The 72,042-nt window shown below is 42.0% G+C and overlaps 1 protein-coding gene across 1 annotated transcript; it reads left to right on the forward strand.

The window, feature by feature from the left end:
• The first annotated feature begins 4,627 nt into the window (after positions 1–4,627).
• LOC138977188 (uncharacterized) lies at positions 4,628–59,413 on the forward strand. Its single transcript, XM_070350094.1, has 4 exons — positions 4,628–4,702; positions 10,171–10,492; positions 43,248–43,412; positions 59,068–59,413. Exons 1-4 carry the CDS (start codon positions 4,628–4,630, stop codon positions 59,385–59,387), a joined length of 882 nt encoding a protein of 293 aa, XP_070206195.1. The 3' UTR covers positions 59,388–59,413.
• Positions 59,414–72,042: the final 12,629 nt, after the last annotated feature.

Below are 72,042 nucleotides of genomic sequence, written 5' to 3' on the forward strand. Positions count from 1 at the left end.
AATACCTAATCTTCCAACCTGTCAGTTATAGACATACCTTACATATAAAACACGTTTTAAACAGCCAAAGCAGTAACTTATTAACACTTATTTTGAAATCGTGTTAAAAATAACAAAAACGTCAGTTATAATAATGATGATGACTCTGCCTGTCTGTCAGTCTTTTACTGGGGATCGCTCGTGCGGAATTCACTTTCACTACATGTACTACAAAACATGTCACATTCTATAGTCTTTTTAAGAAAATGTTCGAAAATATTTTTTTGAGGATATTTCTCTCCCTTCTGTCGAACATTAGAGCTTTTATTACATCACATGTTAATCATCATCTTAATAGAATCCCCCCTCCCCCTCCACCCCTTCCACCCACTCCCTCTTTCCCTCTCCTCTCGTTCTCTCTCTCCGGGCTAACCGTCATAACAGCCCATCAGAACGCCCGCTTCGTGCACCCAGGTCCGCAGCCAATCAGATACCCACTTTGGGCACACATGTTAACCCGCGATTTGTAAAATGTTTTACAATCACGTAAATGCGCCCGATATTTAACTCATCATCTCCACGGTATCTATTGAGAAAAAAAAATGTCATTACTTTTTTGTACCATCGCTTGGAAATTCGGGTCGCTTCCTCCCAGTGGAAAGCTAGCAGTAACAGAGTCGCGCTACCACAAAGTCAAGGGATCTATTAGTCCCGTTTCGCCGTTATCCCATTTCACCCCCATCCCATTTCGCGACATTTCACAGGCCAAGTGTCATTTTACCACCATATCATGTACCATTAGCTCCACATCCCATTTTGGCGCAATCCCGTTTCGCCGTGAGCCCATTTCGCCCCCATACCATTTTCGCGACATTTCACAGGCCAAGTGTCATTTTACCACCGTGTCATACCACTAGCGCCACATTCCATTTTGTCGCCATGCCGTTTTGCCGTCATCCCATTTCGCCGCCATCCCTATTTCGCGACATTTTGGATTGTGGCAAAAATGGGATTTCGCGTAAACGGAATGTCTTCCTAGTTTAATAACGCAGTATAGTATTATAGTGAGGCTTGGCAAGAAGAATAAACGAAAATGGGATGGCGGCCAAATGGGATGGTGTAAAAATGGGATGTCGCGCTATTGTTATGACACGGTAGTAAAATTACGCTTGGCTTGTGAAATGTCGCGACAATGGGATGGGGCCAAAATGGATTGGCGGGGAAACGGCGTGGCGGACAAATGGGATATGGTGTCAAAATGGGATGTCGCGCTATTGTTATGACATGTTAGTAAAATGAGGCTTGGCTTGTGCAATGTCGCGAAAATGGGATGGGGCAAAAAATGGGACGGCGGCAAAATGGGATTGCACCAAAATGGGATATGGATTTAAAACCACCCCCACCACTCAGCGTAGAGGCTCTAAACAAGAAAAATGTATAATAATAAAAGGCATCCATTACTTTGTGGAATGCGATATTTTTTACATTTTTACATTTTTACAAATCGCGGTTTTAGGTTCGACGTGATTTGTAAAATCTCGGGTTAACAACAAACATTAGCTGTCAAATGTTTTTCATGAATTCCCTGCAGATCCGAATAATCCTTAACAAAACACAGTATATAGGCAAACCTATTACAGCACTATTTTGGAAATATAAATTCGGTTTCGAGCTTGTACAAAAACAATGTTACCAGTTTAATGAAAGAAACAAGATTAAGACTGTTGCGTTGTGGTAGCCTTCGTACTACATTCCATAAATATTCTGTTGTTAGAATGGGTAAATCCCATAGTGCAGATTTAACATAGCTCGTAGATTTCATTGACCTTTTGTTCTATTCCTGTAACAAACAAAAATATTGGTAAAACAATAAACAGAAATTCTATCTTAAAAAAGCAAACAACAATCTATATTGTATAATTATTCATTGGTATTGTACATAATTCTGAATATTTACACGCAGATAGCAATTACTCTTCTTGTGCTTGCAAAATATGTGTCGGTGTGTATCGATATGGAACTCCATTAGAAACTAGACACATTTTTAGTTACGAATAAAGGTTTAGGAACATAGAATCAAAGAAAAGAACAAGTTACAGAACGAAAAAGATTGGACCTGATGTCGGAAAAAAACCCCATCCCAAAACAAGCAAACAAAACCGCGACGACACTTATCTTAATTCCTGTCCAAAAGTGTTTTTTCCACGTGTATTTTAACAGGAGGTTTGAAGCCCCACACACATATGGGAAATCCGAGGCTAATAATGGCGGCCACCATGTGCTATGTCCCAAACCCTACTACAAGTCGGGAATAACACATTAAAATATACATATTAATTCGCACGCACATTTACAAACATAAATATTCATTATCACATACACATTCATGCTCCTGCCTGCGGACATTATAATGCAATGCATTTCCAAAAATATGATGACATTTGTTTTACCTCCGATAAGAGAAAAATATTTCTTATATCCGGAGTCTCCCGATAAGAAAATCCTCGAATGTAAAAAAAAAAGCAAAAATAATTTCTCCTGGACACTCTTATAAACCCTTTGTTCTTGACCTCACTGGGTGAATGGTCATTCGCATCATTACGCACGAATTTGTGTGCATCACAATAATTATCGCATAAAATTTTTTTACCAGCAAAATAGATGGTTTCAGCAGCAAATAGGAAGGAGTGAGCAGCGAATGTGAAGCAGCAAATTGGATGAATTCAACAGCAGAATAGATGAATTGAACAGCCAAGCAGATTTCTTTAACATCGTTTCATTCTTTGTAACCGCAAGACCTAGAGGGTGAAACATGCGGTTAGCATCACTGTACCCCAAGATAAGTACAGGGACACCCTGCCATATCAACTTATACGTTGCGTCTGCATGGACATTCGCAGCATCAGCACCAAGTTTCAGCAGACGCTTGGTTGTCATGCACACCCTGAAAAAAGCCTCTTTCTGGTCATACGAACACTCAAAACCACAAACGAAAGTTACATCGTCATCATCAGGCACAGCTGTGGGAGATTCAGCCCATGCTGCAAGTTCACCCAGGGAAATTGTATGCTTTCCACATTCTTTCATTCTCAGACCGACAAGGTAATTTTTGAGCTGGACTTTCGAAGGCAAGTTTGCAAAGTCCCTATTGCGCAGTGCTACCAGAATCGCCCTTGGTTTTCTCACACCATCTCTGAACAGAGAATCAATCACAGTCCTTGTGTCTGGGTGAATCCCCCTTGTAGGCCTTGGTGTAGTTGCGTATTTATTTATCGCAGCTAATTTGCTGTTGAAACCCATCTTTTTTGCTGCTGGTCCATCTTTTTTGCTGCTGGTCCATCTAATTTGCTGGTCCATTAAATCCCTGCCAATAATTATCAGTCTAGTGTTTCCTGGTGAATTATATTTATAGAGAAAATCTCGATAGCAATTTCAAGGAAAAGCTACATCCGCCCCGAATAATGTAACAATTGTTACATTATTCGTTTTTGTTACATTATTCGTTGTATCAAGCGATGGCATAGCGCTGCGATACAGACCTCTCTACCCAGCTATAATCAGTCTCTTTTCAACACCGAGAAAAAGATGTGTGCGCTAAAAGCAAAACAACTTTCTCACACCGGTGACACTATGACGGTTCCCCTACGCTTTGTGTTCGGTGCCCTGACCCTTTGTGTTCGGTTCCCACTCGGTTCCCACACGCCAAAATTCGCGGACAAGATCGAGGTACTGTCACCCAAAACATCCATTTATGGTAGTATTACGCAATGTTGCTCTCGGAGAATGGTCTTGTTAGATCTGTGAGTGTTTACACTACATGCCTAGGTGCTGTTGGATTGAAGGTTTTTGATATTTTAGCCGTTATTAGGTAGAATGCCTTCCACTTTACTGCAAAACTGCATAATTCGTAGCATCGGCAAGAAATATCCTACCAAAAAAATGCCTGCTTGGAACTGTCGTTGGTCCAGCAAAAAGTTCAACATGTCTGTAGCAGACAGCCCAAGTTTCAAGATTGTAGGGCCATCCAAACAGCCGTAATAATAAAAACAACAAAAGTAGTCAGTGAAATTGGCTGTGTTCGGTCCCCCCACACTTTTGTGACGTAGGCGTGACGGTTCCCATAATTCATTGTGTCGGTCCCCACTTTCTGTGTCGGACCCCACTTTCGACCTAATTTCTCTGTGACGGACCCCACAACCAGCCTATTTTGTGTCGGTCCCCACACCTTCTTGGATTTATGACTTGCCGGTTACTTGTATCATTGTATTCATTGAATCTAATTGTCTCGGAGTTATTTTTCAGCAAAAACCGGCAAGGCAGCACCTTTTGTGATACCAAGTAAGTCAGATGACATCAGTATGTGTGTGTGTGTGTGTGTGTGTGTGTGTGTGTGTGTGTGAGAGAGAGAGAGAGAGAGAGAGAGAGAGAGAGAGAGAGAGAGAGAGAGAGAGAGAGAGAGAGAGAGAGAGAGAGAGAGAGAGACTAACTTTATTAGTTTATGCCACAAATAATATATAACATTATTTATCTCTGGGACGGTTCCCAGTATACCAGCAGATTATGTGTTGATCCACCCACACCTTCTTGAACTGGCCTTCCCAATATCTACTCTTAGTCTTACGGCCTTGGAGATATTTTTCAGAAAAAAATGGAAATCTCTGGAAAGTTTCTGGAAAGCGTGTTGGAGTTGAGCACGATTGAAGAGGTGAGCGCGTTTGAAGAAGTGAGCGTGACGAAAATCAAGCACATAGAAAATGACCAGGAGTGTTTCCACACGCGCGACGCGTTAGCAGCGCGACAAGCGGCAAGCGACGCGATTTTTTTGAAAGGGTCCTGGAGCGATTTTTTCGCGTTGTCGCGCGGCAACGCGGGAGTTTACAGATTTTACCGCATGTTTAAAACGCAAGTACGGAAACACGTCACGCGTTTGCGCGCGTTTTCTTTTGTCGCTGCCGCTGTCGCGGGTACGGAAACAGAACTTACCGCGAGTACGACACTACCGCGAGTACGACACTACCGCGAGTATAACACTACCGCGTGTCACACTACCGCGAGTATAACATTACCGCGTGTCATTTTATGACTTCCATGGCTGAAGGCAAAGGTTGAAATGTTTCCTTGAAATATAAAACAAAAAGGCCTGGTCTGTTCTCTGAACACTAATTCAATGTTTGTCATGCTAACCAAGAACTCAAAACGATCAGAACACACTAACAGAATGGGTTGCTTCCAATCAAAGTTAGAACACAAACTCACAAGAAGTAAGTTTGCATGCGTTCTCTCTACGGTTATGGTACTCGCGGTTGTGGTACGCGCGGTAGTGTGACACGCGGCAGTGTTATACTCGCGGTAGTGTCGTACTCGCGGTAGTGTGACACGCGGTAGTGTTACACGCGGTAGTGTCGTACTCGCCGTAGTGTGACACGCGGTAGTGACGCTCGCGGTAGTGTCGCATAACCGGAGTGATCTGGAAAGGTGTCAATCTCTCTCTCTCTCTCTCTCACTCTCTCTCTCTCTCTCTCTCTCTCTCTCTCTCTCTTTCTCTCTCACACACACACACACACACGCACTCACACATTCACACACACAGACGCACACACACATACTGATGTCATCTGACTTACTTGGTATCACAAAAGGTGCTGCCTTGCCGGTTTTTGCTGAAAAATAACTCCGAGACAGTTAGATTCAATGAATACAATGATACAAGTAACCGGCAAGTCATAAATCCAAGAAGGTGTGGGGACCGACACAAAATAGGCTGGTTGTGGGGTCCGTCACAGAGAAATTAGGTCGAAAGTGGGGTCCGACACAGAAAGTGGGGACCGACACAATGAATTATGGGAACCGTCACGCCTACGTCACAAAAGTGTGGGGGGACCGAACACAGCCAATTTCACTGACTACTTTTGTTGTTTTTATTATTACGGCTGTTTGGATGGCCCTACAATCTTGAAACTTGGGCTGTCTGCTACAGACATGTTGAACTTTTTGCTGGACCAACGACAGTTCCAAGCAGGCATTTTTTTGGTAGGATATTTCTTGCCGATGCTACGAATTATGCAGTTTTGCAGTAAAGTGGAAGGCATTCTACCTAATAACGGCTAAAATATCAAAAACCTTCAATCCAACAGCACCTAGGCATGTAGTGTAAACACTCACAGATCTAACAAGACCATTCTCCGAGAGCAACATTGCGTAATACTACCATAAATGGATGTTTTGGGTGACAGTACCTCGATCTTGTCCGCGAATTTTGGCGTGTGGGAACCGAGTGGGAACCGAACACAAAGGGTCAGGGCACCGAACACAAAGCGTAGGGGAACCGTCATAGTGTCACCGGTGTGTTTCTGGGAGAAGAAAAAAAGAAAGCAAAAAACGACACCAGGAGGAAATAGTGGGGGAAAATATTGCTATGAAAAGCGTGCAGTTAGTAGAAGGTTGCCTACATGATTAGAGCGGAAACACGGAGCTCTCTCTCGGCGCGGGCATTCGTATTGATCCTGTCTCTTTTGCCACTTGGATATCTATTACTATCCTTTGACAATGGTGGAGGCACTTCAGTCTTAATTATCTTATGATTCCATTCTCGTTCTTTTCTTGTCGAGGACATAACCTCACGCAGTACTAGTACTTATTTCTCAAGTTCCATGACTGCTTTACATCTACCTGACTAAGTATTCTTTAATTTAAAAGCGGGCAACGAGAAATTGATTATCAACATTTAAGACTGAAACACATTTTTGAATGAAAAATGATATAAATACTATGTTTAAAGTCTGGGTTGTCAATGTCACATTAACAGCCCACATGTATTGAAGTGTTAGTTCAGCTTCGAGAGAAAATGAGATAACCTATTTTTTTAAGAACAAGGACAATCAATCTCTCTCGTGTATTTGCAGACAGACCGCACCATTTTATTAGCTTGTCCATGCAGCTGCTGTCATGCGATTTTAACTGAAGATTAATTACTGAGCTATTCAGTAAGATGATTATACCTTGACCGCAGTTACTCAGACTGCACAGTTTTGACCCAAATGAAGTTACGGCAGCAACATACAGACAGAATCAGGTATTCTGGGGACAGCTGTATGGACTTGTCCACGACTTTCATGTGTGTGCATAGTGCTAATATAGCCGCTGTTGGAACTGTAGTCCTCTTAGCTCTAAACGTGAAATGGAGGCGCTCAACACACACATCACAAGCAAGACCTTGCATGCAATGCTGCCTTGTACAGCCTCTTGTTGCGAATGTACGTTTTCGCTTCACTCACAATGCTTCTGTCCCTCTAGTTTTTTGCCATGTGGCATTCATCCGCATTGTATGTTAATTAATGACGAGATTGTCCTTACCATGGTTACAAAACCATGATCAATTCTACACACTAAATAATGCGTTATTCGATTCAGGAATTGGTTATTATGGAAGCAAAACAGGAGAAGCAAAAGAGAAAAACAAAATGAAGAAGTGATCAACGAACGGCTTCGCACGAAGGCAACACACAGCAAAGCGCTCAATACAACTAGCTGAAAGTTGCGTACCTGACTGGAGACAGCAAACATAATCTCGTGCAACGGAAGCCCAGGAATAGGAAACCAAATGCGTCATGAGCTGAAATCAACGACGTGAACGATATCCGTGCATAGACATTTTTCAATGAGTCATGCTTTGAAAGTAGGTCCTGTCGATATTACTGAGCATACTGAGCCCCCTCCTCCCCTCCACCACCCCCCCCCCCACGCCCGCCATCGACCTCCACCCTACCCTCACCCGAGAAATCCTCGTCGCCATTATGCGTTCTTGACATTCTGTTTCATCTTGGCTTCAGCTGCCTTCATTTTAACAAAAACGAGAAAACAGAAAATCTCATTAACGAGCATGGGAAAAATAGAGGGAAAAGCGGCCTAGATTAGCTGGGGCTTCTCGCAAGGTAAAACGGTAAATGTCAGAGTATTGAACCGGTCGTTGAAGTGCTCTCCGGCAGGGAAATGATCTAGGCCAAGCAAACGTTTTGTCAATTTGAAATCATGTAGGATTGGGCCTACCTTGTCTGATTGAAAACACTGGTGCAGGTATCTCATTCTTCAAAGTGACGTGTTACGATGAAGAGATTTGTTTAATCTTAAGATTGCGACCTGCTTTATGGGGAATGGCATAACATAAGTCGTCGATTTTATCATATTAAACATTTTCATCTTTCGTTTTTGATCAAAGGTGTCTTGTACTTTGTCTTCTTCTTCAGCATTCGACGGTTTGTGTTTTGTCATTTTTGTCTTCCTTTCCATTTTAAGGACATCAAACACCATCACCATCGCCCTTACCGCTGGTACTGCCATATCCATCGTCGCTATCTTCCTCGTCCTCCATCATCTGTATCATCATGTTCTCTCGTCATTTTACATTGTCGCATTACTGAAAGTACTCACAGCCTTCATCAAATTCATCGCGGCCTTTGAAGCATGATCCTCAGTCACCACCACCACCGGTGGTAGCAGCAGCACCAATGACCAGCGCCATTGTGATCGTCCGCGCTGCAGTCCTCATCCTCATTGCCATTTTCAGCGATGTTCTACTGCTCTGACCAGCCAAGGCCGACCATTGTAGCCCAACGCTGCATGGCCTCCTTTCTTGTAGTGGAGCATCGGTTCTGAAATCACATCATGCTGCCTGCGTGCATGCTGACTGAAACCTTTGGCACTTCAAGCATAAATTTAACCATGAGGTAGGCAGTATAATTTATATAAGAACAAAAAAGACAGACATGTAATTCAGGGGTCTGCTTAACTATATAGAACAGTGGTAGATAAAACAAAAGAAGTTAAAGCTGTTCTTCTGGTCAAAAATGTTTTTAGAATGACGTAGAATCCTTTGTTTTTCACCCTCGCCTCACGTTGCGGGTCTCCTTGCCGAACCAACCAGTTCCCCGGTTCTTTGACGCAACATCTGCTTGCAGCTACCCTCTCGCTTTGCAAGACGGCGACAGTGTATATGAAACGGTTTGATGACTAGCGATGCAAGAATTAGACACCATTGGTTGATATTGAAAAGGTCGTTTTCACTGGTCGTAAAACAGCCATGAACAGCCAATCGGATTGGCAGCTGTGCGGCCCCCATTTTTTTTCTCGCGTAGCGAGCACCTCCAAGACATAGGCTACTCGCATACTCTCGCCAATCTTAGTGTTGCTTGCGGCGAGAATTCCCCAAGTAACACTGCTTCCTCGCCCCAGTCGCTTCACTCGCCAAATCTCGCGCCACAAAAAAGGGGAACTTTTTTTTATCACGTTTGCACTGTGCGTTCTCCGACTTTGAAGAATTTAATATTTGTCTTCTGTCTTTTTTTTCCGGTTGTTATATCTCTCGTTTTGCCCCGGTAATTCTAGAATATAACGGGTACATACTTTTTTTTGTTAATAGATGCCCAAAACCACCAGTTAATGCCCATAGCTACACTGTTAGCGGGATTAAAACTCTCCCTGTCTTTTCTTCATGTACACGTGTTTTTATCTCTTCTTCGTTCACTTTCCTGCTCCCCCTCTCTCTCCCACTCTCTCTACTTGGGTATCAAAGATGAGACTTCTTTTGTATCGTTTCGGCTTTGGCAATGTTTGGATTTATGGGTGTGGTCATGAACAGGCCTTCTTGAAAGCGCTGAGAGTGAGACTGATGTATTGTTTTCGCCAAGGATGGTGGAACCACATAGAAAACAGTGACCGCTTTGTTTTGTAATGCTCTTTCAAAATTTGCTTTCAACGAGAACAGTATTTTGACTGTATAACCTCAGATGTATTCAGATGTGCCTTAACTCGTTTCAGGTTAGGTTTTTCCCCAATCAAGAGCCGCAAATTCCGTTATACTTAAGCACAAGAAAATAAACTTTGCCCTTTTTGTAAAGATAAACAAGAAGACGAAAGTCATTTTCCATTGGATTGTCCAGCATATACCGATAATCGTCTGAAGTACCTACCGCAATCGCACAAATTTAATACAGTCCAATTGTTAAAATCCAGCAATGACGATTTGATTGTCAACATTGCAAAATATTCTTCCACGATAAGATATTCTCTTTTGGAAAAACATAACCCTTGATGTGTGACTTTTGATACCTGAACATATCTTTTCGTTTGATTATTGTATTTCCTAATGTGTCAGTTTTATAAATTAGTTTGTATATTGGGTTTGCCCTTGGAAAGGGCCCTTTCTTCAACTCCACGAATCAGCAGTCACCACCGCCCACCAATGTCCACGTGGCGCCACCCCCAGGTGCCTTCCCTAGCCTTCCAAATCCCGGGGTTTCTTTTGAGGAGCCAGTCTACCGGGCCGCCGTTGACCCCAGGAGGTACGCACGTCCTCGAGAGGACAGCTATCCTGTGGGTGATCACGGTGCAGCTGATCGCCACTTTCCCGCTCCAATGTCTGGTGCTCCTTACGGCAGTGACCCTGTTCAGCGCCTCCTGCTGCCGCCTGTCCACCCAACTGTAATGCAGGCTTACCTTAACTACATGCAGGATTGCCGTTTGCAACAGCAGTTTTCTGTGCCTTACTAGTATTGAACAGTGTCTCGGAACTACTATCACAAACTACCTCGCAACCAACATAGCGACTCCTCTTAGATTGTGTGTGTGTGTGTGGGGGGGGGGGGGGGGGGGGTCGAAGCTGGCATTCTTTGATTATCGTGTGTTCACTCAACGGAAAAGTGTCATTGACAAACCTTGAAATCTTCTGCTGGTGCTTTTGGATTTTTTTAAAGAATCCTGGTGACACTTCGTTGTGCTAACGATATAGTCTCTGCTTACATCGCGTTCATCTGAACAGACTTCCTTCTGGCGTTCATAATTCTACTGCTAATAGTGTTTGTCGAAGAGAAGTGATAAGAAGACTGTTTACTGACGACACATTTTCAGTGCCGATCGGCTTTTGTACTTGTTTTTTTCCCTTCTTTCGTTTACCGTGCGTTTTTAGTAGTTTAATTTGTTTTGCTTTTTATTATTCTACTCACTAATATTCTTTTGTAGAGATTATTGTTGTTGTGTTTTGTTCATTTTATGACTGTGTCTATGAATTCCTGGCCCGTGAAAGATGGTCTCAGAATTGGGCATTTAAATATAAATCATGCCATAAATAAGCTGGATGAGGTAGCAACTATTCTACTCAATTCAGGCAAATATTTTCACATTTTTGGTCTCTCTGAGTCAAGATTAAACAGTAACATCACGGATGCGGAAGTTAAGATTGAAGGATATAATGTCGTACGTCGAGACCCTACATCAACACGAGAAACTGGTTTGCTAGTTTATATTCACGAGTCTTTATCATTTCATAGACTTCATCACTTAGAGCAGCATTCAGTTGAAACAATATGGCTAGAATTAAAATTGCCTAAATCAGCACCAATATTGATAGGTTTCTGCTACAGGAATCCAGCTGAACATGGGGCGGGGATATAGCTCAGTTGGTAGCGCGCTGGATTTGTATTCAGTTGGCCGCTGTCAGCGCGAGTTCGATCCCAGGTTCGGCGGAAATTTATTTCACAGAGTCAACTTTGTGTGCAGACTCTCTTCGGTGTCCGAACCACCCCCCGTGTATACTACATTGGGTGTGCACGTTAAAGATCCCACGATTGACAAAAGGGTCTTTCCTGGCAAAATTGCTTGGGCACAGTTAATAATTGTCTACCATACCCGTGTGACTTGGAATAAGGCCGTGAAAGGTAAATATGCGCCGACATGGCTGCAATCTACTGGCCGTATAAAATTTCATCTCACACGGCATCACTGCAGAGCGCCTAGAACTGTACCCACGGAATATGCGCGATATAAGCGTCATTGATTGATTGATTGATTAACTGGTTCGATAATTTTGATGATATGATGGACGCTGTCAGTCTTGAATCCAGAGAAATTATACTTTTGAGGGATTTTAATCTTGATTTAGTGAAACCCAACAAATGCTGGATGGAAAGGTTATCCCTGCATAATTTACAACAGTTAGTAACGATTCCAACAAGAGTTACAGCTACCTCATCTACGCTTATAGACCATATCTATGTGTCAACTCGAGCTAACATTATTGAAACCTCAGTTCCAAGTTTTAGCTGTAGTGATCATTTTCCAGTGTGTCTCACGTGGTCGAAAAAGGGGTTAGAATCCCAAAACGAAAACATAAATTTATAACATATAGGTTATTTTCAAAACTTGATCAAGATTCATACCTTTCGGAACTCAATTGTACAAATTTTTCAATGATTTATAATTATACTGACCCCGACGAAGCATTTGATTTATGGTACAACTTGTTTATAAAAGTATATGATAAACATGCACCATTTCGAACCTCTCGTGTGCAGCAACATCCCAAACCTAAGTGGTGCAGCAACATCCCAAACCTAAGTGGCTTACAGACGACATTCAACATGCGATTGATTACCGCGATTTTCTTAAACGGAAGGGAAAAGAAGAAGAATACAGAAAACAGAGAAACAAAGTAACGTCCATGAAACGTGCAGCTCGTAGAAAGTATTACCGTGAGCTCGCTGCATCCAGTTCAAAACAAAACTCAAAAGCCATCTGGAAGGTGATCAACCAATTATCTCGTAAAGATACAGTAAAATCTTCCGTTATTGATATACCTGCTGATGATCTGAACATTCATTTTACTTCTATTGTTGACAAAATAATTACAACTGATAGATCGAAACAGAATAATCTGGACAAGTTGAAACAGTTTTGTGATTCAAAAAATATTACCCATAATTTAGACATTCCTCTGCTATCTGTTAGTGAAGTCTTCCATTATCTGTTGTGCTTAAAACAAACAGGTACTCGTGGTTTGGATAATCTTGATGGGAAAATTCTGAAGTTGTCTGCCCCTTTTATTGCAGAATCCCTTACATATGTTTATAATTTGTGCCTTGACAAATCCTACTTTTCCACCAAATTAAAGGAGGCGAAAGTAATCCCGCTATTCAAATCAGGTAGTTCTTCTGACCCCGCCAATTACAGACCGATCTCAATTCTTCCTGATTTATCAAAACCACTTGAAAAACACATATTTACACACTTGACCACTCATCTGAAGAAATACGATCTTATCCATTCCAACCAGTCAGGTTTTAGAGAAAATCATTCGTGCCACACAGCATTAACAAACCTTCTTGAAAGTTGGCTTAGTGGAGTAGCATTAATAATAATCAACTCTGTGGTGTCTTATTCGTCGATTTTGCTAAAGCTTTCGACGTTATTAATCACGAATTACTATTAAGAAAATTAGTTGAATATAGAATGTCACCCCAAACCTTATGCCTGCTCTCCTCTTTCTTAGCTGGGCGAGAGCAGTCTGTCTGCGTTAATTCAACCGTATTCAGCAAAAGACCTGTATTATACGGGGTTCCCCAGGGCTCTGTCCTTGGACCACTACTCTTTTCCCTGTATATTAATGATCTTCCTCTTAGTATTAATGATGACTGCGAACTCTTTGCTGACGATACGACCCTACACACTACTGATAAAAAATTAGACAAAGTTTATTCATCGTTGCAGAACAGTGTAGATGATCTCATTCATTGGACGGAGTATAACCACATGAGTCTTCACCCCAAAAAGACCAAATACATGTTAATAACAACAAGACAAAAGAGACAAAACATACGAAACAATCCTCATTCCATATTAATTGGTAACGACGCAATAGAGGAGGTAGGAGATCATAAAGTTTTGGGAGTAAATATCGATAATAATTTGTCTTGGGCCCATCATGTTCGGTCGGTATGTAAAACAATGTCCAGAAAAATATATCAGTTAAATAGAATTAAACACTATCTAGATCAGCACTCAAGGTTATTATACTTTAACGCATATATATATACAAACCATCACAGATTATTGTTCAACCATCTGGGACTCTGCCAGTGCTAATATTTTAAAACCATTGTATAGTTTACATAGGCGAGCGCTGAAACTAATTTTACTGAAACAATCCAGTCTTGTATTTGATGATTATAAGAAACTTAAGATTCTCCCACTAAAAGAAAGATTTAAATTAAATGAAGGCGTGCTCCTTCACAAAATACTTTCCGGCCGTGCACCACGAACTTTCGTTGCAAACTTTAAAGTCAAACCAAACCGAAAGTTTAACGTCCCAATTCCAAGGATAGATCTCTTCAAATCAAGCTTAGCCTATTCTGGTAGCGTCCTGTGGAATTCTCTCCCAGAATTTGTGAGAGTCCCAATGAGTCTCAATACTTTCAAAAAACACTTCTCACTGTATTTAATGTTAAAATACGAAAAATCACAGTGATGGAAGACTTCGTTTGGTTATATTTTCATTTGTCCAAAGCATCAGTGTTCATTATATCCACACAAAAACACTCAAAGCTTTAATAACACATTTACTCATGCATGTGTATTCAGCATTGTTTTCACTACGTTACATATATTTGTGTATAATATGTAATATGTAAATATTCATATGTTGTTGTTTTTCTCTACCTTTTTTTCTACGTGAATATCCGTGTAAATATGTGATTAGATTAGTCCCCTCTCTGGGCGAGGGCTGGTTGAAAAAAAGCTCGTTGTATTGCTTATGCCACAACCCTCGAAAAATAAAATTTGATTTGATTTGATTTGATTTGATCTCTCTCTCTCTCTCTCTCTCTCTCTCTCTCTCTCTCTCTCTCTCTCTCTCTCTCTCTCTCTCTCTCTCTCTCTCTCTCTCTCTCTCGTCCTGCCCCTCTCTCTATGTATATATATAATATACGAGTGCATCTGTCCCAGAGTGTATGTAACTGTGTCCTCTGCCTTGCTGACAGTGTGGGGGAGGGAGGGAGGGAAGCGGTGTTGAGTGAGGGACACGCGACAGCAGCGAGAGGAGTGCAGACGACAGGAGGGGAGAAGAGACAGGAAGACAGCATAGACAGCACAGAGACGTGCAGGCCTTGCATGGCAGTCTGGCACTCACTCTCTCATTCACTCCACGCTGGAATGTTCAGCACTTAGGTTACAAGACTGACTTTAGTGCTGGCCACAGCGACAGTCAGCGTGTCACCTGACTCCTGGCCACGGCTCGCTGTAATAGCGGAGTTGGTCAGAGGAGAGCTTGCCTTACCTGTGACACTCGATGCAGACGCCTGGCGCTCAACAAGTGGAATTGTTGGTGAAGGAGCGTGCCGTCACCTGTGGCGTTCGTCCTGCGCCAATCGATCGCGTGCTCTGGCTCTGAAACCATCTTCTTGTGAGAGCTGGGACGTGCTTTGACAGAGCTAGAGACCTCGCGCTTCCACGCTATGCACATGTGTGTGCTGAATGATGCTCCTGTGCTTCTTCCATGCACATATGTGTGTTTTTAATAATAGGTTAAATCCTATGTTTTCGTCAGACGTTATAGAAATAAATATGTAGGCTGTGATTTATTTATATATATATATATATATGTGTGTCATGTTGCCGTGACTACACGAACAAAAAAGGAACGCATTGTTATTCCCGAGGTGACAGACGGTTATTCTAGCAGCATGTGACAGCAGGATATGAAGTCTGACCAACAAAATGGACTGGAGGTGTTTGTGTACGTGCAGGCGCTCCGTCCTTCCAGATTCTTAGTAACCTGAACGTGGATGCGCTCCAACTTGTTCTGACTGGAAAACACCGTGTTTGTTTTGTTCCAGAGTGGCTTTGTTGTCAAAGACGTCATTAAACCCATACTGCTTGTGGCAGCCGTACTTCAGGCACTGTAGAAGTGTGTACGCAGTATCGCTTGAAGCTGATATTCATGTTGAAGAGACCAAGAGATTGCACACAGTGTCCCTTGGTATTCAAGATAAACCTACCAAGAGAGTGCAAGCAGTGTAGTTTGTTGTTCGTGCTGAACCGACCTGTTGCATGTTATGCAGTTGAAGGAGCGCAACAGCATCACTGTCACGGTCAGCCCGATGAGTTGTGCACAGCACATGGCAACCACGATGATCACAACCAGATAGTTGCCAGTCTGCGTGTGCACGTGTTGAATGTCGAAGTGAATGTGTGTGATTCTAAAAACATTCTCTGGGATTTTTACTCGTCGGTGTATGATCCGCGGACCTTCCCGACAGAGACCCTGCAAAAGTCATGGCAGGTGAGTTATGTGCCCGGGGGTGTTCGTGTCCTAAAAGCGTTTTGAACTGATAGTTCATGTTCCTGGGTACTGTTGTAGGATGGCTTAGTTTTCTCAGCATTGGCAACAGCGTCGTGCGAATACAAATGCTGTGGAAATAGCTATGTTACATGTCCTTTACAAGTCTGTCTCTCTCATGTCTGTTTCTCTGTCTCTCCCTCTTGTCTCCTTGTTCTGTTGTCATCAATAACAACAAATCATACCGTACATTTCAGACGCTTGATAGTAAGTTCCACCTCAAAAACTCCACTCTCCCTCTCTCTTTATCCTTTACTTTCTCCTCTCTATCTCTTTGCCCCAGTTGATCCACCATTGTTTGGTGGTCCCTAAACAGTAAAGAAAACCTCTGTCTGTCTATCCGTCTGTCTGTCTTTCTGTTTCTCTCTGTGTATTTATATCTGTCTGCCTGTCTGTCTGTCTGTCTGTTTCTCTCTGTGTATTTATCTCTGTCTGCCTGTGTCTCACCCTCCCTCCCTTCTCTGTACTCGACTTCTTCTTCCGCTCATCTCCTCTTTGCTTTACTCACCCCCCCCCCCCCCCGGACACTCACTCTCTCCATCTTTCGTCTTCTGTTTCCTTGGAGGCTAGAGAATGTAGGCGATGCAAATATCAGTATTCCTCGGCCAAAGACACAAACAAGACTTTTGATTTCGGTCTTCTCTCCAGGGGCTTCTGTGAGAGGGACTTTTGATTACAGAGAAGGTCAAAGAAAGAGAATAACAGAATGGCAGAAAAATAGACCTTTGTTTTGGCCTCGATACTCAGAAAAAGCAACTAAGACGGAAACTAATAAAACGCACACACAAAAGTTAACAGTCACAAAATTGCAAAGAACATGACATATCGAACAAATAAATAAATGAATGATTAAAAAAAAAGAACATTATATATAATATTTGCAGTCATTAACCTGGAAGCTTTTTTGTCAGAAGGATGATACTGGTAATTGAATTTTGTTGTCAATAAATCTACCGACATCACCATCAAAGGAAATTTTCATGAAATAAAATCAGTCTCAGGGTCAACTTTTTCCCACCGCAAAAAAAAATCGGCAGTTCAAGAGCTTTGCCTGGCACAGATTTTGACTATTTAAAATAAGTCCTGTCGTTTCGCCGACTGTCGACGCCAAACGATACCCCTGAACCTTACAAAATTTTATTTCGTAACATCAAAGAAAAAGCTTCCGTTCCTCTTTGTCTTAAATATGTCCAGCTTGAAACCCAGTCATTTTCAACAGGGTGACCACACACAAAAATGCAACCCACAAATATGCTAATAACTTCCACATATGTTGACCGAGGAATTGTATATTCGATGTACATTAAATTCAGCTTATGCATGACTGGTGCACAATGTGGCAAATGTATAGGTCAAATTGTCTGACTTTTAGTTTTATGCACTTTCAAAAGAAAAGTTCCGAATTCAGGGATCGATTCAACAGTATACGAGGTTTGACATTGAGCCGTTGCCATACTTCCCTGACCCTCCAGACTTAATCTTTGGTTAGAGAGTCCGAGTATACAAAAACGCCCTCTTTCCCCTCCAGATCATCGGTGACCTCAAGACGGCAGTTACAGCTAAGTTCAGGGCAATCCTTAGACAGGGAAAGGTTCGTGTCATTGAACATTTCTGAGGGGTAGGCTAATTTGGAACTCATTTTGAGAGATGGTGAAAGTCGGACCATTTAACCTACAGACAGGACACTTTGTGGAATGGTCGTGAACAAACTGAAGTTTATGCACAACAACTATGAAGATATTCGCTGAACTCAAATGACTGGAAAAAATGACCCCCTTCGATCGTTGTAATGTCATATGGCGCGCAAAATTCATCAATGACATGAACGCATTCCTCGATGGGAAATGCCCTGATCCTGCCTGTAATCGCTGTATTCAAGTAACTGATTGTCTAAGGTTGGTTATGGCATACTAATGTTCTTCAAAAATACCCAAGGGTAACAATCTGGAGGACTTACATCGGGTTTGTTTTGATACCTCTCAATATCAAACCTCGTTGCGTCGATCCACGAATTCGGATTTGTTTTTTCGAAAGAGCACGAAAGTCAGACCATTTGACCTACAAACCTGCGACTTTGTGAACTTTTCATGCATAGGCTGAAGTAAGTAATTCTGTCATTGGGATGTAGAAGTAAATAGAATTGTTGTGGTTTTTGTTTTGTTTTTGTGGTCACTCTGTATGACCAGATACTGTAAGAGTACACAGTTTCTGTTTACTCTACACATAGTCACTGATACCGCAGTGACCGTGGCTAGAGTGAGTTGACAGTAGACGAGGTTCGTGTGGTTTTACAAGGACTGACATTTGCCACTGAATTCGTTTGATTAGTGCTTAAAACAATTAATATTAAGGCTTCCGTGTTCATGGATTGTTATAGGTTCGCTTTCTGCCGAACCGAAAACAGAAATAACATTCCACACATTTTAATGATTTTTTAAAAGCACACATGCCCTAGCTGACTGAAACACGCTGCACTCTATTCTCTGTTGAAAAGCTAGCTGTGGAACTTCCATCATTAAGCAGTCTGAAGGACAACCCTTGTGTTATCAGCAACACAACAGGATGCTTGTGAACACACTCGTACTCACAAGACCCTGAGCGGTGTGTGTGCATGTGTGTGTGTGTGTGCATGTGTGTGTGTGTGTGTGTGTGTGTGTGCGTGTGTTATGTGTGCGTGTGTGTGTGTGGGTGGGTGGGTCTGTTTATGTCTGTGTGTGCCTGTGTAAGTCTGTCTCTCTGTACTGAAATAACAACTCCAAAGCACCAAAAGGACGGTAAGAAGCTTTCAACGCTGACATTTAATTTGCTGACGTAATGACACCAAGGATCCGAGCTGGAGACGTCAGTAATATTGTGAACACAAGAAAACCTCAGTGTCGATACAGAAACTGCAGTACACAAGAACGAACTCCCCGATGGAATGTATGCAGTGTCTGTGTCCAAATACACCATGGAGTTACTCCGAAAAACTGCCTGTCTACTTTCATTAGCAAAAGGCTTATCATTCCGTTGGGCTTCTTTTTGTCCGCTGTGACACACATTTGCCGACTTTAGGTTGAGGGCAGTGAACGAAACACTCGACAACTGCCTAAACGAGCTTCGTGCAAATGTCACTTTTCACCAGTATTGCACTGACCATTGAGAGACACACACTCTGTAAATTTAACTTGTGTCTAGATCAGAAAGAGTTGACAAATCCCCCCCCCCCCCCCCCCCTGCTTCCCTTGTCGTGAGGCTTGTCAGCTGTACAGACATTCGCCCTAAAAAGTACAAGTGTAGCCCCTGAGAAGTGATTGCTAACCGGCTGGGAGGTGCTGCAGTATGCGGGCACTGGAAGCTTTATGCTAGGAGCACGATAATTATTGTAATTATGCTCCTGACTGGTGCCCGCCTCATGTTGTTACTCGTTTTACAGGTCTCTGTGAGCAGGATGTCGCTTTCGGGATTTTCTTTTGCCACACACTGTTTGCCCTGTTTCAAATAAGATGTACTCCATGTGGTCGGTCTGAGTGGGTTGCCTGTTAGATCACATGCTTTCCTGTTGTTAAAGATGTTGCTCCGCTCACAACACTGTTGAAGCAACAATTTCTGTCGCAAATAAGGATATTGACTCTCAAAACATCTACACAACTATCCCGCAGATGACAACACATACCTTTAATGTGACCAGCCAAACGAAACTTTAAACAGTTTGTCAGTTCGCGTCTCCCGCTTAAATGTAATTAACATTTCCCGTGATCACGTTCTGGGGCTAAAGGCTGTGGTCGGTATGCCAAAATGGACACGGTACATGTAGGCTACGTATGTTTTAAGCCAAGTTGACTAATGCTGGTATAATAATGCTTGCTTCGCCGTTTTATGCACAATGTTCGCCGGGATTGAAAGATCGTAGATAATTCTGATTCAAGACAGGCACAAAATGCCTGTTCCAACAAAACGCATGCACAGTCCCCGGCAGAGACTGGAAGAGGTGTGCCATTGTTGCTGCCCACCGCTACGAGGTGGAGATAACAACAATGTTGGCATTAACTTGATGCTAAAACAAGGAACGCGGAAGTTGCAATGTTCGGTTAATCTTCACTTGGCCTTTCCTTTCAAACGTGTGATGTTCTATACTATCCGTCAAAAAAACACCAAGGCAGATACATTTAAGTGCAGATCTTTACTGTAAAACCAGTCATGTGACTGTGAAGGCCATTCACTCTCCAACCACATTCAGCAAACAGATTGATTTGACATAAGGTAGTGTCTATACAGTGGAACCTTCAACACAGGCACCTCCTAAAATCAAAATTACAAAAGCAAGATTACTGCGTTAAAATTGAGAAAAAATCTGGAAAGCTAAAACGCAAAAAGTTTTGCATATCATTGGAAAGAATAATCAAAATTGTATTCAAAACAGTCAGCTTTGTTCTCCTACTTTGTCCAACAATGACGGTATTGCATGACGGTGTAGGTGTTATCGATAACAGTTACGTTAACCGTTTGGGTCATATTTTCGTTTGGCTGCACTTGTAATGTCGTTAGCTCTTTGTGTCTGGCCTCTTCAAAGGCCAAATTTAGCCAAGAATTGCACGTACAGCTCAAAAGTGAACTTGTCCTTTCTGGTGTTTGCCTTGCTAAGCAGAACCTTCAGTGTGGCAGTGATTGTGGACGGTGTTCACGTGGGCTAGATAAACAGCGGAGCTGTGGGTTTTGTCGTGGAAAGGTATCGGAGAGTATATAAAACAAGTGTTGACCTTAACGGGGTCAAGAAGACGCCCTTGGTAATATGGGGATGGGACATGGATTTTTGATCGAGACTTCATGTAAATCTCAAACACCATATAGATCGTTCATAACGACCGATTTTTGAAGAATTATTCCGTAAATAAACAAATAAATAGTGACGTCATTTGAACTACACAGTCTATATGTGGTGGGTTGTGGACGACCCACTTTTGAATTAAAGAAGGCATTTTACTTTGTTTATTTCTATTTGGATGGCGTGGGTTGTGTAGAAGGATACTTTTTAATGTTGAATATTTCTTAAGAAAGTATGGGCCGTTCATGAGTAATATCATTGGTACTGTGAAGGTTAAGTGACGCAAAACTGTGTACGTCATTTACTTTGGAAAGAGGCGGTAATGAGTTTATCTTTTTTCAGATGGCGTGGGTTGTGTAGATGCATAGTTTTTATGTTGAATCTTCTTTAGAAAGTACGGGCTGTACATGACCAATATCATTGGTAGTGTGAAGGTTAAGTCACGCAAAACTGTTTCAAACCATACTGAGCCAGAGAGTGAGAGAGAGGGAAAGAGAGAGAGAGAGAGAGAGAGAGAGAGAGAGAGAGAGAGAGAGAGAGAGTGAGAGAGAGGGAAAGAGAGAGGGAAAGAGAGAGAGAGAGAGAGAGAGAGGGGGGGGGGGAAAGAGAGAGAGAGAGAGAGAGAGAGAGAGAGAGAGAGAGAGAGAGAGAGAGAGAGAGAGAGAGAGAGAGTAGTCATTGGTGAGTGTGTGTATGTGCGTGTGTCTTTAGTTTGTTGTTTTAATATGTCTGATACCTCTGTTTTGGGGGGTTAAAATAAAGTGTGTTTTTACATTTAGTCAAGTTTTTGAGTCACTTGAGAAAAAGTGACTCTATGTAATCGGTCAGTGTTAGTCTGTCCGGCCGGCCGTCCGGCCGGCCGTCCGTAGACACCACCTTAACGTTGGACTTTTCTCGGAAACTATCAAAGCGATCGGGCTCATATTTTGTTTAGTCGTGACCTCCAATGACGTCTACACTTTAACGATGGTTTCGTTGACCTTTGACCTTTTTCAAGGTCACAGGTCAGCGTCAAAGGAAAAATTAGACATTTTATATCTTTGACAAAGTTCATCGGATGTGATTGAAACTTTGTAGGATTATTCTTTACATCAAAGTATTTACATCTGTAGCCTTTTACGAACGTTATCAGAAAAACAAGGGAGATAACTAGCCTTTTCTGTTCGGCAACACACAACTTAACGTTGGGCTTTTCTCGGAAACTATAAAAGTGACCGGGCTCAAATTTTATGTGAACGTGACTCATTGTGTTGTGAATAGCAATTTCTTCCCGTCCATCTGATGCCTCATATAATATTCAGAACTGCGAAAGTGACTCGATCGAGCGTTTGCTCTTCTTGTTACTAAATGTTTTAACATAGAGGGGGGAATCGAGACGAGGGTCGTGGTGTATGTGTGTCTGTCTGTCTGTCTGTCTGTGTGTGTGTGTGTGTGTGTGTAGAGCGATTCAGACTAAACTACTGGACCGATCTTTATGAAATTTGACATGAGAGTTCCTGGGTATGATATCCTCAGACGTTTTTTTCATTTTTTTGATAAATGTCTTTGATGACGTCATATCCGGCTTTTTGTAAAAGTTGAGGCGGCACTGTCACGCTCTCATTTTTCAACCAAATTGGTTGAAATTTTGGTCAAGTAATTTCCGACGAAGCCCGGACTTCGGTATTGCATTTCAGCTTGGTGGCTTAAAAATTAATTAACGACTTTGGTCATTAAAAATCTGAAAATTGTAAAAAAAAAAAAATTTTTTTATAAAACGATCCAAATTTACGTTCATCTTATTCTCCATCATTTTCTGATTCCAAAAACATATAAATATGTTATATTTGGATTAAAAACAAGCTCTGAAAATTAAAAATATAAAAATTATTATCAAAATTAAATTTTCGAAATCAATTTAAAAACACTTTCATCTTATTCCTTGTCGGTTCCTAATTCCAAAAACATATAGATATGATATGTTTGGATTGAAAACACGCTCAGAAAGTTAAAACGAAGAGAGGTACAGAAAAGCGTGCTATCCTTCTCAGCGCAACTACTACCCCGCTCTTCTTGTCAATTTCACTGCCTTTGCCATGAGCGGTGGACTGACGATGCTACGAGTATACGGTCTTGCTGCGTTGCATTGCGTTCAGTTTCATTCTGTGAGTTCGACAGCTACTTGACTAAATGTTGTATTTTCGCCTTACGCGACTTGTTTTTAAGTCTTATTTGCATGTGTGTGTTAATGTGTGTGTGTTAATGTGTGTGTGTTAATGTGTTAGTGTGTGTTTGTGTGTATGTGTGTATGTGTGCTGTGTGCAGACTCATTCAACAGGAACACCCGCACAAGGAAATCAGTGATGCAAATCAAATATTAGTTTGCAAAAGATGAGTTGTATTAACCATCACTTTTCAAAGTAGTGATACTAATACAAATTTGTTATATAATTGTAAAACAGCAGAACTAAAACAATGTTGTGAATGAACTATTAAGTCCAAAGTAATTGTAAGTTTTTAGTTTACAACAGCATCACTGGCTAAACTTATAAAGGAGCATGTTAAGAATCTTAAACAAGTCGCGTAAGGCGAAATTACAACATTTAGTCAAGCTGTCGAACTAACAGAATGAAACTGAACTCACTGCATTTTTACAGCAAGAGCGTATACTCGTAGCATCGTCAGTCCACCGCTCGATGCACAGGCAGTGAAATTGACAAGAAGAGCGGAGTAGTAGTTGCGCTGAGAAGGATAGCACGCTTTTCTTTATCTCTATTCTTTTTAACTTTCTGAGCGTGTTTTTAATCCAAACATATCAAATCTATATGTTTTTGGAATCAGGAACCCACAAGGCATAAGATGAAATTGTTTTTAGATCGATTTCGGAAATTTTATTTTAATAATAATTTTTATATTTTTAATTTTCAGAGCTTGTTTTTAATCCGAATATAACATATTTATATGTTTTTAGAATCAGAAAATGATGAAGAATAAGATGAAATTGTTTTTGGATCGTTTAATAAAAAGATAATTTTAATTACAAGTTTCCGATTTTTAATGGCCAAACTCACTCATTAGTTTTTAAGCCACCAAGCTAAAATGCAATACCAAACCCCGGCCTTTGTCGAAGATTGCTTTGCCAAAATGTCAATCAATTTAATAGAAAAATGAGGGTGTGACAGTGCCGCCTCAACTTTTACAAAAAGCCGGATATGACGTCATCAAAGGTATTTATCGAAAAAATGAAAACAATGTCCGGGGATATCATACCCAGGAACTCTCATGTCAAATTTCATAAAGATCGGCCCAGTAGTTTAGTCTGAATCGCTCTACACACACACACAGACAGACAGACAGACACACACACACACACACACACACACACATACACCACGACCCTCGTCTTGATTCCCCCCTCTATATTAAAACATTTAGTCAAAACTTGACTAAATGTAAAAAAAGAAGAAATTATTAAGATTCAAGACATATTAGTGCCATACAATCATATTTATACAGCAGAATCTAAACAAAATGTGTACCTTCCTCTGCATGATGCACACAGCTTCAGAAACAATCATGTGGCCAAACTATCAAGTCAAACTGTGTGAGTTCAGCTTACAGCGCCATGTTTGGCCAAACTATCAAGTCAAACTGTGTGAGTTCAGCTTACAACGCCATGTTTGGCCAAACTATCAAGTCAAACTGTGTGAGTTCAGCTTACAGCGCCATGTTTGGCCAAACTATCAAGTCAAACTGTGTGAGTTCAGCTTACAGCGCCATGTTTGGCCAAGCAATTAAGTCAAACTGTGTGAGTTCAGCTTACAGCGCCATGTTTGGCCAAACTATCAAGTCAAACTGTGTGAGTTCAGCTTACAGCGCCATGTTTGGCCAAACTATCAAGTCAAACTGTGTGAGTTCAGCTTACAACGCCATGTTTGGCCAAACTATCAAGTCAAACTGTGTGAGTTCAGCTTACAGCGCCATGTTTGGCCAAACTATCAAGTCAAACTGTGTGAGTTCAGCTTACAGCGCCATGTTTGGCCAAGCAATTAAGTCAAACTGTGTGAGTTCAGCTTACAGCGCCATGTTTGGCCAAACTATCAAGTCAAACTGTGTGAGTTCAGCTTACAGCGCCATGTTTGGCCAAACTATCAAGTCAAACTGTGTGAGTTCAGCTTACAGCGCCATGTTTGGCCAAACTATCAAGTCAAACTGTGTGAGTTCAGCTTACAGCGCCATGTTTGGCCAAACTATCAAGTCAAACTGTGTGAGTTCAGCTTACAGCGCCATGTTTGGCCAAACTATCAAGTCAAACTGTGTGAGTTCAGCTTACAGCGCCATGTTTGGCCAAACTATCAAGTCAAACTGTGTGAGTTCAGCTTACAGCGCCATGTTTGGCCAAACTATCAAGTCAAACTGTGTGAGTTCAGCTTACAACGCCATGTTTGGCCAAACTATCAAGTCAAACTGTGTGAGTTCAGCTTACAACGCCATGTTTGGCCAAACTATCAAGTCAAACTGTGTGAGTTCAGCTTACAGCGCCATGTGGCCAAACTATCAAGTCAAACTGTGTGAGTTCAGCTTACAACGCCATGTTTGGCCAAGCAATTAAGGAGAAGTGAAACAACCGCGAAGAAAGGAATTCAAAAGCACAAGTCATTTTTTATACATCAGAACAAAAAAAATTATCTGGCCAAACAATGTTTATCTGTAAGAGTTCAGTTTACAACATCTTGCCAACAACTACAAAGAAAGGAATGATCAATCACAAGTTATTTTATATATAGCAGCTCAAAACAAATCATGGGGCTAAAGTGTTAACACTAACTGTAAGACTATATCTTTCCTAAGTATGCAAACAAAGTCAAAGAAAGGAATGATAAAGCACAAGTCATTGTATATAGAGTAGAATTAAAACAATCATGTGGCTAAACTATCAAGTTAGACTGTAAGCAAAAACAATTATGATGCCAAACTATCAACTCTGACTGTAAGACATCTGTCTACAGCGTTAAGCCTGGTTAAACTATCAACTCTGACTGTAAGACATCTGTCTACAGCTTTAAACCTGGTTAAACTATCAACTCTGACTGAAAGACATCTGTCTACAGCTTTAAGCCTGGTTAAACTGATCAAGGAGTTTGGAAACAACTACAAAGAAGGGAATGTTAAGCACAATTCTTTTAAGATTTACGAGAACCAAAACAATCATGTGACGAGCACTATCAATCCGCGACCAAATGCTAGGTTTTAGTGAAGAGAGAGAGAGAGAGACTGCTTTAAAGGCACAGTAAGCCTCCCGTAAACCATCACAGATACGGTCAGGCTTTTACACACAGTACAAACACCCTTTCATTTAAACACTCACCGATTGAGAACATCCTAGGTGCCCTCCGTAAAGAGCGAACAATTTTCAAAGAATTTATTTTTACGTGGTTTATCTTACCCCTGAGCCATCGTGAACCCGTGTGATCCAGTTTCCCTTTTTTACAATGTAGTCGTCAGTTAGTCATTTGAATGCGACTCGATGTGAGCTTATCAACAATAGCACGTTTTTATGCACGAAACAAACGGCTGTGGTTCACAAGAACTCTAGCGATGGCTTTTGACTGTTGAGAGGAACGGCGATATGCATAAACCGTCGTCTGCTACGACCCTTGCGTGACCCTGCTTCCGGGCTTTTCTTTTTTCAAACTTTCACAACTTCGAATTGTACTGATCTTGTCTTGATGAAAAAAGAATTCTTTTGTAAGAATGTTTGTGTAACAAGCTGTCAATTTATTATTTAGTTTTTAAAAGTTAGGTCTAGCGCAAAAACGCACCACGGTCCAAAAACATTCTGATAATCATCGATCCACGGCTATTGCCAGTTTACATCGATACAGGGACCTATCTAATATAAGTCTATGATCGATAGAATGAGACCCGAAGGGAAGTAACTCATTTTTGACCTGAGTTCAGGATGGGTCCAAAAAGTGTTCGAGACAATCTGCAAAATTAATTCTTTAAAAATTGCTCGCTCTTTACGTAGGGCACCTAGGATGTTCCCGTTTGGTGAGCGTTCAAATGGAAGGGTATTTGTACTGTGTGTAAAAGCCTGACAGTATCTGTGATGGTTTACGGGAGGCTTACTGTCCGGGCGTGATTTCCGGTATTGAATATTAATAACAGCCGTCCAGCACCAAAACGAGGCGTCATTGTTGTAGAGGAACAAGTCCACGAAAATAAATTCTTTGAACATTTCTCACGCTCGACAGAAAGCAGCCAGGATGTTCCCGTTTGGTGAGCGTTCAAATGTATGTAGACGCTCGGGGAGCTCTGTGATGGTTTACGGGAGGCTTACTGTGCCTTTAAGCCTGGTTAAACTGATAAAGGAGTTTGGAAACAACTACAAAGAAGGGAATGTTAAGCACAATTCTTTTAAGATTTACGAGAATCAAAACAATCATGTGACGAGCACTATCAATCCGTGACCAAATGCTAGGTTTTACTGAAGAGAGAGAGAGAGAGAAACAGAGTCAGAGAGACAGACAGACAGAGCTGGCGGAACACCGCTTAACACAAATTACGCATGTAACCTGCTTAAAGCAATCTCCAAAAGGCATGACTGTCAAACAATTTCATACGTTATTATGCAAGGACCTTACAAGATACTATTTTTTAAAATGGTTCAAAACAAAGCGTCGCATCAAAGATTGTAAAATCTGATAGTAACTAATGCCTTTGCGGACCGAAGCACGAAACTCTGTGATTCAATTAGAGAGAGAGAGAGAGAGAGAGGGAGAGCCCGGACCGTATTCTAATCCGCGACCAAATGCTAGGTTTTACTGAAGAGAGAGAAACAGAGGCAGAGAGACAGACAGAGACAGACAGACAGACAGATGGAGGGAGAAAAAAAATCTAAATGAATAAATTATAAAAATACAAAAAGAAGTAAATGAATAAATTTTTAGAAAAAATTAATTAAAAAAGATTAAATTGATAAATTAATAAATAATTCCAAAAAAGAATTGACCGAGCTCTTTACACGGAGACAGACACACAGAGGGAGGGTGTTCTCACGCGCTGCGCACGTTCGAATTACACAATTTATTAGCCCGCACAATGAGAGAGAGAGAGAGAGAGAGAGAGAGAGAGAGAGAGAGAGAGAGAGAGAGAGAGAGAGAGAGAGAGAGAGAGAAAGAGAGAGAGAGAGAGAGAGAATTGATTTGAATTGAATTGAATTGAATTGAATTGAATTGAATTGAGTTGAATTGAACTCTATTTAACAAAGATTAAGATTTAAGGCTACGCCTTTTCTTACAATCTGTCCTTGGGACGCACAGACACACAATGATAAGATTGAAAAATTAAAAATTAAAAAGTTAAAAAGTCAGAAAACTTCAGCACGTGATGATAAAGATGACGATGATGATGATGATGATGATGATGATGATGATGATGATGAAGATGAAGGCATATGTGGTTATTCATAAAATCAAATGCATACTATGCAAGTAATTATAAGCACAAGCTGGTAGCAATCGAACATGTAGCAATAGTACAACAAAAATATGTTCAGAATATACAATGCACAGCATATCTTTGGCGTAATACTAAGTGTGGTAAATCAAAACGCGTTAAACTACTCAGACATTAAGTGTCTTTTGACACATTTTTTAAAACTTTTTAATGACTTTAAGTGCTTAAGGGATGATGGAAGTGAATTCCAAACTGATGTACCCGAAAAAGCAAGATGGTCTTGTAAAGGTCAATTAGTGGAATCGGTGGGATCAAGTTGACCGACCCATATCTGTCGGTAGCTTTATTAATTAATGATGTAATGTAAATCGGCACTTTACCGTAATACAATTTGTGCATGAAAATGGCTTTGTTTAACTTGAGATGCTTTTCCAGTGGAAGAAAGTTAAGCATTTTTAATTTCATATCTGTTGGGGCATTATCCTTTACGATGAGTTTAGCCGAGCGACGATAGAGAGTCTAACTTTTTCAAGTGGACATCACTGCTGCCATCCCAGAGCGTCGAAACATAATTTATGTGAGGCATTACATGAGCATGGTGGAACATTTCCAGAGTCCTTCTGTCCGTAAATTGCTTTAACTTGGATAGGAGAAAAACGTTCTTGGCTACTTTCTTGCAAATATGCTGTAATTGTGCCTGCCACTTGAATTCACAATCAATAATTACCCCTAAAACGCGATGCTGTTGAACTTGTTCAATTGATTGCGTACCAATAGTAAGATTTAGTTTGAGTGGAGAAATCTGGTGTTTTTGTCTGGTTGCAATGACCATACTTTTAGTTTCTATTGGATGGACAAGCATAGCATTGGCACTACACCAGTTATTTACATCGTTTAAAGCTGGTTGAAGGGAGGACTCTATTACTGGAACAGACTTTCCACTTGAATGAAGAGAAGAATCGTCAGCAAAAAATTCACTTCTTACATTACTATCAGAAATGTGCAGTGGCAGATCATTGATATACAGACAGAACAAGATCGGCCCAAGCACTGAACATTGAGGCACCCCGCATTTCACAGTCTCCTCAGTAGATATTTTACAGTTTAGGGCAGTATATTGAGATTTGTCCTGTAAATAGGAAGCCAAAAAGTTACACACTGAACTGTTTCTGATATACAACTGGAGAGAGAGAGAGAGAGAGAGAGAGAGAGAGAGAGAGAGAGAGAGAGAGAGAGAGAGAGAGAGAGAGAGAGAGAGAGAGAGAGAGAGAGAGAGAGAGAGAGAGAGAGAGAGAGAGAGACGTATTCTAATCTGCGACCATGCTCTCTGTGATAGAACGAGACTCGAAGGGAAGTAACTCGGAGTTCTGGGTGCGGGAATTCCCGCAAACCTATGGGTCTGTCAGTGGGTTTCTTCCCCTGGCTCGGTTTGTAAAAGCGTTAAAAGCCAAATCTTCCGTTTGACTACCGTTAGGAATGTATTTTTTTGCATACACCCTGTCTAACCATATTCCTAACAATTTCACGAAATTTGTGCTTAATTGACCCAGAGATACAAGTCTTACCCGACAAACACCGACCGACTGACCGTCCGCCCGCCCGCCTCAAACAAACAAACAAACAAACAAACAGACAGAGCAAATTCAGTAAGCCCCATTATACTAATGGCGGCTTAACAACACACTGATCCTTGGATGGCTGGTCGTCTTATTTGCTCCAATTGATTGAGCGTGCCAATGTTTTCGCTAGAAATGAAGTTTAGGAGAGACTGGTGGACGATTCATTTGGTGTAAGAGGCCCACATGATGCGTGTGAAATTCATGTCCGTGACTATTTGTAAGACGGGTTTTATATAATACGTTTTTGCACACATTTTCGTACCCCAATTAAAACATTCATTCGATATCCCCGTGTCTTTTCATTCAAACTTCGTATGCCATTAAAGGCACTCTACTTTGCTATCTCAACGGGCGCTGTGGGGGGGGGGGGGGGGGGGGGGGGGTGGTAAGACGTCGGCCTCTTAATCGGAAGGTCGAGGGTTCGAATCCCGGCCGCGGCCGCCTGGTGGGTTAAGTGTGGAGATTTTTCCGATCTCCCAGGTAAACTTATGTGCAGACCTGCTAGTGGCGTATCCCCCTTCGTGTGTACACGCAAGCACAAGACCAAGTGCGCACGGAAAAGATCCTGTAATCCATGTCAGAGTTCGGTGGGTTATAGAAACACGAAAATACCCAGCATGCTTCCTCCGAAAGCGGCGTATGGCTGCCTAAATGGCGGGGTAAAAACGGTCATTCACGTAAAATTCCACTCGTGCAAAAACACGAGTGTACGTGGGAGTTTCAGCCCACGAACGCAGAAGAAGAAGAAGCTATCTGGCACACATTTCGGACGAGTCAAAGATTTCTCTTATAGGTATCATGTGACCGCCGCCGAATAAGTCAGTACAACAATATTTACGGCTGAAGTAGTAATGAGCTTGGCAATGAACCAATACATAGGTGGACTATATATCACTTTAGGATCATCCCTCTTGACCCAGTTCAGACAAAAGACCTCCGAACCGATACAGAAACAATACCGGCAGGGGTCTGCGAACATTGGTTTCTGAATGTGTTGGTCTTTCTTCTCACTGCCTTCGCTTTCTGCTCTCCTAATTTCAGCTTGTTGTAATCTCACAACGAGAAAAGGCATGCTTGGACTTTAAAGGGATATTCGTGGCCAAACACCAGTCTCAAATCGCACCAAGAGTTTGTTTGGGGTTCTCACCAAACACCAGGAATACCTTAAAATGAGTGTTAAATACTTTGTATTGGTGAGTACAGTAATCCTTTGTTTTTCCAGAAGCAAAAATTCGAACATCGTCTTGTGTCGTCTTTGTATCGGTGAGTACAGTAATTGTTATTCGAAACGTTGTGTTTGGGTAATCGTAGCACGAAGTAGATATTATATTGGAAAATATGATATTCAAATGGCGGCCATAATTAATATTTTGCTGATATCTACTTTCTCTAGCAGATAATCAAAACAAAACATACGTACACGGGTACATAAGGCTGTAGACCAACTGTTGCGGTGATGATACCCTCATAACTGCCAGGTTCCACTGTATGTACCTAAATTGGGAAAACATAATTACTTTATTCATTAGCGACTATTACGTGTTTGATCCAGTTAAACACAGTGAGCTTTATATATCAAGGAAAGTGCAGAGTCTTAAGAACACAACGGTACCAACATCAAGAGTATTGGCCAAGAAACAAAGACACCCGAGGCACCTTAAAAACTGCGAATGTCGTACGTAACAGCTTACTTTACCTGCACCTTAATAACGGCATCAAGGCCTCAAAGATTTCAAAAATTATGATGGTGCGATCGTCGCGAATTGATGTTTTAGAGTAAAATAGGAAAACAATCTAAAGCTGCTGAAATAAAGGAGAACATGGAAATAGCAAAGGGTTGCGACTGAGCCCTGTGGTTACTCACTGTTGGTCTGCCTGTTTTGGGTCAGACTGGAAACCCTGCCTCTTTCTCTCCCTCGGGCCTGCAGTCTCCCAAGCCGTCTGCTTATACGCGTTGCAATTAATTGTGTATAGAGCTAATGAAATCAGTACTGGGAAGGCTGAGTGAGAAACGGGTGAGCAACGGGCAGTTCCCAGCGGGTAAGCAGCCCATTCTCAATCGCCTGAAAGACTGAACTGCAACACAGAGTTATAGTGCGTTTCTCAAGCACCAGACAGTGGAATTTTAGATTTGTGTTCACACTACTAGCTTTTTCCTATCACTGTGCCACGAGAGGGAGGCTTTATGAGGACGAGGAGCGATAACTTTCTGTGACAACGGTATTTTTTTGTCAGTTGTACATCCATTCTCAGCAATGAGGTTTAATTGCGACGTCAAAACTGAGGTAAAGTGGACTGGCACCGCGGGATCATTCTGATAGAGTTGGTCACAAGAGCTGTTCTTTCTGTATATTATTCTTGGTAAGGTTCCTCCTAACTTCCACATTCCTTGCATATTTTTTGGAATTCAAATTTCATTATGTATTTTTCTGCCTATTGAGCGGTAACGCATGTATCGGTAACGTATGTATCGTCCTCTATTGTGACTATGAAAACAAGTGACATTATTTTCTGCCATACAGCAGATACAATGCGCATCCTGCTATAGGCATAGATTGCTTTCTTGCTTTCAAGAAAACTTTCTTGTAAACCATAGGTTACGTATGTATTATTTAAAAGAACGCAACTACTTTTATTCAACAACAAAGTCGGATCTGTGGATCTTTCTTTCTTTCTTTATTTGGTGTTTAACGTCGTTTTCAACCGTTCAAGGTTATATCGCGACGGCGGATCTGTGGATAAATAACAGGCTTGCGTGTTGAAATACACTCTTCTATGAAACTTCAACACTCAGATGCAAGTCTATGAACGTACAAACTATATAATTATTATGTTTGCAATATCCCTTTAAAGTTTGCTTACGTATTTATATATTGGTTACATCCCTAAATTCATCGACTGAAATTTGTTTTTACATTTTGTCAAGTTATGACTGAATGTTTTAACATTGACTGGGAATCGAGATGAGGATGTGGCGCATGTATGTATGGTTGTAACATGAGCTGTGTGTGTGAGTGTGTATGTGTGTGTGTGTGTGTGTGTGTGTGTGTGTGTGTGTGTGTGTGTTTATATATATAAAAAAAGTGTTACACAAACACCATTTTTTAGACTTGCTTTATCTTATTAATGTTGTTGTGGGTAAGGAAGGATATTTGTTTTTTAGCAGAATAAAACTGTTTTATTGGTATTGGCCGCCTGGGGGGGGGGGGGGGGTCAGTACAGTGCCTCGAGCACTTAAGGGCAGGCGCAGGTGTTAAAAGTGATTTTTTTTTGTTTCATAAGTATTGGGTCAAAAATTGTTGCACAATTAAAGAACTCAGTCCATCTCCTGAGAAAATGAAACAATTTTTTTTTTGGATCACCGGTTGACTTGGTAGCAATCCAAGATGGCCACCAAACTGCCACTTTTCAAAACCCTAAGGCTTTTACAAAACCGTAAGGAATTTTGTTTTGGTGCTTGTTATTTATACTTTAGCACAATACCCAACTTTTGTTAGAGGCTTTTTTTTTTAAATCTACAGTCATTCAAAAGATATCAGTGATAAAAATGAGTGACCTTGAATTTTATAAAAAACCGCCCCCAAAAATGGTATAACTTCTCACGAATTTTTTTTCTCAACAAAACGCTCAAACAAAATCTGCGAAATAACACACTCGAGATGTATGCAAAGTTTCAACAAGTCAAGTTTATTAGAAAAAAAGCCTTAGGCTTTTGAAGTGACAAAAAAGTAGTTTTGAGAAAATACATAAAACGTGAAGAAAATGTACTTTTTGAACACAAACGTTTATGAAACATGTAACAAAACAACACTAACAAAACAACAGGTATTGCTTAGTTCCACAAGAAAAACGGAAACACAATCCTAAAAACATTTGTATTGGCACAATTCAGAAGTAAACAAGTCGCGTAAGGCGAAAATACAACATTTAGTCAAGTAGCTGTCGAACTCACAGAATGAAACTGAACGCACTGCAATTTTTCAGCAAGACCGTATACTCGTAGCATCGTCAGTCCACCGCTCATGCTCATGGCAAAGGCAGTGAAATTGACAAGAAGAGCGGGGTAGTAGTTGCGCTGAGAAGTATAGCACGCTTTTCTGTATCTCTCTTCGTTTTAACTTTCTGAGCGTGTTTTTAATCCAAACATATCATATCTATATGTTTTTGGAATCAGGAACCGACAAGGAATAAGATGAAAGTGTTTTTAAATTGATTTGGACCATTTAATTTTGATAATAATTTTTATATATTTAATTTTCAGAGCTTGTTTTTAATCCGAATATAACATATTTATATGTTTTTGGAATCAGCAAATGATGGAGAATAAGATAAACGTAAATTTGGATCGTTTTATAAATTTTTATTTTTTTTTACAATTTTCAGATTTTTAATGACCACAGTCATTAATTAATTTTTAAGCCACCAAGCTGAAATGCAATACCGAAGTTCGGGCTTCGTCGAAGATTACTTGACCAAAATTTCCACCAATTTGGTTGAAAAATGAGAGCGTGACAGTGCCGCCTCAACTTTCACGAAAAGCCGGATATGACGTCATCAAAGACATTTATCAAAAAAACGGAAAAAAAACTTCAGGGATATCAATCCAAGGAACTCTCATGTAAAATGTCATAAAGATCGGTCCAATAGTTTGGTCTGAATCGCTCTACACGCGCGCACGCATACACACACGCACACACACACACACACACACACACACACACACACATATACACACACACACACACACACACACACACACACACACACACACACACACATACACCACGACCCTCTTTTCGATTCCCCCTCTATGTTAAAACATTTAGTCAAAACTTGACTAAATGTAAAAATTAGATAGCATGACTAACCTACCTCCCTAAGAATATTTGCAATTGCCAATGAGCTTTGATAATATAAACTAAGAATGTCACAGACCTATGGGTAACCAAGCACCACTAACACCTACACAAACCCCCCCCCCCCCCCCCAAAAAAAAAAAAAAAAAAAAATTCAACAACATTCGATTTTCGACTGAATCATTCAGGTACGAATACTTTTTCCTTTCAAACATTGTTTTTATCATGTTTCGTAAGAAATCACTCGATTTATAGCAGTTTCATTCTCAAAAGTGATGTACGTTACTATTTGGATGACGACCATGCACACTTACCCGTAGGGCTGGGCTCGTCCATCTCGCACGTAGGTGTGAAAATCCTGTTGTCATTGATAGATCATATGCAAATGACCAAGGGAGACTAGTTAGGTCACGCTTGTCACAACATCTCGGCAAAACGAGAACGTTTTATTTTGGTTATAAGTAATTTTTCTTTACACAAAATCAACAAATCGTGTCGATTTTCACGAATCACAGACAAAGCATGCATTGCAAGCAATTTTTTAAATATTATTTTAGACTTAGTAGACTGTGTGAACCTCGAAATCGATCTTTGGCGGCCATCTTACATTTACCGCGGACTGTACGACCGTTTGACTGACCGATACCGAATTTACACAAGGATAATAACGTACATCTCGCATCACTTTTCCAAGCGAAATGAACGAAGTTGGCAGCTCCGTCGAGCTCATTTTTGGTCTCATTAAACACTGCATTCATTTCCTGTCTGGTTTGTATGAAGGATTTACCGGTCGCGCACGTGTTCTGAGTACAGTTCTTACAAAACTGAAAGCACCCAAAATCGCGTAACGCTTTTTTCTCCAGAATGACTAGGTAAGGTTGGAATCACAAGTCTGTTATTCATTGCTTACGGCATACATTTGCCACCATGTTATACCAAAACGTTCGTCCATTCATCCTCTTTCATCCAACACAAAAATGTTCTTTGCAGATGTAACCGTGTGCCGAAACACTACGATCACCTCGGGAAGCGAAGTGCAATCAAACAGGATTGAAAATGTTAGGGCTAATTTCTTAGCCCTATAAAAACTGTTATGCAAACCCGAAGGTTTCCATGAACATACAGACAATCGGAAACCACCAGACCCCATCACCAACAACCCGGGTGCAGAGTCCGTTGTGAAAGGAGCGGTAGCCTCCCCTGTCACAATCGCCCCCGTTTGAAATTAACTTCGTCCCGAAGTTCCGAACCGGGAGACCACTGTCCATCCCAAGTTCGCAGAATGGGAACAGCACGAAAATGTTCAGTGAACATATCATGCCGAGTCCCATCCCTGCTCGCAAGCGCCAGATGTAACCGAGTGCCGAAACACTACGATCACCTCGGGAAGCGAAGTGCAATCAAACAGGATTGAAAATGTTAGGGCTAATTTCTTAGCCCTATTAAAACTGTTATGCAAACCCGAAGGTTTCCATGAACATACAGACAATCGGAAACCACCAGACCCCATCACAAACAGAACTCTACAAACCACAGGTGTTGACTTTAAAGGCCAACAACCCGGGTGCAGAGTCCGTTGTGAAAGGAGCGGTAGCCTCCCCTGTCACACAAAAAAGTTTATTAGAAGCAGGAACCTGCCAAATAATTCAAGCGGGCTCTTTCCTTCTTTCGACGCCATGACAGATTCTTGCCCATATATATTTGTGTGTGTGTGTGTGTGTGTGTGTGTGTATGTGTGTGTGTGTGTAGAGCGATTCAGAGAAAACTGCTGGACCGATCTTCATCAAACTTTACATGAGAGTTCCTGGGTATGATATCCCTAGACTTTTTCTCCTCATTTTGTTTTAATAAATATCTTTGATGACGTCATATCTGGCTTTTTGTGAAAGTTGAGGCAGCACTGTCGCGCTCTCATTTTTCAACCAAATTGGTTGAAATTGTGGTCAAGCAATCTTTGACGAAGTCCGGACTATAGGATTGCATTGCAGCTCCGATCCCGAAGCTAATGAATTTGCTCATTAAAGTTGTCATTAAAATCGAATTTCTGCAAACACATTTGACAGTGATTACATCGTATTCCTCATCAAATTCTGAATCTAAAAATATATACATATGTCATGTTTACTCTAAAAATGTGATCACAATTAACGAAAATAGGTTAATTAGGTACTACGATTAAAATGTGTGAAATCGATTCAAAAATGATTCCATTTTATTCTTTACCATTTCCTGATTTCAAAAACATATAGATATAATATGTTTGTATCAAAAACGAGCTCAGAAAGTTAAAAAGAATACAGAAAAGCTCGCTTTCCTGCTTAGCGCAATACGTTACTGTGCTTTACTAGCTTGTCAATTTCACTTCGATGTGCACGTGAAAAGTGAGCAATTCCCTTGCCGCGTGGATTGACGAAGCTGTATTGTCTTGGTGAAAAAAATACAGTGCATTCAGTTTCATTCTGTGAGTTCCACAGATTGACGAAATGTTGTAATTTCCGCCTTACGCAACTTGTTATAACTTATAATGTTTGTCTTCTTTTCCTATCGGATGTTTGTTTTTACATTTAGTCAAGTTAACGTAGAGGGGGGAATCGAGACGAGGGTCGTGGTGTGTGTGTGTGTGTGTGTGTGTGTGTGTGTGTGTGTGTGTGTGTTACGTCTGTGTGTCTGTGCGTGTGTGTGTGTAAAGCGATTCAGAGTAAACTACTGGACCGATCTTTATGAAATTTTACATGACAGTTCCTGGGTATTATATCCCCAGACAGGGGCACTAAGGAGCCTCTATCCACCTCAAGGATATAGACTCCAGGGGATGAATGTGTGCTTGGTGTGTGCGGGTAGTGGGGTATCAATAGGATGCCCTCCCTTGGACCACCCTAGTCTAGGGTTGTAGGCTGTGTCATGGTGGTTGGTTGCATATAGCCTGTACCTGCTTGCTGCTCTGCCTGCGCTTGTCTGTGTTGTATGTGACGGCTGTTATGACATTAGCTGCAGTCTAAGCGAGGTATCCATTGTGGTGTAATCCCTCCGAACTAGATAAGTACTGCTTGTCTCAAGACCGACCTTGCGCCTCCACGCTGGCAGCCCTGGAAACTGGGTAGCGCGAGCCCCCAGGCTAAGCAAGGCGGATCGGGGAGGAGGATCTGCCCCCATGACGTGCGACCTGGTGTCCACGAACAGATCTCCCAGCTATGGGCAAATAGCACCTTCAGGGCATCCCAACGGTGGAACAGGCGGATGAGGAAGAGAATTCCCAACGGCTGTGAAGGCGGAGGAGGATGTCCTACTGAGTAGACCAGACTCAGATTGTAGCCATGGCAGGCAACTGGTCTAGGAGAAGCAAACTCCAAAGTCAAATCCCTGCACCGGCAGGATATCCGGGCCTCAACGGCAAGGCAGGCGGAAGAGGAGATTTAATTATTTACTTTTTCTCCCAACGGCTGCAATGGCGGACGAAGGCATTCCAGCTATGGGGAACTAGCCGGGCAGAATGGACTCGTCAGCCCAGTAAGGCAGCTATTCTTGGGGAGGGAGCAACCTGAGTAAAAGCTTCAACCGGGGTGAGATCCTCGGAGAAACAATCCCCCTTGTGCTCCCAGGGTAGGACATACGGGCCAGGAGCTAAGGGTGGGGCAACCCCTACAGAAAACCTAGAGGGCTGAAGACGGAGGTATGGAGCCTGCATGGCGCTTCTCGAACAAATCACTGTACCACGCATTATCTGCCATCATGAAAATTGGCGAACGACAAGAAGAAGAAGATATCCCCAGACCTTTTTTTTTTTCGATAAATGTCTTTTATGACGTCATATCCGGCTTTTTGTAAAAGTTGAGGCGGCACTGTCACACCCTCAATTTTCAATCAAATTGATTGAAATTTTGGCCAAGCAATCTTCGACGAAGGCCGGACTTTGGTATTGCATTTCAGCGTGGAGGCTTAAAAATTAATTTATGACTTTGGTCATTAAAAATCTGAAAATTGTAATTAAAATTATTTTTTTATAAAATGATCCAAAATTACTTTTATTTTATTCTTTATCATGTTCTGATTCCAAAAACATATAAATATGTTATATTCGGATTAAAAACAAGCTCTGAAAATTAAAAATATAAAAATCATTATTAAAATTAAATTTCCGAAATCGTTTTAAAAGCTATTTCATCTTATTCCTTGTCGGTTCCAGATTACAAAAACATATAGATATGATATGTTTGGATTAAAAACACGCTCAGAAAGTTAAAACGAAGAGAGGTACAGTAAAGCGCACTATACTATGAAGCACAGCGCAACCGCTACCGCGCCAAACAGGCTCGTCACTTTCAATGCCTTTTGCACTAGCGGCGGACTACGTTCAGTTTCATTCTGTGAGTTCCACAGCTTGACTAAATGTAGTAATTTCGCCTTACGCGACTTGTTTTTTGTTTGTATGTGTCAATGAACGAGTGAGATTGTTGCATGACTACGTCTCCATATCCAAGCGACAGTAACTTATTGTATCGTTTCGAGCCAGTCTTGGCAAGATTGTAGCACTTGCATCATTCGGAGGTCCGAGCTAATTACTGTCGAAAGTCGCCACGTACCAGTGTACACGATGCGACTTTAACATGATTGAGTTTTAAAAATAACCCAAGGCGACAGCACCTCTCTTTCTTGGCACAGACGATGCATTTTTACATTTAGTCAAGTTATGACTAAATGTTTTAACATAGAGGGGGGAATCGAGACGAGGGTCGTGGTGTGTGTGTGTGTGTGTGTGTGTGTGTGTGTGTGTGTGTGTGTGTGTGTGTGTGTGCGTGTGTGTGTGTAGAGCGATTCAGAGTAAACTACTGGACCGATCTTTATGAAATTTTACATGAGAGTTCCTGGGTATGATATCCCCAAATGTGTTTTTCATTTTTTCGATAAATGTCTTTTATGACGTCATATCCGGCTTTTTGTAAAAGTTGAGGCGGCACTGTCACACCTTCATTTTTCAATCAAATTGATTGAAATTTTGGCCAAGCAATCTTCGACGAAGGCCGGACTTCGGTATTGCATTTGAGCATGTAGGCTTAACATTTGATTAATGACTTTGGTCATTAAAAATCAGAAAATTGTAATTAAAATTATTATTTAATAAAACGATCCAAAATTACTTTTATTTTATTCTTCATCATGTTTTGATTCCAAAAACATATATATATGTTATATTTGGATTAAAAACAAGCTCTGAAAATTAAAAATATTAAAATTATGATTAAAATTAAATTTCCGAAATCGTTTTAAAAACTATTTCATCTTATTCCTTGTCGGTTCCTGATTCCAAAAACGTATAGATATGATATGTTTGAATTAAAAACACGCTCAGAAAGTTAAAACGAAGAGAGGTACAGTAAAGCGTGCTATGCAGCACAGCGCAACCGCTACCGCGCCAAACAGGCTCGTCACTTTCAATGCCTTTTGCACTAGCGGCGGACTACGGTCATTGTGAAAAAATGCAGTGCGTTCAGTTTCATTCTGTGAGTTCCACAGCTTGACTAAATGTAGTAATTTCGCCTTACGCGACTTGTTCTTTCCTCAGTGCGTCAATGGTTTTTCACACAGTAAAGAAACCAGTAACATATGACATCACAAATTGTGTCAATAAGCCTCCGGCCTTTGGTCGGAGTATGTTCGTATTATGTTTAGCAAGTGGTGGGCGATTAAACCGAAAGACGCATTTCGCATATAAGATTTCTACAGATAGTTTGTGCCAAAATTTTTCGATGCTGTAAAAAATCTGTTGTTTTTGTTATTGTCTAAATTAAATAATCCAATGTCCGCAGCTAAGAAAACGCACCATAACAATGGAGGTAAAATGAAATTACGATTGGCACTCGTTTTCCCTGCGCGCCTGAGATTTGAATTTAATTAAATGACAATGTCTAGACATTCTCCTTCAGCTCTCAGGATATGATTATCTATTGCAGCTGCTGCTATTCATATTTATTGCCCGATACCGCGTTGATGTCAGTCAAGTTTTGACTAAATATTTTAACATCGAGGGGGAATCGAAACGAGGGTCGTGGTGTATGTGCGTGCGTGCGTGCGTGTGTGTGTGTGTGTGTGTGTGTGTAGAGCGATTCAGACTAAACTACTGGACCGATCTTTATGAAATTTGACATGAGAGTTCCTGGGTATGAAATCCCCGAACGTTTTTTTCACTTTTTTGATAAATGTCTTTGATGACGTCATATCCGGCTTTTCGTGAAAGTTGAGGCGGCACTGTCACGCCCTCATTTTTCAACCAAATTGGTTGAAATTTTGGTCAAGTAATCTTCGACGAAGCCCGGGGTTCGGTATTGCATTTCAGCTTGGTGGCTTAAAAATTAATTAATGACTTTGGTCATTAAAAATCTGAAAATTGTAAAAAAAAATAAAAATTTATAAAACGATCCAAATTTACGTTTATCTTATTCTCCATCATTTGCTGATTCCAAAAACATATAAATATGTTATATTCGGATTAAAAACAAGCTCTGAAAATTAAATATATAAAAATTATTATCAAAATTAAATGGTCCAAATCAATTTAAAAACACTTTCATCTTATTCCTTGTCGGTTCCTGATTCCAAAAACATATAGATATGATATGTTTGGATTAAAAACACGCTCAGAAAGTTAAAACAAAGAGAGGTACAGAAAAGCGTGCTATCCTTCTTAGCGCAACTACTACCCCGCTCTTCTTGTCAATTTCACTGCCTTTGCCATGAGCGGTGGCCTGACGATGCTACGAGTAAAATGGCATTGCGTTTCATTCTGTGAGTTCGACAGCTACTTGACTAAATATTGTATCTTCGCCTTACGCGACTTGTTTCTTTCTTAATTCCTGCTGAACACAACACGCTCTGCTATATAAAGCACACAGCTATTCCAGAACCGATCCTGAAAAACTGATCGGATTTTAGCTATCTTTTTGCTTAAATCCCACCCATTCCAAATAAAGCAAGGAAACGGCATTCTAGTCATCAGGGTAGGCCTACTGAGTCGTTTGACCAATACGATGGACAGCGGCATGACACAAAACAGCGCAATCACTCGATCATGTTTCAACCAAATATGGCTTTGCGTACAATTGTTTTGGACGACGAAACACAAAGCATGTATTTTGAAAGAAACTATCTTTAGATTGGGGTCCTGATTTGGCCTATTATGGTCCGCTGGACCCGAAAAGCAACAGCTAACTAACTATCTTTAGATTACTTTATTTTTGTCTTGTGCTAGACTTCCAAAAATAAGGGTTTGTACGTGCAACATTTCCCCAATGGTTTCATCAATGATTTGTACGAGTTGACAGGACCGACATAGTAAAGAGCTTCAGCAATGTCATCTTTTTTTCAGTTGAATGAAAGTCATGTCAAAAGTGTAGCATGATTATGCAGAAATCATAATACCAATGTGATATACTTGTGTATCCGAAATAACCGCGACAAGACTCAGCTGTTTGCGTGACATGGAGAAATAAGTCGTCCATCTTCTCACACAATAATTTAAGATGTTTTATTTCTACGTCTGGATATTGTATTTATATTTATTTTAGAGCCAGAGTAGCGGACATGGATACCGCCCTCGTAAAGGTTGTACATGTAGCAGAAATCTCTAACATCGTGCTCCCCCACGGCCAGAAATAAAGTTAGTTACGGGGACCACCTTTAAACTTTCTTCTTTTTGTATTGATCGGTCTTCCGGTCAGTCGTGCGCTTTGTGGCAACCATTCATGACCAAACTTTCCCCATTACCTTTTACTATACTGTTTTACTTTCGATCAGTTAGATACATTGGTTTAAGTGTTGCCAGTTCGGAAGGTTAACGTTACTTGAAGAAAAGGGGGTTTCACTGAGACGTCGTCTCGGCATCATGCATTACTCATGAATGTAACCTTTGTCGCACGATATCACTTTGGAGATTTTGTACGAGTGCGTGCAAACTTTTTTTTATGCATGGTTTTCAATGCGCGCTGTCAGTTAATCATCGTTGAAAAGGTTTCCGTTGAGTTACAAAAATGACCAAAAAACGGAATTTAAGGTTTTCAAACCTTCAGCCTATGACTGATTTCGAAAAACATCTGTCTCTATACATCTATATACATCTGTGTCTATATACCTGGGTGTGATTTCAGGGTACGGTCGGCCCCTGATTCACGTTTCTATTTATCCAACAATATTTATCTATTCACATACCTACCTACCTACCTACTTACCTACCTACCTACCTACCTCCCTACATATGTATACCTGTGTGTTTGCAGGGTGTGGACGCCCCGTGGTGTCGGAACACAGCTGCGTGGTGGAACGAGACGTAGTTTGTGTACACCTACCTACCTACCTATCTCTCTACTTACATACCTACGTATACCTGTGTGTTGCAGGGTGTGGACGGCCCGTGGTGTCGGAACACAGCCTTGTGGTGTCGTGGAACGGGACGTGGGCAGTGTACGAGTGTCCGGAGGGGTACCGCCACCAGTCCGGTCAACTCACGCGCCAGTGCGTCAACAACACGTGGACCGGACAGGACCCCGCCTGCACTGTTGACAGTGAGTTCATGTTGACGTTGGAAGCCTGGTGTACATTGCTACCCCCTTTCAATTATTCTCAACAATAATCACACCCCAGGCGCGACGCGACGAAGTTTATAAACGAGGGTACATTTACAACGTGTATGAACAAACCATCTGTGAAAGTAAGGTCTTTTGAGGGGGTGAGTCTTTAAACGTTCGGGGTAGGGGAACCCCGAACGCGGCGCATGGCTGCCTAAATGGCGGGGTTAAAAACGGTCATATACGTAAAATCCCACTAGTGCAAAAAAACACGAGTGTACATGGGAGTTTCAGCCCATGAACGCAGAAGAAGAAGAAGGGGGTTGGGGAAGCAGTCTTCTTCTCTCTCTTCTGTCTTCATGGGCTGCAACTCACACGTTCACTCGTATCTTTGCACGAGTGGGTTTTTACGTGTATGATCTTTTTATTTGCCCATCACTTTAGGCAGCCATACTCACTTTTTGGGGGGAGATGCATGGTATTTTTGTGTTTCTATTTGACCCTCCGAACTGCGACATAGATGACAGGATCGTTTCCGTGTGTACTTGGTCTTGTGTTTGCGTGTACATACGAAGATCTGCACATACGTTGACCTGGGAGATCAGAACAATCTTCGACCTTTAGCCACTTCAAGCACTCAACCTTCCACATGAAACAGCCAAGGATTATAGAAAAGACGAACGAACTAACAAATAAACAATACAATTTAAACAGACATCGAGCAAGCAAACAGAACAAACCCGAAGCGCTAAGCATATAACTGTCATACCAAACCGTAAATTATGCAATATTAACACAGCACACAAGTAGCCTTTTCTTCGCGAGTCGTTTAGAGAAGCTTGCTGAGCAACTCTTTACCGAAGTTCATTTCCTTGGAAACGCAGCATTAGTCGATCAGGGAACGCTCCCAATGATGGGCGAGTCAGTTAAAGAAAGTCGGGTAATCTCTCAGCTGCGGGAACTATTGATTGACAACTTTGTCATGAATACAATACCCAGCAAGACAGCAGACTCCGCCCCCGCTAATACACGTGAACTTAATGACAGTTACTGAACACACATGTCCTCCTCAAAGTTATGAGACCGAGGGTAGGGCGGATGGTGGCGAGAGAGGATAAGGGAGGGGGGATGTTTACAGTGGTCAGTGTCATGTGCCGGGCTGTGAGCAGTACCCGCCAATGTTTAGCTCAGGCACCGTCGCTGCTGACGCGCCTCAGGTCTAAACCGAACACAGCACCCTCATTCAAGGAAACTGCACCGCGCTGTTCTGGACATCTGTCCTCACCTGCAAGGGAGACAGATACAAAGAGGTGTAAGTTACACCGACCCTGGCGGCAAAGGCAAAGCCAAATGCTCGTCTCAAAACTACACAGAGACTTCCGTAAGAAGATTGCATCCATCGCCAGTCACTCGTTTTCTCTTCTTTCAAGTTAAAGCTTTGTTACATTGTGCCCAGAGTGCTTAAGGCGCTGTAATACTCATTAGTCTCAAAGGAGTGAGTTTCTCTAAAGAGGCTGCAGTTCTATGCCATCTAACTACGAAAATAAACCTGATACGCACGCAGTACATCTACATGCATGTACAGTCAAAATCAAGGTTGTTCGAAGACACAAACGCACACACACGCACATAAAAGCGCACGCACGCACGTACACACACAAATTTGGTTACACACACACACACCCACCGGGGCACACATATACACACAACCACACACACATACACACAACCACACACACACACACACACAAACCACACCCACGCACACACACACACACGGGTAGCAAAGTACCTTTGGTGTGAATTACCTTTGCCTCTTTCCTGACACTGCCACTGGCTGTGATTCCAGCGTCGCGGACGACGCTGGTATCTGCGGTCGGGAAGACTTTCCACGAATTTGCCTGCTGGGCGCCGCCATGTTTTCTGTGCTCGACTGCGAGCAGACCACAGGCACATTACACCCAAAATTATTGTAGGCATACACAGACGCAACATAGCATATACAGACAATAACACCCACAACACTTCAACTGCATATGAAAGGAATAAAAATAAATCCGCAAATCAGTCGCGCACAAAACACCAGAAAGAAAAACAAGGAGTACCAAAGCGGCGTGCAGAAACTAAACTGACTCGGAGACTGAGAAGAAACATTTATCACACGATGTGGATAGCAAACATTAAAATAAAACAGATAAGTCAAGCAAAAAATAAACACAAATATCGAAAACACAATAAACAAAGGTAAAGAAAACAAAAAGAGATGCTTGCCGACAGTCAGTGTGTGTGTGCGTGGTTTGCCGTGTGCGTCAGCGGGGTGTGTGTGTGTGTGTGTGTGTGTGTGTGTGTGTGTGTGCGTGCGCGTGCATGCGTGCGTAGGCTACGTTCTTGCGTGTGTGCGGCGTTCGAATGAGAAAGAAGAGAGAGAGAGGATTGAACAATGAGGTCACGTTCTCTGTCACATGAATACATATACACACACTGAAGGCAACTTCGGACACGAACACTTGCCAACAACTGTGGTTGGACATGCTTTTGAAATGTAATATTTTTTCGACATGATTTCTGGACATACGAATCCCGCTGTGTTGCCTACTGATGTTGCGAATGATGAAGGTTTTGAGTTGACTGACCTTGAGGAGGGATTGCATCAGGCGTTTATCGTCTCAAATTATATCCTTGCTACTTTTCAGGAGTCAACTATTGCCATTCATGGTAACTTGGATAGTCAATGTTTTTATTTGTTTGATTCCCATCAAAGAAACAGAAATGGTAACCATTCTTCAAATGGCGCTGCAGTTTTGATGTCAGAATTGATTGATTTTCTCAAAAGCCATTATCAATGTGTTTATCAATTAACACCTGTTCATTTCTGTCCAACTGCAATGCAAACTCAATGTGGAGGAAACAAGGATTCATTACAAACAAGTCATCCCTGTACATCAACAGATTTATGTACCTCAATCAATACTGCTAGTATGAGTGACAGGAATCTAAAAGAAAAAACAACCAAACGCAAATGTACTACTACTTCTACGACTCGTTTGAATGTAAAACAGAAATGTAACACTATCTGTGACAATGACGGTTCTACGACTCGTTTGAAGGACAGTATAGATCGAACCTTAACCCACAACTACGACAATTTGTGTCAGACTTTTTTGAACAGGAAAATATGCCTCTGTTCAACAGTAACCAAAACATGGAAGATGTTTTTGAAACTTTACAGAAATGTAACACTAGCCTATCTGTGACAATGTTGCTTTTGAATCAAGTTGAACCCACATTTGTTGAACAGGAGAGAATGTTCCTGTTCAACAGTGCCCAAAACACTGAATCTGACGTTTTTGAATCTTTTCTGTCATCTAACTGAATCTGACGTTTTTGAATCTTTTCTGTCATCTAACCCAATTGCTCATGACTTCATCGATCTTGAACATGCCTACTTTTCAAAGAAAGACAGACAAAAGCGAAATCTGCATGTTAGCCATCTGCCTGAAATGGTCAATGCACTTTTGTAAAATTGTCACAGCTGTAATGCACTTTTGTGAAATGGTCAGTGCTGTTGTGCACTTATGCAAAACTTGGTGCTGTGCTGTTAACATTTGAACAAAATGCATTTTGTTCAAATGTTTAGTGCAACTTGCTACTATATAATCGCTGTATGCGCTTTGTGGTAATAATGCACTGTTGTGAAAAGTTTGCGCTAAATGTTGGCACTATGCATCATTGTTGGAGCACCCTCCTGTAGATGCACCATGCTGAAAAATGTACTTATGAATCAAGCATTGACTGAAATAAACAATTTATATATCCAGCACAACATGCAATTCATTAACTTTTGACCCTAACCTTTAACACTTCCCAAAATAAATCTTTGGTGGACATTGCATCGACGCTGTTCATTTTGAATGAACATTTTTCTTGTACATATTGGTATCGAGTGAAAGTGTGAGTAAGTTGCCTAGCGTTGTGAAACAATAACTTGCTTGCCTTTTGCAAATTCCCTTTAACAGCAACACCAACAACAACAAAAACAACGCGAAAACAACAACAACAAATACAACAACAACGACAGCAACAACAACGAAGACGAGAGTCATCACTTGTCTAATTCTACCAATCCAGCCAAGAGTAAAAGAAAACGCAAAGCGCATATATATATACAGAACTAGATTACCTTGCGATACGTCCCCCACAAAGGGACTTTGCTCTGTAAATCTCGGTCCCCCTTGAGGAGGGTCTGATGCTCCCAATAGGCTGTCTGTGAAGGGATACTTATTTCTCTCTCTATCTCTGCTAAGAGATTTTAACAAGTCTCGGAAGAAAGTCTCTGCTGACTTTCAATTGTTTCTTTCACAATTTCTGATGTGTTATATATATATATATATATATATATATATATATCCTCTTGGGGTTGTCAGATGAGGGTAGCATATACGAAAAAAAAAAAAATGTCCTCCATCGTTTTGTGTTCAGCTTATTTTCTGTTAATCAACAATTTTTCTTTATTTTTGTTGTTATTTTGTTCTGTGTAGTTTTTGGCTCACGTAAGTGTAGCCTATGCGATCGTAACTTTGTCTGTCTGTGCGTGCGTGCGTGCGTGCGTGCGTCTGTGCGTGTGTATGTCTGTGGTAGAAACTCTAACATTTGAAGACGTCACATTACATTGACGTCACATTATGACGTAAGAGGGTTAGACGTCACGCGAAGGAAGTACTGAAAGTCTCGGTCATTATTATTTTGAGCGCGCCGAGACTAGTTGGCAGTCGTGTCCTTGTAAGTAGGCTACATGCAGACAGACAGATCTAGATCTAGTGTCTCGCTTTCTTGCACAGTTTTACCTATGCTCTTTCTGTGTGTGTGTGTGTGTGTGTGTGTGTGTGTGTGTGTGTGTGTGTGTGTGTGTGTGTGTGTGTGTGTGTGTGTGTGTGTGTGTGTGTGTGACGGAGTGATTGAGTTTGTGTTACTGTTTGTCGATTTCTTACGTGAGCCTTGATGGCTTCGCCTCTTGTTCATTTGGCTTTGTTTCCTCTTGTATGGTAATGTCGTGCATGCGTCGTGTTGTGTCTCTGGGCCCCAAGCTACGAAGGGATTGGAATATTGTGCAACCGGCGTGAGTGAACGATGTGCACGTGCAAGTTAGAGTAAAGAGTGTGTGTGTGTGTGTGTGTGTGTGTGTCCTGGAGATGTATGGTGGTGCACTATTCAGCACGTTTCCTGTCAATTAGCCCCGCGTGTCCTCATCGTCGCAATCTTTAGTGTGCCCCTCAGGGAGGATCGTGACGAAGCCGTTTTGCATCTTCACCTCCCTGCGTAAAATTAAATCCTCTGGGCCCGTATGCATGAACTGGAAGTCAGAAACACTGGAAGTAGAGGCCTCTTTTGAAAGTGGGAACTCCCGAAGTTAACTTTCTAACTGTTCCCAATGTATGAACGCCGTAGTGCTGACTTCGAGAGTATTCGGTCAAGGTCGCGAAAATTGGGGGAATCCCAACTAGTACATGCGTTTGTTAACGGTAAGCTTGGCGACCAGAAGAAACAAGTCTCATCGCGAGTTCAAAAGGGCGAACGTTGAGCGCGCTGTAGTACTAACAGCGTTATTGCTGTTGTTTTTTGAATGGTTAAACGAAAGGGTCGGTTCAAACCTGTGATGATTGTCTTGGAATCGAATGACTGCCTAGCTATGACAATGACTTTGTTGACCTGAATGTTTTTATCTCAGTTGCAGGCAGGCAGCTTCAACCCTTTCTTTTTTGCCTCTCTTTTTTTGGGTTTTTATATTTAGTCAAGTTTTGACTAAATATTTTAACATCGAGGGGGAATCGAAACGAGGGTCGTGGTGTATGTGCGTGTGTCTGTGTGTCTGTGTGTGTGTGTGTGTGTGTGTGTGTAGAGCGATTCAGACTAAACTACTGGACCGATCTTTATGAAATTTGACATGAGAGTTCCTGGGTATGAAATCCCCGAACGTTTTTTTCATTTTTTTGATAAATATCTTTGATGACGTCATATCCGGCTTTTCGTGAAAGTTGAGGCGGCACTGTCACGCCCTCATTTTTCAACCAAATTGGTTGAAATTTTGGTCAAGTAATCTTCGACGAAGCCCGAACTTCGGTATTGCATTTCAGCTTGGTGGCTTAAAAATTAATTAATGACTTTGGTCATTAAAAATCTGAAAATTGTAAAAAAAAATAAAATTTTATAAAACGATCCAAATTTACGTTTATCTTATTCTCCATCATTTGCTGATTCCAAAAACATATAAATATGTTATATTCGGATTAAAAACAAGCTCTGAAAATTAAATATATAAATATTATTATCAAAATTAAATTGTCGAAATCAATTTAAAAACACTTTCATCTTATTCCTTGTCGGTTCCTGATTCCAAAAACATATAGATATGATATGTTTGGATTAAAAACACGCTCAGAAAGTTAAAACAAAGAGAGGTACAGAAAAGCGTGCTATCCTTCTTAGCGCAACTACTACCCCGCTCTTCTTGTCAATTTCACTGCCTTTGCCATGAGCGGTGGACTGACGATGCTACGAGTATACGGTCTTGCTGAAAAATGACATTGCGTTCAGTTTCATTCTGTGAGTTCGACAGCTACTTGACTAAATATTGTATTTTCGCCTTACGCGACTTGTTTGTTGTTATCGGGGAGCATCCGTCTTTATTGATCTTTTTTTTCTGTTCTTTTTTCCTGCTTTTTATATTAAAGTCAAGATTGGATTTTTTGTGAAAGCATATGACAGTTTCGTTACGCAATTAAAAACAAGTCGCGTAAGGCGAAAATACAACATTTAGTCAAGCTGTCGAACTCACAGAATGAAACTGAACGCAATGCAATTTTTTAGCAAGACCGTATACTCGTATCGTCAGTCCACCGCTCGTGGCAAAGGCAGTGAAATTGACAAGAAGAGCGGGGTAGTAGTTGCGCTGAGAAGGATAGCAAGCTTTTCTGTACCTCTTTTCGTTTTAACTTTCTGAGCGTGTTTTTAATCCAAACATATCATATCTATATGTTTTTGGAATCAGGAAACGACAAGGAATAAGATGAAAGTGTTTTTAAAAATTTGGAAAATTTAATTTTGATCATAATTTTTATATTTTTAATTTTCAGAGCTTGTTTTTAATCCAAATATAACATATTTATATGTTTTTGGAATCAGAAAAGGATGAAGAATAAGATGAACGTAAATTTGGATCGTTTTATAAAAAAAATATTTTTTTTTACAATTTTCAGATTTTTAATGACCAAAGTCATTAATTAATTTTTAAGCCACCAAGCTGAAATGCAATACCGAAGTCCGGCCTTTGTCGAAGATTGTTTGGCCAAAATTTCAATCAATTTGATTGAAAAATGAGGGTGTGACAGTGCCGCCTCAACTTTTACAAAAAGCCGGATATGACGTCATCAAAGGTATTTATCGAAAAAAAGAAAAAAACGTCCGGGGATATCATTCCCAGGAACTCTCATGTAAAATTTCATAAAGATGGGTCCAGTAGTTTGGTCTGAATCGCTCTACACACACACACGCACAGACAGACAGACACACACACACACACATACACCACGACCCTCGTCTCGATTCCCCCTCTATGTTAAAACATTTTGTCAAAACTTGACTGAATGTAAAAATGAATACAGAGACAAAAACCGGTTGTTGCAGCGAATGCAATTGAGGCCTATAAAGAAAAAGATCAATAAAATTAAAAATAAAAAAACAACTTTTGCTCCCAGCGGCACTTGAACCCGGAGCGCCGGATCGAATTTCCGAATCCGTAACCACTGCACCATGCTACTCGTGTGAAGAAAAAGCGTGATGAAAAGATGTAATGTGAGTTATTCAGTCGTGATGGTTTGAAAGCTCGCCACCTTCGCCGAATGATTCGAGCACGTTTTTTTCGGTTAGTAACTGATCGCTTTTGAGCCACTCTGTTTCAAGCATTTCACCTAAATTAACACTATTGTGACTAGCACTGCCACGGCGTTTACGTCCTGCCTGCCCAAGCTTGCCACCAAGAAACTTCCCAAAAATCAGTAACTGTAAAGAAATCTGTCTAGCAAGCTTGAATTAAGTCCAATCACCACCAAATTTTGTGTACTAATTCAAAAATGGATGCCCAGTTCAGTCGTGCTATTTATAAGTTTGTCACGCGATTTGTTTTAGCAAAGGGGGGTGAAAGGGGGATAATTTGTGTTTTTTAACGTTTTTTTGTGTGTGTTTTATTTTCTACTGCTTGTGTCTATGGTGCAAGGTAGCCGACCGTCTCATTGTAGCGAAGTTACGACAGTTGCTCGATTGACGCATTTCACGTCTTCGATATTCTGTCTGAGCTCATTTCCCAATGAGCTGCCTTAAAGGGCAGCTGTCGGGTTGCCTGGTCTCAAAAATGCGCGGAGTCGCGTGCAAAAACGCGTTTAAGAGTTTTCCGAGTTGATTCAACTAAAGACTGTTGATTTGGTCCAGAAGAAGACACTTTCATCATTAGTTTGAAACCATTAAAATGCGTGAAACTTTCTGCTAGTTCTCACAATCCGCAAAAATACGAAGCAGTTGGCAGGCCGAAACGACTCAAAATCCGCGACCGACAACTCTGTCAGCACAAGAAAGACGCCGCAGCGTTAGCCTTGCTGTGACGTCACTCGAGGAAGCCGATAAGGCCGCTGTGCAGTTTACAGTACAATGTAGACTACAGCTGGACATCTGTAATGCTGTACGCGTGATTGATTCTTGCACAAAGTAAAGTAATAGGATGGTGGTATCTTCTCAAGACCCACGTTCTCATTTTCTCTTCTTTGATCTGACCGACTGCAACCTTTACAAGAAAAATGTTCATTCAAAATGAACAGCGTCGATGCAATGTCCACCAAAGATTTATTTTGGGAAGTGTTAAAGGTTAGGGTCAAAAGTTAATGAATTGCATGTTGTGCTGGATATATAAATTGTTTATTTCAGTCAATGCTTGATTCATAAGTACATTTTTCAGCATGGTGCATCTACAGGAGGGTGCTCCAACAATGATGCATAGTGCCAACATTTAGCGCAAACTTTTCACAACAGTGCATTATTACCACAAAGCGCATACAGCGATTATATAGTAGCAAGTTGCACTAAACATTTGAACAAAATGCATTTTGTTCAAATGTTAACAGCACAGCACCAAGTTTTGCATAAGTGCACAACAGCACTGACCATTTCACAAAAGTGCATAACAGCTGTGACAATTTTACAAAAGTGCATTGACCATTTCAGGCAGATGGCTAACATGCAGATTTCGCTTTTGTCTGTCTTTCTTTGAAAAGTAGGCATGTTCAAGATCGATGAAGTCATGAGCAATTGGGTTAGATGACAGAAAAGATTCAAAAACGTCAGATTCAGTTAGATGACAGAAAAGATTCAAAAACGTCAGATTCAGTGTTTTGGGCACTGTTGAACAGGAACATTCTCTCCTGTTCAACAAATGTGGGTTCAATTCAAAAGCAACATTGTCACAGATAGGCTAGTGTTACATTTCTGTAAAGTTTCAAAAACATCTTCCATGTTTTGGTTACTGTTGAACAGAGGCATATTTTCCTGTTCAAAAAAGTCTGACACAAATTGTCGTAGTTGTGGGTTAAGGTTCGATCTATACTGTCCTTCAAACGAGTCGTAGAACCGTCATTGTCACAGATAGTGTTACATTTCTGTTTTACATTCAAACGAGTCGTAGAAGTAGTAGTACATTTGCGTTTGGTTGTTTTTTCTTTTAGATTCCTGTCACTCATACTAGCAGTATTGATTGAGGTACATACATCTGTTGATGTACAGGGATGACTTGTTTGTAATGAATCCTTGTTTCCTCCACATTGAGTTTGCATTGCAGTTGGACAGAAATGAACAGGTGTTAATTGATAAACACATTGATAATGGCTTTTGAGAAAATCAATCAATTCTGCAAAGGAATTAACTTGATGACATCAAAACTGCAGCGCCATTTGAAGAATGGTTACTATTTCTGTTTCTTTGATGGGAATCAAACAAATAAAAACATTGACTATCCAAGTTACCATGAATGGCAATAGTTGACTCCTGAAAAGTAGCAAGGATATAATTTGAGACGATAAACGCCTGATGCAATCCCTCCTCAAGGTCAGTCAACTCAAAACCTTCATCATTCGCAACATCAGTAGGCAACACAGCGGGATTCGTATGTCCAGAAATCATGTCGAAAAAATATTACATTTCAAAAGCATGTCCAACCACAGTTGTTGGCAAGTGTTCGTGTCCGAAGTAGCCTTCAGTGTGTGTATATGTATTCATGTGACAGAGAACGTGACCTCATTGTTCAATCCTCTCTCTCTCTTCTTTCTCATTCGAACGCACACACGCAAGAACGTAGCCGCCTACGCACGCATGCACGCGCACGCACACACACACACACACACATACACACACACACACACACACCCCGCTGACGCACACGGCAAACCACGCACACACACACTGACTGTCGGCAAGCATCTCTTTTTGTTTTCTTTACCTTTGTTTATTGTGTTTTCGATATTTGTGTTTATTTTTTGCTTGACTTATCTGTTTTATTTTAATGTTTGCTATCCACATCGTGTGATAAATGTTTCTTCTCAGTCTCCGAGTCAGTTTAGTTTCTGCACGCCGCTTTGGTACTCCTTGTTTTTCTAACTGGTGTATTGTGCGCGACTGATTTGCGGATTTATTTTTATTCCTTTCATATGCAGTTGAAGTGTTGTGGGTGTTATTGTCTGTATATGCTATGTTGCGTCTGTGTATGCCAACAAGAATTTTGGGTGTAATGTGCATGTGGTCTGCTCGCAGTCGAGCACAGAAAACATGGCGGCGCCCTGTGGCAAATTCGTGGAAAGTCTTTCCCGACCGCAGATACCAGCGTCGTCCGCGACGCTGGAACAAGTCATTTCTAAAGTGGTTCACATGCTGTTGCTACTCCTCCAGTCCACCCGGTTAAACCATAAAGTTGCTCAACCACAGACCCTCGTGTCCCTTGTCAGCAGACACTGTACACTTATGAAGAAGGTCCGCTTGAGGTGTCACACCAATTACCGTGTACGTGTGAGGTACTGAATTCAAGACAAAAGCCAACTCTGTCGGTGGGAAAATCTAGGAAAGAGATGATGTTAATACATCTTCAGTTACTCACTCAAGTAGATAGACGAGATAAGATAAAGGGAAGAGAGACGGAGACAAAGATGAAACAGTGGATCTAGTGTGGAAAATGGGGGAGGGGGGTTCGGCCGCAAAAAATCAAAGATGAATTTGTCAAACTGTGTTTGTGATGGTTATCGTGTGTGTGTGTGTGTGTGTGTGTGTGTGTGTGTGTGTGTGTGTGTGTGTGTGTGATAACACGTATGTGTGTGTGTGTCTGTGTATATGTGTGATAACACGTGTGTGTGTGTGTGTGTGTGTGTGTGTGTGTGTGTGTGTGTGTGTGTGTGTGTGTGTCTGTGTGTGTCTGTGTGTTTGTGTTCCTCGACGCGTGACAATATCTGCCAATAAGTTGAACAAAAACAGGGTTCAAGTGGAACAAAAGCAGGAGGGGGACGGAAGACATGTTATGAACTCCGTTTTTTACTGCGAAATTTTGGTCTGGGAGAAGTCACCCCATCCTAAGTTTCTCTTCACCTACCCGTGAAGTATGCTTGAGGGCTTGACTAGACAACCCGATTGCGCCCATTACACGGCATAAAGCTTCATTGATTGATTGATTAAAGAGAGCACCGTTCAACCCGGCCGATTCCGCGGCTGACGTCACGCGTCCAGGGGAAGTAATTTTCGAGCGGGCTGCATTGACTCGGCCAAGAATGCAAACTTTCTTCGATTAAAGACATTGTAGCATGTCTAAAGTCTTCGGACTTGTGTTATCAAGCTGTCAAAATCACCAAGTAACTTTTAAGTATAGTTTCAGTTACATGATAACTCATTCTAAGGAACAGATTTTGAGAGCCACAACCCGACAGCTGCCCTTTAAAAACAGGAATGTCCTGCAATTGTAGTATGCGTTGGAGGTTTCTTTTGGATGGGTAAGGACCCTTAAGAAACGATATCGTCGTATAATGATGTTAAGTGAGAGACCCTGCAAATTAACATTGAACGTGGGAACTTTGGAAGCAAAGTTGCCAGCTACTCGGTATGCAAGAGCTAAATTGAAAGCCGAAGTAGTAGCTTCGAGAGTTCTGAGGTCAAGGTCGAGGAAATTGGGGGAATCCCAATTAGTGCGCATGCGTTTGTAAACGGTAGGCTTGGTGACCAGAGGAAACAAATCTCATCGCGAGTTCAAATGGGCGAACGTTGATCGCGCTGTAGCTTTTACTATAGTTGTTGCTTCTGCCTGGTTGAACGAAAGGGTCGGTTCAAAGCTGTGATGATTGTCTTGAAATTGAATGACTGTCTATAATAATGATTTTGTTCACCAGAATGTTGGGGAGAATAAAACATTTTTTGTTTATGTGGTAGCGAAGTCGGTTATGTTAAACCTCTTCTTTTTTAATGATTGTGTATCGGTAAAACTGTTTTGGACAAAATAGGTTGGTTAGAGCGAACGTTTGGGTTACTGGTAAATTTGAAAAGGCAGAAATCAATCAGTGTTTGGAGAATAAAGATATAAGGTGTAGTGAAAAGAAGATAAGTTCAGTGACTTTCATATTAATTGGGAAAATGTGTGTCCGAATTTTTACAAAAGATAAATTGTTGTACTTTGGTATTTGTACATTTTGTTTGTCCTCGTTAATTGTGAACAGGATGTATGTTTATATAAAGTTGCAAGTCAAGACTGGATTTGTTTAGCCTACGCGCGTGTGTGCATGTGTGTTAGACATAGACCACTGTATTATCTCAATTACGAGAAACTCGGGTGTGATGAATCATAATAAACAACATAAAACGTAAGAACATCAATAAAATATCGAGGCACAAATACTCAGCTCATAATAGTGTGTGGTAAGGGAGGATGGGGGGGTGCACACACACACACGCACCGTCGAACACATACATAACGTCGAACACACACACACACACACACACACACAGTCGAACACACACATAACATCGAACACACAAACACACACACACTCAGACACACACACACTCAGACACACACACACACACACACACACACACACACACACACACACACACGCGCGCACTCGCACACAAACGTATGAAGGAACAGACGCACAATTATACCCGCACGCACGCACACACAGGCAGGCAGGCACTCGCACAAATACATAGCCTACACACACACACACACACACACACACACACACACACACAGATAAAGCAATGACCAAAAAATAGCAGAAACTTACACTTCAACACTCGAACACACACACACACTTTCTTTCTTTCTTTATTTGGTGTTTAACGTCGTTTTCAACCACGAAGGTTATATCGCGACGGGGAAAGGGGGGAGATGTGATAGAGCCACTTGTCAATTGTTTCTTGTTCACAAAAGCACTAATCAAAAATTTGCTCCAGGGGCTTGCAACGTAGTACAATGTAATACCTTACTGGGAGAATGCAAGTTTCCAGTACAAACGACTTTAACATTTCTTACATACTGCTTGACTAAAATCTTTACAAAAATTGACTATATTCTATACAAGAAACACTTAACAAGGGTAAAAAGAGAAACAGAATCCGTTAGTAGCCTCTTACGACATGCTGGGGAGCATCGGGTGAATTCTTCCCCCTAACCCGCGGGGGGTACACACACACACACGCACACATAAAGCAATGACAAAAACAACAGCAGAAACTTACACTCAAACCCACACACACACACACACACACACACTCACAACGACGCCCATTTTCATAGAAACACAGTAACCCCCTCGTATAAGCGGGAATGAAAGAGTGGTGGCCAATGACCCAGAACAAACAAAAGTCAAAGCTGGCAACTCAGGTTTGTATTCAGGGAAATTTGCACGAAATGCATGCACAAGATACGACTTTTCCTTCTATTTTCTCTCTTTGGGACTTTCATTTGTGTCAGCTCGGTTTGATATGAAAAACTGAAGAAAAGCCCTGCCTTTTTGCACTGAGAAACTGTGAAAGTAGCGTGTTTATAGGTCTGGCTGAAGTACATTTACCCTCATTTACTTCCTCGTTAGCTTCCAAAGTAAACTTTTTTTTCGTCCCATGCATGCGAAAGTGAGGATGTACTTCCGATGTCGCTCAAAACTTTAGAAGTAGTCGCAAACTACCCTGAGTTACTTCCTCGGTTTGCTTCGAAGTAAATCCTTTTTCCGGCCCATGCATACGAAAGTGAGGCAAGTACTTCCGATGTCACTCAAAACTTCGGGAGTTGTCGCGAACTTCCCCCATAAGCATACGGATCCTGAAGAGCTCGCTTTCTCCTGTAGTTCTCTCTGTCTCTTTGACTGTCTCACAGTCTGTCTCCGGCACACACACACACACAAACACACACACATACGCGCGCGCGCGCGCGAGCACGCACACCGTTTTTACAAACACACGGTCACACGAACACAAATGTGCACGTCACGTCAATATCACGTTCACGATTTTTGTTGAAGTTACACAAAGGACAATTTGAGAGAAACCTTCTTGCTTCAGGCGGACATCCGTTCAGATCTTTTGATTTTGTTCGATGTCTTTTGGTTTTACGTTCTGAAAATACTCACGAATGTTACGGACTCATCTTGAAAAGATCTGACTTTATCGGTATTAAAAGGCAACAAGAAGAGCAAACGCTCGATCGAGTCACTTTCGCAGTTCTGAATATTATATGAGGCATCAGATGGACAGGAAGAAATTGCTATTCACAACACAATGAGTCACGTTCACATAAAATTTGAGCCCGGTCACTTTTATAGTTTCCGAGAAAAGCCCAACGTTAAGTTGTGTGTTGCCGAACAGAAAAGGCTAGTTATCTCCCTTGTTTTTCTGATAACGTTCGTAAAAGGCTACAGATGTAAATACTTTGATGTAAAGAATAATCCTACAAAGTTTCAATCACATCCGATGAACTTTGTCAAAGATATAAAATGTCTAATTTTTCCTTTGACGCTGACCTGTGACCTTGAAAAAGGTCAAAGGTCAACGAAACCATCGTTAAAGTGTAGAGGTCATTGGAGGTCACGACTAAACAAAATATGAGCCCGATCGCTTTGATAGTTTCCGAGAAAATATAAAATGTCTAATTTTTCCTTTGACGCTGACCTGTGACCTTGAAAAAGGTCAAAGGTCAACGAAACCATCGTTAAAGTGTAGAGGTCATTGGAGGTCACGACTAAACAAAATATGAGCCCGATCGCTTTGATAGTTTCCGAGAAAAGTCCAACGTTAAGGTGGTGTCTACGGACGGCCGGCCGGACGGCCGGCCGGCCGGCCGGACGGCCGGCCGGACAGACTAACACTGACCGATTACATAGAGTCACTTTTTCTCAAGTGACTCAAAAACTAGAGAAACATTGCTGTACGTTTGCTTTTCATTTCATCCGAGGCGTTTTCATTCAGTGACTTGTTTTGTAATGTCATACATACAGCCGCACAAGGTTTGTAAGAGGAAAAACTCAACAGATGATGAAAATTGTTGTGGTCTGAATGTGGAACCACAATAACAAGCTGGTATCTGTTGCAGGTGTTCTTCCAAAGGCCTACCTGGTCATGCTGATCATCGGAGCCACGCTGTCCGTCTTTGTCGCCTGTATCCCATACGACTTTTACCGCTTCCGGCGGCGCAAGAAAGCTGCGCGGAAGCACCAGGAGCGACTGTCGCTGATGACGCGTATCGCGCCGGGCCACGCCAAGATGACGGAGACTCTGCCTGTGCCCGGCGCCCTGCCCAACGCTCAGCGACGCTTCGGCTTCAGGTCACTCATCAAGGCCTTCAGGTTAGCTTCTCTGTCTCTTCAGGTGAATGTGCAAACTGGAATTCCGGGCACAATGTTACTGTCATAATGATGCATCAAGTCGACACATTTGATCGCAGAAACTGACATAGTAATGAAGTTATGAGAAGAAACCTACCCCCCGGACAACAAAAGGAGGACGGAGAGCAACACCAGCAACGAAAAACACAACAACAACAACAACAACAACAACTACAACAGCAACCGAGGACTTTGCAATTGAGTGCTGCTCGTCTTGCTTGAGGGGGCTTGATATCTGTTGTCTTTTTAACGTCGCATGGTGAGGTTCTAAGTCAGGCAACGGGGCGAACAAATGCTCTTGGGTATGGTAAGATCTGAAAATTATGTGACTCGACGCATGAAGGAGGGCGCAGATGCACAGATAGATCAATGCTTTCGATGGTTTAGTTGTTAGATTAGGACTGAAGTCACCGCTGAGCTCATGATGAAGCAGATAGTGAAAAAATGTCATTGTGAAAAAATGCAGTGCGTTCAGTTTCATTCTGTGAGTTCCACAGCTTGACTAAATGTAGTAATTTCGCCTTACGCGACTTGTTCCTTTGTGCTTTGGTTGAGTGGAGTCATTGACGTAAGTGTAACTCGTTCACATAACCGACTACAGCCATAATATACCTGTTATATATGTATTTGTTATGCCTGTTGTGCAGGTTCGTGGCGGAGAAGATGAAGACGACGAACGGGGAGGAGGACGCGGAGACAGGGACGACAGTGGGCGTGGGCGAAGCCACAGCCAGCAGCGCGGGCAACAACGGGGGGCTGGTGTCGGGGTCGGGGGGCAGCAGCAAGGGGGACCAGCCCCCTCCCTCCCCCAACGACGTTGAGAACCGGGCGGCCAAGATGCGCATGTCCGCCGTGCTGTCGCTGTGGACGGGGCGGGGCCAGAGGGCCAAGTCGCTGGACATCTCGGACGACCCCCCCACCCGCCCCTCCCTCCGCCCTAAGCGCAACTCCCTCATCGCCGCCGCCACCTCCGCCATCCAGACGGCAGCCACCACCGCCGCTACGGCTGTCACCGCCGCCACTGCCTCCCGCGGGTCATACGACGACCTGGCGGGCGTGATGAACAGCACGGTCAACGCTGACGACAGGGGCACGCTGCGACACACTGTGGAGTTGACCCCCTCGCCCAGCGTGGACAGTTCCGGGTCAGAGCCAGGGTCCCAGGCCGCCCACCGCTTCCCTCACATCGGGTCCGCGCGCTACGTGCAGCTGGCCGCCTCCATTCCGGAGGACACGGACGAGACGGAGGACGGCGCCTGTGTGGGTGGCAGGTTCAAGGTCACGGAGAGGAAGAACATGATGTTCAGCAACAGCCTGCCCTCTTCTTGGGGAGAGGTCAAGGCTACCTCTCCAGCCGTTGACACTCTGAATGTCGCGCCCTTAACCCAGGAGAACGTGGCGGCGCTGGCGGACGGTAGTGTGATGACGTGCAAGTCACGTGACAGTGACACGACAGATTCCACACAGGGTAGGCTGGACACGTCCAGTGAGCGGAACTCTCTGACCCTGTCTGACGGCAGGCTGATGGGTGCGGACTGTGGCGACCCGCTGACCGGTCCACCCCGCTCCTACCCCATTCAGCGCCAGCCCTCGCAGGACCTGGACAGCCACTACGACCACCGCACCTCCATCACATCCAGCTCGTACGGCCACCGGACTTCCGTTACCTCCAGTCTGGCCACGGACGACTCGGACAGACAGCTAGATGGTCCAACCAGGGCTGACATTCACTAGTACAACGATCTGATGCCTGCTTTGTCAGGCACTCAAAACAGTGATTTGATCGAGACATCGGGAACAACACAGGCGCTGAAATACACAGGAAAGGCAGTGATTGTCAAGCGTGTCTGTGACACAGCGGTGTACTGATGCGTAGGTAGACGCAAGGAGTTTCCTATAGGGGAGCGTTTGCAGTAAGTCGGTGAGTTGTATCCAGGGTGGTTTGTATGCCTTTCAGATGCAACCTCACAGAATAGGAGACACTGCCGTTGGCACTTATTTACAGTACGTCCTGTAGCGCAGACTGTTATTTGGTCACGTAAAGATGCGTGGCGTGTCTATGTTAAGATGAATGAATGGATCCACCAAGATCGACTCTTGGTCAGGGATGCACGTATCAAGGGATAACTCCGTTTGTGCGTACTTGTGGCAGCATGTTCGTATTGGTCCAGTAACAATAGGGCCTCAACGTTTTGTGGAAGGTCCTGTCGAGACCCGTTAAACGACGTACTATGTCCTGTCGGAATCATTCTCACGGCTGCTGCTAATTGTTCCGCTTAATACTGTCCATGTACCCGTTGGACACCAAGAGAAAGTCCGCACCAGTGTACGGTACCATCCAACATTATGGAAAGCCCATCAAGTACCATAGGCAAATCCAGCAGATGTCGTGAAATTTACCATCGAGCTCTTTACATGGCTTCATTAGACGACTTAAAGTTTCGTTGAGGGGAAGTCAGCTTGTAAACAATATGTTGTTGTTTTAGTCTGTGTCATTAAAAGTCTCGTCAAGCGCTACATCCGTCGCGATATAACCCTCGTGGTTGAAAACGACGTTAAACACCAAATAAAGAAAGAAAGAAAGCGCTACATGAGATCCCAGTAAATGCTAGTAAGTATAGTCTCGCGCTATCTATAGTAAGTATACTCTCGCGCTATCTCCTTGAAAAGACCCATCAAGACGAATGAAAAGTCATGTCGAAAGCAGTCGATAGTTTCAGTCACTGGAGGAGTTACGTTTTGTCAGAAGGAAAAGGTACAACTGCGAAGATGTAGACACAGACGCTTCTAGAAGCTGATAATATTGATGTCGTATTTGCTCACGTGTTTTGTTTGATTTGAAGTTTCGATTCGTGAGAAGTTTGCCAAGGAAAGTAGTTGGTTTAACAGGCGTGAAGCGTTAGGCCCTCTTGTCACAACAGCTTCGCGCGCGGGAGCTGTTCCCCATGCTTTCAATGATAAGTATGGACTTGGGTGGACATCTGTGAGGTTTGGAGAATTGTTTCTGACGAGGTCTTATGACTATGTCCCTCTGTGCACTCACTCAAACACTGATCCTGTAACCCGCCAGGGTCGTATGTGCACTGCAATGACGAGCGCTGCACCAGCTGGCTTCGCCTCTACCGGTTGTGAACACTCTTTTGGGTTGTTGCAAAGGTTTTCCCAGTCCACTCTGCAATGTTTTCTGTCCATCTTTTCTTCTGTCTTCCCTGTCTCCTCTTCCCGTGCACCGTATCTTGGAGAGCTCGCTTGTTCTTGTTACATGGCCTTACCATCTCAGCCTCCTTTTCTTGACAGTGATCAACAGATTCACGTGCTGAGTGATGGTTTTATGGACTTCCTCGCTGGTAATGTGTTGTGTGTAGGAGATGCCAAGGATTGTTCTGAAGCATCTCATTTCCACAGCTTGTATCTTCTTTTGCATTTCTGCTTTGAGGGCCCATGACACGCATGCGCGCAAGAGGACGGAAAGAAGCAGCGCACGGAGTAGCTTCAGTTTGGATTTGAGACTGATATTCTTGTCTCTCCAGATTGGCTTTAGTTTTGTCATTGCTGCTGCTGTTTGTGCAGTTCTTGCCAGGATTTCGGTCTTCGAACCCTCTTCACTGATGATGGCCCCGAGATATGTGAACCGCTCCACAGTTGATAGTTCTTGTTCGTTGACTGTGATTTTCACTAGAATTGGACATGTGTCGTTTGTCATCAGCTTTGTTCTTTCTGCGCTGATCTTCATCTCGTATCTGGTGGATGTTGCGTCCAGGGTGTTCACTAGGTTGGCGAATTCTTCTTCACTTCCAGCCAACACGTCGATGTCGTCGGCGAACCGAAGGTTTGTGATGACCTGACCTCTAATGCTGACTGTGCTAGAGTGGTCTTCAAGAGCATCCGTCATGATGCGTTCGGGGAAGATGTTGAACAGTGTAGCCTCTCTGTTATGCTCTTGCAAACCTTAGCCGTGTAGCAAAGCAGACTTTCATTGCCTGTTTATACATTCCCTTTGCCTATAATATACTGGCTTTGCCTCCAAGCATGATGCGCGTGTTTTTTGCACTTGGTTTTAGTTTACATATTTTGTCACATTATTTCTCATTATTACATAAATGAGTATTTTTAATTTTAAAATAATTATAGCCTAATTTTTCATGACGGAAATGGGTTAGTTTGCATTTTCCAAATAACACTTGAAGCAGTTAGTGTATTAGTATGAAAATTGACACACAGTTAGTTAAATAAACAAAGAACAATATCATGTAGGAAAAAAAGGCAATTTTAATATTTGACTAAACTATAGGCATTTAAACTTTGATAAAAATCAAGAGTTTGGAAATATGCTAAAATGAAAGCAAAGCATAAAATCTTACACCAGTTTGTAGCTTTATGTGTTTTAAAACAATATGGAAAATGTGAAGGGAATTGGTTGAATAGTTTTTGAGATAACTGGGAAACGGTGAGCTATTCAAAGAAAATGCGTTCTGAGAAAACGGCCGTCAAAGACTCATTCTGTTCTAACAGTCACAGTCACTGAAATCGCAGTTCAGAAGCAAGATCAGTTCTGACTTCACTCACAGTCACAGACGACAGACGACCAGCGCCGATGGGTCTCTTGCACTCAGGACACAGTAATCCATTGATGAATTGAACCAGAAGCTCACAGTCAACAAAACGAAAGGCATTTAATTCATCGTTGTCGTCAAATTTCACAGAAGCTTCCTTCAACTTGTTCAGTTTTGCACTCGAAGCACATGGCTGTGGCGAATCTCGATCAGCTGTTGTCTCTTCTTCGCTCGAATCGCCAGCTACAGATTCACGTTCAACTGACGATTCTGCGGTCAGCTTGGCTAATTCATACCTGTTTGTCGGTCGCTTATTTCTCTTGCTCTTTCTTTTCCCCATTCCGAAAGTTTGAACCAAAATAAAGACGCCCAGAAAGCACAAAAACTTCGAAGCTTGAAACTTGCGCCGTGCGCCAGCGATCAATAAAAACAGTGTGGCGTACTGAGTCGAGTTGAAAGCGGCTCTCTGATTGACTGAATCTGTGCTTCTCCTTCAGTGAGACGTTTGAGCTCAGCCAATGAAAAACGTTTTTATGGACGCTTTTGGCTTTGCCAACACGAGGCTAGACAGGATTTTTTTTGATCATCAGTTTCCGTGTTTGAATCATCTTCCTACGTGCACTAGAAGCTGACATAATAAATAGGAATTTCTGCATACATAATGAGCGGTCAATTTTTCACACATGCTCAGAAAAAATAAACATTAAAAATATTTAGGATCACAATTACAAAACATGGTTATGTGTAGGAGGTTAGTAAGGGTTTTTGGAAACAAGATCGACTATAAACTCAAATCACGAAAAATAACGATTTTTTGCATTTCGGAACACTAGAACCTTGCCTTACGTCGTCTTCTTTGTGGGAATTCCCTCCGATTACTATGAATAGTTTCACGACGCGTCGTCCGCGGCCCCACGGGTCTACTCACCAATTGACCTGCATGGTTACGACACGGGAAAGTCCCATCGGTTACTGAAAACACGTTCACGAAGCGTCGTGTACACTATCATACGACATATACTTGCTTATTATATACATATACTTGCTCAAGGTCTTGCATTGGCACCTAACGACACGGAAAAGTCACACAAAACAAGAAGAAAGTCTATTCCAGCGACAAAAGAAAGTCCGACAAGGCCATAAGAAACTCTATTCCAGTGACATAGAACAGTCCCACAAGGCCATAAGGAAGTCTATTCCAGTGACATAGAACAGTCCCACAAGGCCATAAGGAAGTCTATTCCAGTGACATAGGACAGTCCCACAAGGCCATAAGGAAGTCTATTCCAGTGTTCCGATATGCAAAAAATCGTTATTTTTCGTGATTTCAGTGAGTCTTGAAAGCCTCTCGTCACTGAGTCAAACAGTGTCCTTTGTTTACAAATTGTTTCTTGGCAACAACGTTAAAACGGATGGTAGGCCGTTACACAATTTTCTACACGTCGTTTGCCAACAATTTTCCGAAGAAACACTGACCCCCACCCCGCCCCCACAGAGCGCACGAAAGCAAAGACATCTTTCGTTCTTGTCTTTTTGAGGACACGATTCATACTATATGGACTTTATCCGGTCCCATTCTTTGTTACTCCAATTACACATTCCCTGTTCTGTAAATAAAAGAGATATGACATAAATGTGATTCACTCAAAAGCCAATCTCTCACATATCTGAGTCACGTATAGTACAATCATAAGACCAGTACAGAGTGAATACAATACTGAAGCTATACCTGTTTCACGGAAAAAAAATTGAATGCTCTACCATTCCAAATTGTAATACCTTTAGAATTCAAATGTATATTTGGCATATTCCGTTAAATCAAGCGTAATTACTTCCGCGTGATTTGGGATCACCAATTCATAATTTTGAAGACCTCTTTCATGAACATATAAGTATGCATTCCATGTAATATGATGATGCCAGGTGAATGCTAGTTGTGATACATTCGGGGTTAGCATTATTCATCAGTTTTTATAACTCCCCGGTCATTTTGTACCCAGTCTGCGGAGAAAAGTTGCAGTTTGTACTAGTCTGATTTTTGCTGGATCTCGTACATGTGATGCTGGTTAGTTGTATTCTGACATAGTTATGTCGTAAGAAGACGCTTACTTCAGTTACAACTCGAAGGTAAAAATTATGTTACATTTCATTACGAGTATAGAAACAATAGACACTTGTAATGATATGTAACACAATGTTTGTCTGCAATTAGTAAGCCCATTGTAACATTTACTTTCTACGCAGCTAGTTTAACAGAAAATGATGTGTTTTTGCGTTGATATTGTCCAGTCAGACATATGTGTGTTGGTTTTGTCCATGCGTTTCCTACTGAAAAGTCTGTTATATATCTATTAACAACGTCAGTGTTGTTGTGTGGATTGTGCACTTGTCTTCCTGAATGAAAAATGCACTGTTTATTTGTTATCCACTGACCATGTTTTTGCCAAAGATTCACGTGTCTCCTTGACCGATGGTTAGTCGGTCAGTTTCCCAGTGAAGTGTGCGTATGTATCGACATTTGTTTGTTTGTTGTGTTTCATGTGTGTGTGTGTGTGTGTGTGTGTGTGGGGTGTGTGTGTTTGTTTTCTCCAGTGAGTGCTCCAAGTTCGGCTTTTTGTTTTTAGCGCTGGAGAGAGTTTATGCTCGTTTTGAAGCCTGTTTTTTGTTCCCAGTCGTGAATAAAATCGGGAAGCCTCCTCCCCACCCCAACCTGCATTAGAAGCGTGTCATCTGGACTAAAACCAAGACTACTTTATTACTACTTTATTTTTATTTTTACTACATGGTGTTTTACAACACAGACCTTAATCAGAACGTTTGTAACTGATAGGTTATGTGGATGTGTAACAAGAGTACAAGCGCCTTAGCTTGTTGTTATCTTCGTGAGTCCGCAGGCATGTTGCTTGGCTTCGTTTTCTTCGGCGCATTTACGGAAAGGCCATGAACGTTTCGGCGAGTTTCAGGAAATTTAAACAAGTTCTTGGAGTCAACCTTTCCCTCTTCTGGAAGCTATTATGGCAAGATCTCCCACCAAGACTGCGAAGTGTGTTTTTTGGCAATTGGAGAGGAGTTGTGCGTTTTTCCCACTGTCGACGTCAAACGGCATCTCTCTTCCGATTCTAACCTAGCTGTCCGTTGTGCATCACATCTTGCCTCGCTAGTGTTCTACGTGGAATGGTTCTCTTGACTGTTGCCAGAATGGAGGAGGTGCCCAGACGTACTGCAATTGTCGAGTGACTTGGCTATAACAGTCAGGGTTTGTCGCATGTCACTAAGTTGTATTGTTTTTAAGTACACGTTTTAATGAGATGTGTGTGTGTTAAACGGATGTGCATTAAAATCTTTTGTAAAACCATTAAGATACGAATTAAACGAGGCAAACATCGGGCTATAACTTTTGGTTTCGTTTTGGTTTGTATTGTTGCTGGTTGGTTGGTTACATCTGTTATCCTGTGTAATCCGTTATAATATTCTGCCAGATGACAGCAGCTAGTAAGTAGATTTATCATTCAGCAAACACAAACCTGTAATGGTAACGACCATACCACACTGATCAAAATACATTTTGCATCATACACGTATTCAGTATCACAAGTAGGTTCATCAACATATTCTGTAAGTATGCCTGTCAGTTATTGCTGCACTCATCAACATTCTGTCTGTCTGTCTGTCAGGTTATGTTTCGTTCAGTTTCTTTCTATTTTGCCTGTCTGTCTCTGTCTCATTTTCGTTAGGGTTACATATCGTTCAGGATGTTTGACTGCCTGTCTGTCTGACTGCCGCTGTGTCAGGTTTCGTGACGTTTGTCTGTCTCTATGACTGTCACTGTGCCAGGCTGAATGACGTCTTTCAGTCTCTGTCTAACTCTGCGACTGTCCCTGTCAAGTTGCATGACGCGTCACGTCGTTCGTTCGTTCGGTCTGTCTGTCCGAGTGTCAGTCTGTCTGTCTCTTTTTCTGTGAGCAAAGCAGCGATAACTCGGCGACAAAAGACAACAATAGCTCGCTCTTGCTTTCAGCAAAATGAAAGTGTTGATACCCAGCAAGCTTTAGATACCAATTTGCAAGCAAGCTATGCACATTTTTAGAAATCGCAGTGCCTGCTTTGCACCCACAACTGTTAACCTTTGTCGGTGTTCTGAACTCGAAAGTAATTGGTCTGGAGGGAAATGCCATCTCCTAAGATCTATGTTCACCAGGTAAGACAAGAGGGTGGGGGGAGAGGGAGGGAGGGGGTGGTGGTGGGAGCAAATACCATTCGCATTGCAAATGAAACTTACGGGATATTTCCGTATCAAATTTAATTCCCAATTTCTAAAACAACTGCAATATGCGCATACGAGCGAGCCGGATTCAGCACAATTATTTCATAACAGGCACTATGGGCATTATTACGATGATGTGTGAATGCTGGCTGAATAACCTATTAAATCAAAATAGGCTTAGCTGGGATAGTGCTGCAGATAGCTATTCATTAACCACGCATATAGTGCACGTAGGGGAAAGGCTCCTAATATGGACCACTTTTTGTTTCATCCTGATAAACTAGCTTGTTTTCTTGCGAAGAAGTTTCATTTTGTGTTTGGTAGTCAGTCCTTCTCTCTTACATTAACCGTTAGGCCTAATTAGAGTGAAATAGCTTTGATAGACATTCAGCAAAAATTAAATACAGAAAAAATCACAAAGGGTCCATATTAGGAGCCTGGGCGCCTAATATGGACCAGTGAAGCGGCCTTCACGAATCACTGTAAAAAGCCCCCTATATTTCAAAATAACATGATACAACTTGGTGTACAAGTCAGCCTAATTAAAATATGCTCTAGATTTATATGTTTTGGGTTGATGAGAGCATTATTTGAAGCGCACCAAGAAACTAAAGAAGCTTATCAAAAACAGAGTGAAAATAAGTGAAATTATTAACTTCCACGAAAAGAAGACTTTTTGTTGCATTTTTTAAAAATCTCGAGCGCTAGTTATAGATTATTTCCAGCAAGTTTCTTTTTTTCTTTTTTTTTTCCTTTCTTTTTTTTTTAAAACAGCCCCACAAATGTTGTGTGACGGGTTTTTTTTTTTTTTTTTTTTTTCCTTACACCTGTTTCTTGTCCCGGTCTGCTCTCACGCCGCCCCGTCCCTGTACTCACTGCTCCATCCACATCTGAATTTCGTCCCGCTGCCAGACTTGTCGATTTTACAGACGCTCCAGGGAGGGATGTCGGGTCGCTGCGGTAGGCTACCATCGGAAGATGACACTGCACTTCTGCTGAGTCACTTCGACGGTGTTCAGTGGTGGGTCTGTCCCGAGCTAACGGACGCAGCCCACTACCTACTATGCCCCCTACTAACGACATTGACTGCTAAGTCGCGGAGCCAGACTGAGTGAGGGTCCCCTCCAAAAAGCAGACCGCCACCACGTCCCTCCGTCGACCCCCCAGAACGTCACACGTTGAAGACTGACAGCAGAAGTACTATTCAGGGAAGGATGGAACAGGAACACTGAGACCAAGGTTACCATGAGAGCAATGACAATTTATAATTTTGGATGATTATAATGAGATGAGGATGATTATAATGATGATGCTATGGATTTCCAATTTGGTTTGAGACTACGTGACAGGGCAGCACTCTACGCTTACTGTCATAATATATCCTGGTGTCAACCAGGCCCGAGAACACGGTGTTGGTCAGGTAAACAGAACCTGAGCACCCTCAAAGTCGCATTCGTTAAGTGAATGACACTCGGCTGTGTGATTCCAGCCTTCCCATAGGAACCATAGCACTTCCACTCTGGGTAGGAGCCGACCGTAGCCCGAAAAACCCACATGACCCGATGGGATTCGAACCCACGACCTCCCGGCCCACAGCCCGATGCGCTAACCACTGCGCTACGGGGGCCGGTTCAGCAAGTTTCTTAATGAATTAATGAAAATAGCCTTTAGCTTTTATTTTCTTCGATTTGTTGAAGGTGGTCCATATTAGGGGACTCGCACATACTTTGAGATTTTGCTATTAGTTTTTGTTTGCAGTAGAAACTCAGGGTCAACACTGCTAAAATGTAACAAGTACGGTTTTAGCTGTCATAAATAGCAATTTTTGTGTGATAAAAGCTTTGGCTGTGGATAGAAACGAGTCCGTTTTAGGCGGCAAATTTAGAGTGAACGCTGCCAAAAGTGAAAAAAAGAGAAAAAGCCTAACGGGTTTGAGATTTCTGTTTCTGCAACTGTTTTGACATGTGCAAGTTATCCAGAATAAAACTTTTTTGAGCGCTCTAGCGCCGTTAGTTTGTCAGAACAGAAGGTGGTCCATATTAGGAGCCGGTCAGTCCATATTAGGAGCCCTTCCCCTACAACTCTATTCGCAGTCAGAGCAAACATGAAGACGGAATACACCTTTTTACAGAGATTCAACCGCTCCCTTCATCACGTAAGACTACCACGCGTACAATATACTCTTCAAAAAACATTAACGACCACGTTTTCATACGCATGCCATACAGAAATGACAAGGTTGAATGATTTAATTCTGTATTGTTTTATTGAACAACTGAGGACTATCTACAGAAAATGTCGTTTCAAACATGGCAGTGAAAACAACGCTAGAGGTTGTTACTCTTGACAACCATCTAATTTTAAGTTCACAACAGCAGTGTTTCCTATAACGAAGAACTGCAAAATCTGTCCCGGCAGCCGCACTCACCAGTTAAAGGCACAGTAAGCCTCCCGTAAACCATCACAGATACGGTCAGGCTTTTACACACAGTACAAACACCCTTTCATTTAAACACTCACCGATTGAGAACATCCTAGGTGCCCTCCGTAAAGAGCGAACAATTTTCAAAGAATTTATTTTTGCGTGGTTTATCTAACCCCTGAGCCATCGTGAACCCGTGTGATCCAGTTTCCCTTTTTCACAATGTAGTCGTCAGTTAGTCATTTGAATGCGACTCGATGTGAGCTTATTTACAATAGCACGTTTTTATGCACGAAACAAACGGCTGTGGTTCACAAGAACTCTAGCGATGGCTTTTGACTGTTGAGAGGAACGGCAATATGCACTGATAAACCGTCGTCTGCTACGACCCTTGCGTGACCCTGCTTCCGGGCTTTTCTTTTTTCAAACTTTCACAACTTCGAATTGTACTGATCTTGTCTTGATGAAAAAAGAATTCTTTTATGATTAAAGAATGTTTGTGTAACAAGCTGTCAATTTATTATTTAGATTTTAAAAGTTAGGTCTAGCGCAAAAACGCACCACGGTCCAAAAACATTTTGATAATCATCGATTCACGGCTATCGCCAGTTTACATCGATAGAATGAGACCCGAAGGGAAGTAACTCATGTTTGACCTGAGTTCAGGATGGGTCCAAAAAGTGTTCGCCGAGACAATCTGCAAAATTAATTCTTTAAAAATTGCTCGCTCTTTACGTAGGGCACCTAGGATGTTCCCGTTTGGTGAGCGTTCAAATGGAAGGGTGTTTGTACTGTGTGTAAAAGCCTGACAGTATCTGTGATGGTTTACGGGAGGCTTACTGTCCGGGCGTGATTTCCGGTATCATAACAGCCGTCCAGCACCAAAACGCGGCGCCATTGTTGTAGCAGACCAAGTCCACAAAAATAAATTCTTTGAAAATTTCTCACGCTCGACAGAAAGCAGCCAGGATGTTCCCGTTCGGTGAGCGTTCAAATGGAAGTATGCTTGTACTGTATGTAGACGCTCGGGGAGCTCTGTGATGGTTTACGGGAGGCTTACTGTGCCTTTAATTCAGAAAAAAGTCCCATTCTGCACAGGCTGCAGCCAGGCTGTTGAAATGTGGTATGTGTTGAGGTGAGTATCAAGCCTGCACAGGCTGCAGCCAGGCTGTTGAAATGTGGTATGTGTTGAGGTGAGGATCAAGCCTGTACTGGTTTGTAATGGTTTCCATGATCGTTCACACGGCCGAGAAAGAATGCATTTTGAAACTCTTCCTCCTTTTTATATTTATTAAGTTTTTGACTAAATGTCACGGTCAACACGGGAATAGAGACAAGGTTGACGGAGTGTGTATGTGTGTATGTATGTGTGTGTGTGGTGTGAGTGTGTGTGTGTGTGTGTGTGTGTGTGTGTGTGTGTGTGTGAATGTGTGTGTGGTGTGTG

This window comes from Littorina saxatilis, linkage group LG9 (assembly GCF_037325665.1).
Source record: "Littorina saxatilis isolate snail1 linkage group LG9, US_GU_Lsax_2.0, whole genome shotgun sequence".
Taxonomy (NCBI): Eukaryota; Metazoa; Mollusca; class Gastropoda; order Littorinimorpha; family Littorinidae; genus Littorina; species Littorina saxatilis.

Bases quoted from the DNA above. Each gene is read 5' to 3' on its own strand.
- LOC138977188 (XM_070350094.1), top strand. From the start codon at position 4,628: ATGGAAATCTCTGGAAAGTTTCTGGAAAGCGTGTTGGAGTTGAGCACG. The intron at 10,493-43,247 runs GTTTGCAACAGC...TGTGTGTTGCAG, and splicing joins TAACTACATGCAGGATTGCC to GGTGTGGACGGCCCGTGGTG. The intron at 43,413-59,067 runs GTGAGTTCATGT...TATCTGTTGCAG, and splicing joins CCCCGCCTGCACTGTTGACA to GTGTTCTTCCAAAGGCCTAC.